At 65.1% G+C, this 62,866-nt stretch overlaps 2 long non-coding RNA genes across 2 annotated transcripts; both read right to left on the bottom strand.

The window, feature by feature from the left end:
* Positions 1 to 24,533: 24,533 nt before the first annotated feature.
* On the bottom strand, positions 24,534 to 26,745 carry LOC136305725 (uncharacterized). Its single transcript, XR_010725406.1, has 4 exons — positions 26,606 to 26,745; positions 26,320 to 26,471; positions 25,613 to 25,748; positions 24,534 to 24,801 (listed from the first exon to the last, which is right to left on the bottom strand). It is a non-coding gene; the product is annotated as an uncharacterized lncRNA (long non-coding RNA).
* An 8,141-nt stretch (positions 26,746 to 34,886) lies between these two features.
* LOC136305724 (uncharacterized) lies at positions 34,887 to 35,396 on the bottom strand. The gene is made up of 3 exons (XR_010725405.1): positions 35,254 to 35,396; positions 35,134 to 35,175; positions 34,887 to 35,043 (listed from the first exon to the last, which is right to left on the bottom strand). It is a non-coding gene; the product is annotated as an uncharacterized lncRNA (long non-coding RNA).
* Positions 35,397 to 62,866: the final 27,470 nt, after the last annotated feature.

The raw sequence follows: 62,866 nt of genomic DNA, 5'->3' as shown, positions 1-62,866 counted from the left end.
CTAGGGGACAGCTAGGGCACCCCAGGGACAGCCAGGGGCCCCCCAGGGATAGCCAGGGCATCCCCGGGGACACCTAGGGGACAGCCAGGGCACCCCAGGGACACCAAGGGCACCCCCAGGGACACCAAGGGGACAGCCAGGGCACCTCCAGGGACACCTATGGGACAGCCAGGGCACCCCCAGGGACACCAAGGGGACAGTCAGGGCACCTCCAGGGACACCTAGGGGACAGGGAGGTCACCCCCAGGGACACCAAGGGGACAGCCACGGCACCCCAGGGACACCTAGGGGACAGCCAGGGCACCCCAGGGACAGCCAGGGGACCCCTAGGGGACAGCCTGGGCACCCCCAGGGACAGCCGGGGCACTCCTGGAGCACCTCAGGGACACCCAGGGCACCCCCAGGGACACGTAGGGGACAGCTAGGGCACCCCAGGGACACCCAGGGCACCCCCAGGGGCAGCTAGGGGACAGCCAGGGCATCCCCAGGGACACCAGAGCACCCCCAGGGACACTTAGGGGACAGCCAGGGCCCTCCCAGGGACAGACAAGGCACCCCTAGGGACACCTATGGGAAAGCCAGGGACCCCCAGGGACAGCCAGGGCACCCCCAGGGACACCTAGGGGACAGCCAGGGCACCCCAGGGACGCCTTGGGGACAGCAAGGCACCCCAAGGACACCTAGGGGACAGCCAGGGCACCCCAGGGACACTCAGGGCACCCCAGGGAAACCTAGGGGACATCAAGGGCACCCCAGAGGCAGCCACGGCACCCCACAGATAGCCAGGGAACCCCCAGGGACACCTAAGGGACAGCCAGGGCACCCCCAGGGACACCTAAGGAACAGCCAGGGCACCCCCAGGGACACCTATGGGACAGCCAGGGCAGCCCTGGGACACCTAGGGGACAGCCAGGGCACCCCCAGGGACACCTATAGGAAAGCCTGGGCACCCCAGGGACAGCCAGGGAACCCCAGGGACACCTAGGGGACAGCCAGGGCCCCCCAGGGACACCTAGAAGACAGCCAGGGCACCACAGGAACAGCCAGGGCACCCCCGGGGACACCCAGGGGACCCCAGGGAAACCTAGGGGACAGCCAGGTCACCCAGAGGGACACCCAGGGCACCCCCAGGGACACCTAGGGGACAGCCAGGGCACTCCCAGGGACACCTAGGGGACAGGCAGGGCACCCTTGGGACAGCCAGGGCTCCCCCAGGGACAACTAGGGGACAGCCAGGGAACCCCCAGGGACACGTAGGGGTCAGTCAGGGCACTCCAGGGACACCTAGGGGACAGCCAGAGCACCCCAAAGACAGCCAGGGCACCCCCAGGGACACCTCGGGGAAAGGCAGGGCACTCCCAGGGACACCTAGGGGACAGCAAGGCACCCCAGGGACACCCTGGGCACCCCCAGGGACACATAAGGGACAGCCAGGGTACCCCAGGGACACCAAGGGGACAGCCAGGGCACCCCCAGGGACACCTAGGGGACAGCTAGGGCACCCCAGGGACAGCCAGGGCCCCCCCAGGGATAGCCAGGGCATCCCCGGGGACACCTAGGGGACAGCCAGGGCACCCCAGGGACACCCAGGGCACCTCCAGGGACACCTATGGGACAGCCAGGGCACCCCAAGGGACACCAAGGGGACAGCCAGGGCACCTCCAGGGACACCTAGGGGACAGGCAGGTCACCCCCAGAGACACCTAGGGGACAGCCAGGGCACCCCAGGGACAGCCAGGGCACCCCTAGGGACACCTAGGGGACAGCCAGGGCACCCCAGGGACACCCAGGGCACCCCCAGGGACAGCTAGGGGACAGCCAGGGCATCCCCAGGACACCAGAGCACCCCCAGGGACACTTAGGGGACAGCCAGGGCCCTCCCAGGGACACCAGGGTACACCCAGGGCCCCCCCAGGGACAGACAAGGCACCCCTAGGGACACCTATGGGACAGCCAGGGACCCCCAGGGACAGCCAGGGCACCCCCAGGGAAAGCCAGGGCACCCCAGGGACACCTAGGGGACAGCCAGGGCACCCCAGGGAAAGCCAGGGCACCCCAGGGACACCTAGGGGACAGCCAGGGCCCCCCAGGGACAGCCAGGGCACCCCCAGGGACTCCAGGGCATCCCCAGGGACACCTAGGGGACAGGCAGGGCACCCCCAGGTACAGCCAGGGGACAGCCAGGGCCCCCCCAGAGGTTGAAGGGGCCCCCCCGCTCCAAACCCAGCACGGATGCCTGCGTTGCGGCCCCCCCAAAAACCCATGGCCGCCCCTCGAGCTGATATCGACCCCCCCACAGCATCATTGATCCCCACCCGAGTGTCACTGACCCCCCCAATGTCATTGATGCCCCCCCAATATTCCATTGATCCTTCCTCAGCGTCGCTGACCCCCCCCAAAATTCCATTGATCCCCTCCACTTGATCCCGCCCTTTTTCTCCCCTCACGTTTCCCGCCCTTTTTCTCCCCTCACGTTTCCCGCACTTTTTCGTGGGGAACGACCCCTGAGGGGTCCTGTGGAAGGATTCTGGAGGTCCGAGGGGTGAATTTGGGGTTTGAAGGGAGGTTTTGGGGGGTCCCAGGGATGGATTTGGGGGTTTTTGGGGGTCCAAGGGATGGATTTGGGGGTCCCGGGGTGGATCTGGGGTCCTGGGGAGGTTTTGGGGGGTCCCAGGGGTGGATTTGGGGTTCATGGGGAGGGGTTTGGGGGTTTTTTGGGGCCTCAGGGGTGAATTTGGGGTCCGGGGAGAGGTTTTGGGGGTTTTTTGGGGTCCCAGGGGTGAATTTGGGGTCTGGGGAGGGGTTTTTGGGGGTCCCTCACCTGCAGGGCGTCGCGGGGGTGGCAGGGGGAGGGGGCAGCGGGGGGGGCCCAGCGCCCACCCCCCCTTGGGCTTCAGGAGGGCGTCGATGAGACCGAAACAGCTCGGGGGGGGGGGGGTCAAAAACGGGGGGGGGGTCACGGGCTGGAACCCCCCAGTGCCCCCCAAACCACCCCCAGGGCCCCCCCGACCTCCAGGAGCCCGCAAAACCCTCCTCAGGTTCCTTTGATGCCTCAAATGGGCCGCCCAAACCTCCCGAAGATCCCCGAAAAACACCCACAGCAGCCCCTTGAGACTCCCCGCAGACCCCCCAAACCCCTCCAGGACAACTCGGGACCCCCAGGACCCCCCAAAATCCGCCCCCCCCTCCCCCTGAGGCCTCATTTGACCCGCTCCACGTTGCGGACAGGCACCAGCTGATCAAGCCACAAGCACCAGCACCTGCGGGACTGGGATGGACTGGGAGCACTGGGAGGGTGATCAGAGAGAACTGGGATGGACGGGGAGTGGACTGGGACGAACTGGCAGGCGTGTGGGGGTCCATGGTGGGCACACGGTGCCTTACTGGTCTGTACTGGGATGGGTCTAATGGCCCCAGGGGAGGGGGTGTGGCCACACCGGTCCAGACTGGGAGGGGTGTCACCATGGCGCCGGAGGCGGAGTCGAGGATACGAGCGAGGCAGGGACACCTAGGGGACAGCCAGGGCACCCCCAGGGACACCTAAAGGACAGCCAGGGCACCCCAGGGACACCTAGGGGACAGCCAGGGCACCCACAGGGACACTCAGGGCACCCCAGGGACACCTAGGGGACATCAAGGGCACCCCAGAGGCAGCCACGGCACCCCACAGATAGCCAGGGAACCCCCAGGGACACCTAAGGGACAGCCAGGGCACCCCCAGGGACACCTAAGGAACAGCCAGGGCACCCCCAGGGACACCTATGGGACAGCCAGGGCAGCCCTGGGACACCTAGGGGACAGCCAGGGCACCCCCAGGGACACCTATAGGAAAGCCTGGGCACCCCAGGGACAGCCAGGGAACCCCAGGGACACCTAGGGGACAGCCAGGGCCCCCCAGGGACACCTAGAAGACAGCCAGGGCACCACAGGAACAGCCAGGGCACCCCCGGGGACACCCAGGGGACCCCAGGGACACCTAGGGGACAGCCAGGGCACCCAGAGGGACACCCAGGGCACCCCCAGGGACACCTAGGGGACAGCCAGGGCACTCCCAGGGACACCTAGGGGACAGCCAGGGCACCCCCAGGGACACCAAGGGGACAGCCAGGGCACCTCCAGGGACACCTAGGGGACAGGGAGGTCACCCCCAGGGACACCAAGGGGACAGCCACGGCACCCCAGGGACACCTAGGGGACAGCCAGGGCACCCCAGGGACAGCCAGGGTACCCCCAGGGACCCCTAGGGGACAGCCTGGGCACCCCCAGGGACAGCCGGGGCACCCCTGGAGCACCTCAGGGACACCCAGGGCACCCCCAGGGACACGTAGGGGACAGCTAGGGCACACCAGGGACAGCCAGGGCACCCCCAGGGACACCTAGGGGACAGCCAGGGCACCCCAGGGACACCCAGGGCACCCCCAGGGACAGCTAGGGGACAGCCAGGGCATCCCCAGGGACACCAGAGCACCCCCAGGGACACTTAGGGGACAGCCAGGGCCCTCCCAGGGACACCAGAGTACACCCAGGGCCCCCCCAGGGAGAGACAAGGCACCCCTAGGGACACCTAGGGGACAGCCAGGGCACCCCAGGGACGCCTTGGGGACAGCAAGGCACCCCAAGGACACCTAGGGGACAGCCAGGGCACCCCAGGGACACTCAGGGCACCCCAGGGACACCTAGGGGACATCAAGGGCACCCCAGAGGCAGCCACGGCACCCCACAGATAGCCAGGGAACCCCCAGGGACACCTAAGGGACAGCCAGGGCACCCCCAGGGACACCTAAGGAACAGCCAGGGCACCCCCAGGGACACCTATGGGACAGCCAGGGCAGCCCTGGGACACCTAGGGGACAGCCAGGGCACCCCCAGGGACACCTAAAGGACAGCCAGGGCACCCCAGGGACACCTAGGGGACAGCCAGGGCACCCCCAGGGACACCTATAGGAAAGCCTGGGCACCCCAGGGACACCCAGGGGACCCCAGGGACACCTAGGGGACAGCCAGGGCACCCAGAGGGACACCCAGGGCACCCCCAGGGACACCTAGGGGACAGCCAGGGCACTCCCAGGGACACCTAGGGGACAGCTAGGGCACCCCAGGGACAGCCAGGGGCCCCCCAGGGATAGCCAGGGCATCCCCGGGGACACCAAGGGGACAGCCAGGGCACCCCAGGGACACCAAGGGCACCCCCAGGGACACCAAGGGGACAGCCAGGGCACCTCCAGGGACACCTATGGGACAGCCAGGGCACCCCCAGGGACACCAAGGGGACAGCCAGGGCACCTCCAGGGACACCTAGGGGACAGGGAGGTCACCCCCAGGGACACCAACGGGACAGCCACGGCACCCCAGGGACACCTAGGGGACAGCCAGGGCACCCCAGGGACAGCCAGGGTACCCCCAGGGACAGCCGGGGCACCCCTGGAGCACCTCAGGGACACCCAGGGCACTCCCAGGGACACGTAGGGGACAGCTAGGGCACACCAGGGACAGCCAGGGCACCCCCAGGGACACCTAGGGGACAGCCAGGGCACCCCAGGGACACCCAGGGCACCCCCAGGGACAGCTAGGGGACAGCCAGGGCATCCCCAGGGACACCAGAGCACCCCCAGGGACACTTAGGGGACAGCCAGGGCCCTCCCAGGGACACCAGAGTACACCCAGGGCCCCCCCAGGGACAGACAAGGCACCCCTAGGGACACCTATGGGACAGCCAGGGACCCCCAGGGATAGCCAGGGCACCCCCAGGGACACCTAGGGGACAGCCAGGGCACCCCAGGGACGCCTTGGGGACAGCAAGGCACCCCAAGGCCACCTAGGGGACAGCCAGGGCACCCCAGGGACACTCAGGGCACCCCAGGGACACCTAGGGGACATCAAGGGCACCCCAGAGGCAGCCACGGCACCCCACAGATAGCCAGGGAACCCCCAGGGACACCTAAGGGACAGCCAGGGCACCCCCAGGGACACCTAAGGAACAGCCAGGGCACCCCTAGGGACACCTATGGGACAGCCAGGGCAGCCCTGGGACACCTAGGGGACAGCCAGGGCACCCCCAGGGACACCTATAGGAAAGCCTGGGCACCCCAGGGACAGCCAGGGAACCCCAGGGACACCTAGGGGACAGCCAGGGCACCCACAGGGACACTCAGGGCACCCCAGGGACACCTAGGGGACATCAAGGGCACCCCAGAGGCAGCCACGGCACCCCACAGATAGGCAGGGAACCCCCAGGGACACCTAAGGGACAGCCAGGGCACCCCCAGGGACACCTATGGGACAGCCAGGTCAGCCCTGGGACACCTAGGGGACAGCCAGGGCACCCCCAGGGACACCTAGAAGACAGCCAGGGCACCACAGGAACAGCCAGGGCACCCCCGGGGACACCCAGGGGACCCCAGGGACACCTAGGGGACAGCCAGGGCACCCAGAGGGACACCCAGGGCACCCCCAGGGACACCTAGGGGACAGCCAGGGCACTCCCAGGGACACCTAGGGGACAGGCAGGGCACCCTTGGGACAGCCAGGGCTCCCCCAGGGACAACTAGGGGACAGCCAGGGACCCCCAGGGACACCTAGGTGACAGCCAGGGCACTCCCAGGGACACCTAGGGGACAGGCAGGGCACCCCCAGGGACACCTAGGGGACAGCAAGGCACCCCAGGGAAAACTAGGGGACAGCCAGGGAACCCCCAGGGACACCTAGGGGACAGTCAGGGCACTCCAGGGACACCTAGGGGACAGCCAGAGCACCCCAAGGACAGCCAGGGCACCCCCAGGGACACCTCGGGGAAAGGCAGGGCACCCCCAGGGACACCTAGGGGACAGCCAGGGCACCCCAGGGACACCCAGGGCACCCCCAGGGACACCAAGGGGACAGCCAGGGCACCTCCAGGGACACCTATGGGACAGCCAGGGCACCCCCAGGGACACCAAGGGGACAGCCAGGGCACCTCCAGGGACACCTAGGGGACAGGCAGGTCACCCCCAGGGACACCTAGGGGACAGCCAGGGTACCCCCAGGGACAGCCAGGGTACCCCCAGGGACCCCTAGGGGACAGCCAGGGTACCCCCAGGGACAGCCGGGGCACCCCTAGAGCACCTCAGGGACACCCAGGGCACCCCCAGGGACACGTAGGGGACAGCTAGGGCACACCAGGGACAGCCAGGGCACCCCCAGGGACACTTAGGGGACAGCCAGGGCCCTCCCAGGGACACCAGGGTACACCCAGGGCCCCCCCAGGGACAGACAAGGCACCCCTAGGGACACCTATGGGACAGCCAGGGACCCCCAGGGACAGCCAGGGCACCCCCAGGGACACCTAGGGGACAGCCAGGGCACCCCAGGGACGCCTTGGGGACAGCAAGGCACCCCAAGGACACCTAGGGGACAGCCAGGGCACCCCAGGGAAAGCCAGGGCACCCCAGGGACACCTAGGGGACAGCCAGGGACCCCCAGGGACAGCCAGGGCACCCCCAGGGACTCCAGGGCATCCCCAGGGACACCTAGGGGACAGGCAGGGCACCCCCAGGTACAGCCAGGGGACAGCCAGGGCCCCCCCAGAGGTTGAAGGGGCCCCCCCGCTCCAAACCCAGCACGGATGCCTGCGTTGCGGCCCCCCAAAAACCCATGGCCGCCCCTCGAGCTGATATCGAACCCCCCACAGCATCATTGATCCCCACCCGAGTGTCACTGACCCCCCCAATGTCATTGATGCCCCCCCAATATTCCATTGATCCTTCCTCAGCGTCGCTGACCCCCCCCAAAATTCCATTGATCCCCTCCACTTGATCCCGCCCTTTTTCTCCCCTCACGTTTCCCGCCCTTTTTCTCCCCTCACGTTTCCCGCACTTTTTCGTGGGGAACGACCCCTGAGGGGTCCTGTGGAAGGATTCTGGAGGTCCGAGGGGTGAATTTGGGGTTTGAAGGGAGGTTTTGGGGGGTCCCAGGGATGGATTTGGGGGTTTTTGGGGGTCCAAGGGATGGATTTGGGGGTCCCGGGGTGGATCTGGGGTCCTGGGGAGGTTTTGGGGGGTCCCAGGGGTGGATTTGGGGTTCATGGGGAGGGGTTTGGGGGTTTTTTGGGGCCTCAGGGGTGAATTTGGGGTCCGGGGAGAGGTTTTGGGGGTTTTTTGGGGTCCCAGGGGTGAATTTGGGGTCTGGGGAGGGGTTTTTGGGGGTCCCTCACCTGCAGGGCGTCGCGGGGGTGGCAGGGGGAGGGGGCAGCGGGGGGGGCCCAGCGCCCACCCCCCCTTGGGCTTCAGGAGGGCGTCGATGAGACCGAAACAGCTCGGGGGGGGGGGGGGGGGTCAAAAACGGGGGGGGGTCACGGGCTGGAACCCCCCAGTGCCCCCCAAACCACCCCCAGGGCCCCCCCGACCTCCAGGAGCCCGCAAAACCCTCCTCAGGTTCCTTTGATGCCTCAAATGGGCCGCCCAAACCTCCCGAAGATCCCCGAAAAACACCCACAGCAGCCCCTTGAGACTCCCCGCAGACCCCCCAAACCCCTCCAGGACAACTCGGGACCCCCAGGACCCCCCAAAATCCGCCCCCCCCTCCCCCTGAGGCCTCATTTGACCCGCTCCACGTTGCGGACAGGCACCAGCTGATCAAGCCACAAGCACCAGCACCTGCGGGACTGGGATGGACTGGGAGCACTGGGAGGGTGATCAGAGAGAACTGGGATGGACGGGGAGTGGACTGGGACGAACTGGTAGGCGTGTGGGGGTCCATGGTGGGCACACGGTGCCTTACTGGTCTGTACTGGGATGGGTCTAATGGCCCCAGGGGAGGGGGTGTGGCCACACCGGTCCAGACTGGGAGGGGTGTCACCATGGCGCCGGAGGCGGAGTCGAGGATACGAGCGAGGCAGGGACACCTAGGGGACAGCCAGGGCACCCCCAGGGACACCTAAAGGACAGCCAGGGCACCCCAGGGACACCTAGGGGACAGCCAGGGCACCCACAGGGACACTAAGGGCACCCCAGGGACACCTAGGGGACATCAAGGGCACCCCAGAGGCAGCCACGGCACCCCACAGATAGCCAGGGAACCCCCAGGGACACCTAAGGAACAGCCAGGGCACCCCCAGGGACACCTATGGGACAGCCAGGGCAGCCCTGGGACACCTAGGGGACAGCCAGGGCACCCCCAGGGACACCTATAGGAAAGCCTGGGCACCCCAGGGACAGCCAGGGAACCCCAGGGACACCTAGGGGACAGCCAGGGCCCCCCAGGGACACCTAGAAGACAGCCAGGGCACCACAGGAACAGCCAGGGCACCCCCGGGGACACCCAGGGGACCCCAGGGACACCTAGGGGACAGCCAGGGCACCCAGAGGGACACCCAGGGCACCCCCAGGGACACCTAGGGGACAGCCAGGGCACTCCCAGGGACACCTAGGGGACAGCTAGGGCACCCCAGGGACAGCCAGGGGCCCCCCAGGGATAGCCAGGGCATCCCCGGGGACACCTAGGGGACAGCCAGGGCACCCCAGGGACACCAAGGGCACCCCCAGGGACACCAAGGGGACAGCCAGGGCACCTCCAGGGACACCTATGGGACAGCCAGGGCACCCCCAGGGACACCAAGGGGACAGTCAGGGCACCTCCAGGGACACCTAGGGGACAGGGAGGTCACCCCCAGGGACACCAAGGGGACAGCCACGGCACCCCAGGGACACCTAGGGGACAGCCAGGGCACCCCAGGGACAGCCAGGGGACCCCTAGGGGACAGCCTGGGCACCCCCAGGGACAGCCGGGGCACTCCTGGAGCACCTCAGGGACACCCAGGGCACCCCCAGGGACACGTAGGGGACAGCTAGGGCACCCCAGGGACACCCAGGGCACCCCCAGGGGCAGCTAGGGGACAGCCAGGGCATCCCCAGGGACACCAGAGCACCCCCAGGGACACTTAGGGGACAGCCAGGGCCCTCCCAGGGACAGACAAGGCACCCCTAGGGACACCTATGGGAAAGCCAGGGACCCCCAGGGACAGCCAGGGCACCCCCAGGGACACCTAGGGGACAGCCAGGGCACCCCAGGGACGCCTTGGGGACAGCAAGGCACCCCAAGGACACCTAGGGGACAGCCAGGGCACCCCAGGGACACTCAGGGCACCCCAGGGAAACCTAGGGGACATCAAGGGCACCCCAGAGGCAGCCACGGCACCCCACAGATAGCCAGGGAACCCCCAGGGACACCTAAGGGACAGCCAGGGCACCCCCAGGGACACCTAAGGAACAGCCAGGGCACCCCCAGGGACACCTATGGGACAGCCAGGGCAGCCCTGGGACACCTAGGGGACAGCCAGGGCACCCCCAGGGACACCTATAGGAAAGCCTGGGCACCCCAGGGACAGCCAGGGAACCCCAGGGACACCTAGGGGACAGCCAGGGCCCCCCAGGGACACCTAGAAGACAGCCAGGGCACCACAGGAACAGCCAGGGCACCCCCGGGGACACCCAGGGGACCCCAGGGAAACCTAGGGGACAGCCAGGTCACCCAGAGGGACACCCAGGGCACCCCCAGGGACACCTAGGGGACAGCCAGGGCACTCCCAGGGACACCTAGGGGACAGGCAGGGCACCCTTGGGACAGCCAGGGCTCCCCCAGGGACAACTAGGGGACAGCCAGGGAACCCCCAGGGACACGTAGGGGTCAGTCAGGGCACTCCAGGGACACCTAGGGGACAGCCAGAGCACCCCAAAGACAGCCAGGGCACCCCCAGGGACACCTCGGGGAAAGGCAGGGCACTCCCAGGGACACCTAGGGGACAGCAAGGCACCCCAGGGACACCCTGGGCACCCCCAGGGACACATAAGGGACAGCCAGGGTACCCCAGGGACACCAAGGGGACAGCCAGGGCACCCCCAGGGACACCTAGGGGACAGCTAGGGCACCCCAGGGACAGCCAGGGCCCCCCCAGGGATAGCCAGGGCATCCCCGGGGACACCTAGGGGACAGCCAGGGCACCCCAGGGACACCCAGGGCACCTCCAGGGACACCTATGGGACAGCCAGGGCACCCCAAGGGACACCAAGGGGACAGCCAGGGCACCTCCAGGGACACCTAGGGGACAGGCAGGTCACCCCCAGAGACACCTAGGGGACAGCCAGGGCACCCCAGGGACAGCCAGGGCACCCCTAGGGACACCTAGGGGACAGCCAGGGCACCCCAGGGACACCCAGGGCACCCCCAGGGACAGCTAGGGGACAGCCAGGGCATCCCCAGGACACCAGAGCACCCCCAGGGACACTTAGGGGACAGCCAGGGCCCTCCCAGGGACACCAGGGTACACCCAGGGCCCCCCCAGGGACAGACAAGGCACCCCTAGGGACACCTATGGGACAGCCAGGGACCCCCAGGGACAGCCAGGGCACCCCCAGGGAAAGCCAGGGCACCCCAGGGACACCTAGGGGACAGCCAGGGCACCCCAGGGAAAGCCAGGGCACCCCAGGGACACCTAGGGGACAGCCAGGGCCCCCCAGGGACAGCCAGGGCACCCCCAGGGACTCCAGGGCATCCCCAGGGACACCTAGGGGACAGGCAGGGCACCCCCAGGTACAGCCAGGGGACAGCCAGGGCCCCCCCAGAGGTTGAAGGGGCCCCCCCGCTCCAAACCCAGCACGGATGCCTGCGTTGCGGCCCCCCAAAAACCCATGGCCGCCCCTCGAGCTGATATCGACCCCCCCACAGCATCATTGATCCCCACCCGAGTGTCACTGACCCCCCCAATGTCATTGATGCCCCCCCAATATTCCATTGATCCTTCCTCAGCGTCGCTGACCCCCCCCAAAATTCCATTGATCCCCTCCACTTGATCCCGCCCTTTTTCTCCCCTCACGTTTCCCGCCCTTTTTCTCCCCTCACGTTTCCCGCACTTTTTCGTGGGGAACGACCCCTGAGGGGTCCTGTGGAAGGATTCTGGAGGTCCGAGGGGTGAATTTGGGGTTTGAAGGGAGGTTTTGGGGGGTCCCAGGGATGGATTTGGGGGTTTTTGGGGGTCCAAGGGATGGATTTGGGGGTCCCGGGGTGGATCTGGGGTCCTGGGGAGGTTTTGGGGGGTCCCAGGGGTGGATTTGGGGTTCATGGGGAGGGGTTTGGGGGTTTTTTGGGGCCTCAGGGGTGAATTTGGGGTCCGGGGAGAGGTTTTGGGGGTTTTTTGGGGTCCCAGGGGTGAATTTGGGGTCTGGGGAGGGGTTTTTGGGGGTCCCTCACCTGCAGGGCGTCGCGGGGGTGGCAGGGGGAGGGGGCAGCGGGGGGGGCCCAGCGCCCACCCCCCCTTGGGCTTCAGGAGGGCGTCGATGAGACCGAAACAGCTCGGGGGGGGGGGGGTCAAAAACGGGGGGGGGTCACGGGCTGGAACCCCCCAGTGCCCCCCAAACCACCCCCAGGGCCCCCCCGACCTCCAGGAGCCCGCAAAACCCTCCTCAGGTTCCTTTGATGCCTCAAATGGGCCGCCCAAACCTCCCGAAGATCCCCGAAAAACACCCACAGCAGCCCCTTGAGACTCCCCGCAGACCCCCCAAACCCCTCCAGGACAACTCGGGACCCCCAGGACCCCCCAAAATCCGCCCCCCCCTCCCCCTGAGGCCTCATTTGACCCGCTCCACGTTGCGGACAGGCACCAGCTGATCAAGCCACAAGCACCAGCACCTGCGGGACTGGGATGGACTGGGAGCACTGGGAGGGTGATCAGAGAGAACTGGGATGGACGGGGAGTGGACTGGGACGAACTGGCAGGCGTGTGGGGGTCCATGGTGGGCACACGGTGCCTTACTGGTCTGTACTGGGATGGGTCTAATGGCCCCAGGGGAGGGGGTGTGGCCACACCGGTCCAGACTGGGAGGGGTGTCACCATGGCGCCGGAGGCGGAGTCGAGGATACGAGCGAGGCAGGGACACCTAGGGGACAGCCAGGGCACCCCCAGGGACACCTAAAGGACAGCCAGGGCACCCCAGGGACACCTAGGGGACAGCCAGGGCACCCACAGGGACACTCAGGGCACCCCAGGGACACCTAGGGGACATCAAGGGCACCCCAGAGGCAGCCACGGCACCCCACAGATAGCCAGGGAACCCCCAGGGACACCTAAGGGACAGCCAGGGCACCCCCAGGGACACCTAAGGAACAGCCAGGGCACCCCCAGGGACACCTATGGGACAGCCAGGGCAGCCCTGGGACACCTAGGGGACAGCCAGGGCACCCCCAGGGACACCTATAGGAAAGCCTGGGCACCCCAGGGACAGCCAGGGAACCCCAGGGACACCTAGGGGACAGCCAGGGCCCCCCAGGGACACCTAGAAGACAGCCAGGGCACCACAGGAACAGCCAGGGCACCCCCGGGGACACCCAGGGGACCCCAGGGACACCTAGGGGACAGCCAGGGCACCCAGAGGGACACCCAGGGCACCCCCAGGGACACCTAGGGGACAGCCAGGGCACTCCCAGGGACACCTAGGGGACAGCCAGGGCACCCCCAGGGACACCAAGGGGACAGCCAGGGCACCTCCAGGGACACCTAGGGGACAGGGAGGTCACCCCCAGGGACACCAAGGGGACAGCCACGGCACCCCAGGGACACCTAGGGGACAGCCAGGGCACCCCAGGGACAGCCAGGGTACCCCCAGGGACCCCTAGGGGACAGCCTGGGCACCCCCAGGGACAGCCGGGGCACCCCTGGAGCACCTCAGGGACACCCAGGGCACCCCCAGGGACACGTAGGGGACAGCTAGGGCACACCAGGGACAGCCAGGGCACCCCCAGGGACACCTAGGGGACAGCCAGGGCACCCCAGGGACACCCAGGGCACCCCCAGGGACAGCTAGGGGACAGCCAGGGCATCCCCAGGGACACCAGAGCACCCCCAGGGACACTTAGGGGACAGCCAGGGCCCTCCCAGGGACACCAGAGTACACCCAGGGCCCCCCCAGGGACAGACAAGGCACCCCTAGGGACACCTAGGGGACAGCCAGGGCACCCCAGGGACGCCTTGGGGACAGCAAGGCACCCCAAGGACACCTAGGGGACAGCCAGGGCACCCCAGGGACACTCAGGGCACCCCAGGGACACCTAGGGGACATCAAGGGCACCCCAGAGGCAGCCACGGCACCCCACAGATAGCCAGGGAACCCCCAGGGACACCTAAGGGACAGCCAGGGCACCCCCAGGGACACCTAAGGAACAGCCAGGGCACCCCCAGGGACACCTATGGGACAGCCAGGGCAGCCCTGGGACACCTAGGGGACAGCCAGGGCACCCCCAGGGACACCTAAAGGACAGCCAGGGCACCCCAGGGACACCTAGGGGACAGCCAGGGCACCCACAGGGACACTCAGGGCACCCCAGGGATACCTAGGGGACATCAAGGGCACCCCAGAGGCAGCCACGGCACCCCACAGATAGCCAGGGAACCCCCAGGGACACCTAAGGGACAGCCAGGGCACCCCCAGGGACACCTAAGGAACAGCCAGGGCACCCCCAGGGACACCTATGGGACAGCCAGGGCAGCCCTGGGACACCTAGGGGACAGCCAGGGCACCCCCAGGGACACCTATAGGAAAGCCTGGGCACCCCAGGGACACCCAGGGGACCCCAGGGACACCTAGGGGACAGCCAGGGCACCCAGAGGGACACCCAGGGCACCCCCAGGGACACCTAGGGGACAGCCAGGGCACTCCCAGGGACACCTAGGGGACAGCTAGGGCACCCCAGGGACAGCCAGGGGCCCCCCAGGGATAGCCAGGGCATCCCCGGGGACACCAAGGGGACAGCCAGGGCACCCCAGGGACACCAAGGGCACCCCCAGGGACACCAAGGGGACAGCCAGGGCACCTCCAGGGACACCTATGGGACAGCCAGGGCACCCCCAGGGACACCAAGGGGACAGCCAGGGCACCTCCAGGGACACCTAGGGGACAGGGAGGTCACCCCCAGGGACACCAACGGGACAGCCACGGCACCCCAGGGACACCTAGGGGACAGCCAGGGCACCCCAGGGACAGCCAGGGTACCCCCAGGGACAGCCGGGGCACCCCTGGAGCACCTCAGGGACACCCAGGGCACTCCCAGGGACACGTAGGGGACAGCTAGGGCACACCAGGGACAGCCAGGGCACCCCCAGGGACACCTAGGGGACAGCCAGGGCACCCCAGGGACACCCAGGGCACCCCCAGGGACAGCTAGGGGACAGCCAGGGCATCCCCAGGGACACCAGAGCACCCCCAGGGACACTTAGGGGACAGCCAGGGCCCTCCCAGGGACACCAGAGTACACCCAGGGCCCCCCCAGGGACAGACAAGGCACCCCTAGGGACACCTATGGGACAGCCAGGGACCCCCAGGGATAGCCAGGGCACCCCCAGGGACACCTAGGGGACAGCCAGGGCACCCCAGGGACGCCTTGGGGACAGCAAGGCACCCCAAGGCCACCTAGGGGACAGCCAGGGCACCCCAGGGACACTCAGGGCACCCCAGGGACACCTAGGGGACATCAAGGGCACCCCAGAGGCAGCCACGGCACCCCACAGATAGCCAGGGAACCCCCAGGGACACCTAAGGGACAGCCAGGGCACCCCCAGGGACACCTAAGGAACAGCCAGGGCACCCCTAGGGACACCTATGGGACAGCCAGGGCAGCCCTGGGACACCTAGGGGACAGCCAGGGCACCCCCAGGGACACCTATAGGAAAGCCTGGGCACCCCAGGGACAGCCAGGGAACCCCAGGGACACCTAGGGGACAGCCAGGGCACCCACAGGGACACTCAGGGCACCCCAGGGACACCTAGGGGACATCAAGGGCACCCCAGAGGCAGCCACGGCACCCCACAGATAGGCAGGGAACCCCCAGGGACACCTAAGGGACAGCCAGGGCACCCCCAGGGACACCTATGGGACAGCCAGGTCAGCCCTGGGACACCTAGGGGACAGCCAGGGCACCCCCAGGGACACCTAGAAGACAGCCAGGGCACCACAGGAACAGCCAGGGCACCCCCGGGGACACCCAGGGGACCCCAGGGACACCTAGGGGACAGCCAGGGCACCCAGAGGGACACCCAGGGCACCCCCAGGGACACCTAGGGGACAGCCAGGGCACTCCCAGGGACACCTAGGGGACAGGCAGGGCACCCTTGGGACAGCCAGGGCTCCCCCAGGGACAACTAGGGGACAGCCAGGGACCCCCAGGGACACCTAGGTGACAGCCAGGGCACTCCCAGGGACACCTAGGGGACAGGCAGGGCACCCCCAGGGACACCTAGGGGACAGCAAGGCACCCCAGGGAAAACTAGGGGACAGCCAGGGAACCCCCAGGGACACCTAGGGGACAGTCAGGGCACTCCAGGGACACCTAGGGGACAGCCAGAGCACCCCAAGGACAGCCAGGGCACCCCCAGGGACACCTCGGGGAAAGGCAGGGCACCCCCAGGGACACCTAGGGGACAGCCAGGGCACCCCAGGGACACCCAGGGCACCCCCAGGGACACCAAGGGGACAGCCAGGGCACCTCCAGGGACACCTATGGGACAGCCAGGGCACCCCCAGGGACACCAAGGGGACAGCCAGGGCACCTCCAGGGACACCTAGGGGACAGGCAGGTCACCCCCAGGGACACCTAGGGGACAGCCAGGGTACCCCCAGGGACAGCCAGGGTACCCCCAGGGACCCCTAGGGGACAGCCAGGGTACCCCCAGGGACAGCCGGGGCACCCCTAGAGCACCTCAGGGACACCCAGGGCACCCCCAGGGACACGTAGGGGACAGCTAGGGCACACCAGGGACAGCCAGGGCACCCCCAGGGACACTTAGGGGACAGCCAGGGCCCTCCCAGGGACACCAGGGTACACCCAGGGCCCCCCCAGGGACAGACAAGGCACCCCTAGGGACACCTATGGGACAGCCAGGGACCCCCAGGGACAGCCAGGGCACCCCCAGGGACACCTAGGGGACAGCCAGGGCACCCCAGGGACGCCTTGGGGACAGCAAGGCACCCCAAGGACACCTAGGGGACAGCCAGGGCACCCCAGGGAAAGCCAGGGCACCCCAGGGACACCTAGGGGACAGCCAGGGACCCCCAGGGACAGCCAGGGCACCCCCAGGGACTCCAGGGCATCCCCAGGGACACCTAGGGGACAGGCAGGGCACCCCCAGGTACAGCCAGGGGACAGCCAGGGCCCCCCCAGAGGTTGAAGGGGCCCCCCCGCTCCAAACCCAGCACGGATGCCTGCGTTGCGGCCCCCCAAAAACCCATGGCCGCCCCTCGAGCTGATATCGAACCCCCCACAGCATCATTGATCCCCACCCGAGTGTCACTGACCCCCCCAATGTCATTGATGCCCCCCCAATATTCCATTGATCCTTCCTCAGCGTCGCTGACCCCCCCCAAAATTCCATTGATCCCCTCCACTTGATCCCGCCCTTTTTCTCCCCTCACGTTTCCCGCCCTTTTTCTCCCCTCACGTTTCCCGCACTTTTTCGTGGGGAACGACCCCTGAGGGGTCCTGTGGAAGGATTCTGGAGGTCCGAGGGGTGAATTTGGGGTTTGAAGGGAGGTTTTGGGGGGTCCCAGGGATGGATTTGGGGGTTTTTGGGGGTCCAAGGGATGGATTTGGGGGTCCCGGGGTGGATCTGGGGTCCTGGGGAGGTTTTGGGGGGTCCCAGGGGTGGATTTGGGGTTCATGGGGAGGGGTTTGGGGGTTTTTTGGGGCCTCAGGGGTGAATTTGGGGTCCGGGGAGAGGTTTTGGGGGTTTTTTGGGGTCCCAGGGGTGAATTTGGGGTCTGGGGAGGGGTTTTTGGGGGTCCCTCACCTGCAGGGCGTCGCGGGGGTGGCAGGGGGAGGGGGCAGCGGGGGGGGCCCAGCGCCCACCCCCCCTTGGGCTTCAGGAGGGCGTCGATGAGACCGAAACAGCTCGGGGGGGGGGGGGGGGGGGTCAAAAACGGGGGGGGGTCACGGGCTGGAACCCCCCAGTGCCCCCCAAACCACCCCCAGGGCCCCCCCGACCTCCAGGAGCCCGCAAAACCCTCCTCAGGTTCCTTTGATGCCTCAAATGGGCCGCCCAAACCTCCCGAAGATCCCCGAAAAACACCCACAGCAGCCCCTTGAGACTCCCCGCAGACCCCCCAAACCCCTCCAGGACAACTCGGGACCCCCAGGACCCCCCAAAATCCGCCCCCCCCTCCCCCTGAGGCCTCATTTGACCCGCTCCACGTTGCGGACAGGCACCAGCTGATCAAGCCACAAGCACCAGCACCTGCGGGACTGGGATGGACTGGGAGCACTGGGAGGGTGATCAGAGAGAACTGGGATGGACGGGGAGTGGACTGGGACGAACTGGTAGGCGTGTGGGGGTCCATGGTGGGCACACGGTGCCTTACTGGTCTGTACTGGGATGGGTCTAATGGCCCCAGGGGAGGGGGTGTGGCCACACCGGTCCAGACTGGGAGGGGTGTCACCATGGCGCCGGAGGCGGAGTCGAGGATACGAGCGAGGCAGGGACACCTAGGGGACAGCCAGGGCACCCCCAGGGACACCTAAAGGACAGCCAGGGCACCCCAGGGACACCTAGGGGACAGCCAGGGCACCCACAGGGACACTAAGGGCACCCCAGGGACACCTAGGGGACATCAAGGGCACCCCAGAGGCAGCCACGGCACCCCACAGATAGCCAGGGAACCCCCAGGGACACCTAAGGGACAGCCAGGGCACCCCCAGGGACACCTATGGGACAGCCAGGGCAGCCCTGGGACACCTAGGGGACAGCCAGGGCACCCCCAGGGACACCTATAGGAAAGCCTGGGCACCCCAGGGACAGCCAGGGAACCCCAGGGACACCTAGGGGACAGCCAGGGCCCCCCAGGGACACCTAGAAGACAGCCAGGGCACCACAGGAACAGCCAGGGCACCCCCGGGGACACCCAGGGGACCCCAGGGACACCTAGGGGACAGCCAGGGCACCCAGAGGGACACCCAGGGCACCCCCAGGGACACCTAGGGGACAGCCAGGGCACTCCCAGGGACACCTAGGGGACAGCTAGGGCACCCCAGGGACAGCCAGGGGCCCCCCAGGGATAGCCAGGGCATCCCCGGGGACACCTAGGGGACAGCCAGGGCACCCCAGGGACACCAAGGGCACCCCCAGGGACACCAAGGGGACAGCCAGGGCACCTCCAGGGACACCTATGGGACAGCCAGGGCACCCCCAGGGACACCAAGGGGACAGCCAGGGCACCTCCAGGGACACCTAGGGGACAGGGAGGTCACCCCCAGGGACACCAAGGGGACAGCCACGGCACCCCAGGGACACCTAGGGGACAGCCAGGGCACCCCAGGGACAGCCAGGGGACCCCTAGGGGACAGCCTGGGCACCCCCAGGGACAGCCGGGGCACCCCTGGAGCACCTCAGGGACACCCAGGGCACCCCCAGGGACACGTAGGGGACAGCTAGGGCACCCCAGGGACACCCAGGGCACCCCCAGGGGCAGCTAGGGGACAGCCAGGGCATCCCCAGGGACACCAGAGCACCCCCAGGGACACTTAGGGGACAGCCAGGGCCCTCCCAGGGACAGACAAGGCACCCCTAGGGACACCTATGGGAAAGCCAGGGACCCCCAGGGACAGCCAGGGCACCCCCAGGGACACCTAGGGGACAGCCAGGGCACCCCAGGGACGCCTTGGGGACAGCAAGGCACCCCAAGGACACCTAGGGGACAGCCAGGGCACCCCAGGGACACTCAGGGCACCCCAGGGACACCTAGGGGACATCAAGGGCACCCCAGAGGCAGCCACGGCACCCCACAGATAGCCAGGGAACCCCCAGGGACACCTAAGGGACAGCCAGGGCACCCCCAGGGACACCTAAGGAACAGCCAGGGCACCCCCAGGGACACCTATGGGACAGCCAGGGCAGCCCTGGGACACCTAGGGGACAGCCAGGGCACCCCCAGGGACACCTATAGGAAAGCCTGGGCACCCCAGGGACAGCCAGGGAACCCCAGGGACACCTAGGGGACAGCCAGGGCACCCACAGGGACACTCAGGGCACCCCAGGGACACCTAGGGGACATCAAGGGCACCCCAGAGGCAGCCACGGCACCCCACAGATAGCCAGGGAACCCCCAGGGACACCTAAGGGACAGCCAGGGCACCCCCAGGGACACCTATGGGACAGCCAGGTCAGCCCTGGGACACCTAGGGGACAGCCAGGGCACCCCCAGGGACACCTATAGGAAAGCCTGGGCACCCCAGGGACAGCCAGGGCACCCCCAGGGACACCTAGGGGACAGCCAGGGCCCCCCAGGGACACCTAGAAGACAGCCAGGGCACCACAGGAACAGCCAGGGCACCCCCGGGGACACCCAGGGGACCCCAGGGAAACCTAGGGGACAGCCAGGTCACCCAGAGGGACACCCAGGGCACCCCCAGGGACACCTAGGGGACAGCCAGGGCACTCCCAGGGACACCTAGGGGACAGGCAGGGCACCCTTGGGACAGCCAGGGCTCCCCCAGGGACAACTAGGGGACAGCCAGGGAACCCCCAGGGACACGTAGGGGTCAGTCAGGGCACTCCAGGGACACCTAGGGGACAGCCAGAGCACCCCAAGGACAGCTAGGGCACCCCCAGGGACACCTCGGGGAAAGGCAGGGCACTCCCAGGGACACCTAGGGGACAGCAAGGCACCCCAGGGACACCCTGGGCACCCCCAGGGACACATAAGGGACAGCCAGGGTACCCCAGGGACACCAAGGGGACAGCCAGGGCACCCCCAGGGACAACTAGGGGACAGCTAGGGCACCCCAGGGACAGCCAGGGCCCCCCCAGGGATAGCCAGGGCATCCCCGGGGGACACCTAGGGGACAGCCAGGGCACCCCAGGGACACCCAGGGCACCTCCAGGGACACCTATGGGACAGCCAGGGCACCCCAAGGGACACCAAGGGGACAGCCAGGGGCACCTCCAGGGACACCTAGGGGACAGGCAGGTCACCCCCAGAGACACCTAGGGGACAGCCAGGGCACCCCAGGGACAGCCAGGGTACCCCCAGGACACCAAGGGGACAGCCAGGGTACCCCCAGGGACAGCCGGGGCACCCCTAGAGCACCTCAGGGACACCCAGGGCACCCCCAGGGACACGTAGGGGACAGCTAGGGCACACCAGGGACAGCCAGGGCACCCCTAGGGACACCTAGGGGACAGCCAGGGCACCCCAGGGACACCCAGGGCACCCCCAGGGACAGCTAGGGGACAGCCAGGGCATCCCCAGGACACCAGAGGCACCCCCAGGGACACTTAGGGGACAGCCAGGGCCCTCCCAGGGACACCAGGGTACACCCAGGGCCCCCCCAGGGACAGACAAGGCACCCCTAGGGACACCTATGGGACAGCCAGGGACCCCCAGGGACAGCCAGGGCACCCCCAGGGAAAGCCAGGGCACCCCGAGGGACACCTAGGGGACAGCCAGGGCACCCAGGGAAAGCCAGGGCACCCCAGGGACACCTAGGGGACAGCCAGGGACCCCCAGGGACAGCCAGGGCACCCCCAGGGACTCCAGGGCATCCCCAGGGACACCTAGGGGACAGGCAGGGCACCCCCAGGTACAGCCAGGGGACAGCCAGGGCCCCCCCAGAGGTTGAAGGGGCCCCCCCCGCTCCAAACCCAGCACGGATGCCTGCGTTGCGGCCCCCCAAAAACCCATGGCCGCCCCTCGAGCTGATATCGACCCCCCCACAGCATCATTGATCCCCACCCGAGTGTCACTGACCCCCCCAATGTCATTGATGCCCCCCCCAATATTCCATTGATCCTTCCTCAGCGTCGCTGACCCCCCCCAAAATTCCATTGATCCCCTCCACTTGATCCCGCCCTTTTTCTCCCCTCACGTTTCCCGCCCTTTTTCTCCCCTCACGTTTCCCGCACTTTTTCGTGGGGAACGACCCCTGAGGGGTCCTGTGGAAGGATTCTGGAGGTCCGAGGGGGTGAATTTGGGTTTGAAGGGAGGTTTTGGGGGGGTCCCAGGGATGGATTTGGGGGTTTTTGGGGGTCCAAGGGATGGATTTGGGGGTCCGGGGTGGATCTGGGGTCCTGGGGAGGTTTTGGGGGGTCCCAGGGGTGGATTTGGGGTTCATGGGGAGGGGTTTGGGGGTTTTTTGTGGGGCCTCAGGGGTGAATTTGGGGTCCGGGGAGAGGTTTTGGGGGTTTTTTGGGGTCCCAGGGGTGAATTTGGGGTCTGGGGAGGGGTTTTTTGGGGGTCCCTCACCTGCAGGGCGTCGCGGGGGTGGCAGGGGGAGGGGGCAGCGGGGGGGGCCCAGCGCCCACCCCCCCTTGGGCTTCAGGAGGGCGTCGATGAGACCGAAACAGCTCGGGGGGGGGGGGGTCAAAAACGGGGGGGGGTCACGGGCTGGAACCCCCCAGTGCCCCCCAAACCACCCCCAGGGCCCCCCCGACCTCCAGGAGCCCGCAAAACCCTCCTCAGGTTCCTTTGATGCCTCAAATGGGCCGCCCAAACCTCCCGAAGATCCCCGAAAAACACCCACAGCAGCCCCTTGAGACTCCCCGCAGACCCCCCAAACCCCTCCAGGACAACTCGGGACCCCCAGGACCCCCCAAAATCCGCCCCCCCCTCCCCCTGAGGCCTCATTTGACCCGCTCCACGTTGCGGACAGGCACCAGCTGATCAAGCCACAAGCACCAGCACCTGCGGGACTGGGATGGACTGGGAGCACTGGGAGGGTGATCAGAGAGAACTGGGATGGACGGGGAGTGGACTGGGACGAACTGGTAGGCGTGTGGGGGACGATGGTGGGCACACGGTGCCTTACTGGTCTGTACTGGGATGGGTCTAATGGCCCCAGGGGAGGGGGTGTGGCCACACCGGTCCAGACTGGGAGGGGTGTCACCATGGCGCCGGAGGCGGAGTCGAGGATACGAGCGAGGCAGGGACACCTAGGGGACAGCCAGGGCACCCCCAGGGACACCTAAAGGACAGCCAGGGCACCCCAGGGACACCTAGGGGACAGCCAGGGCACCCACAGGGACACTAAGGGCACCCCAGGGACACCTAGGGGACATCAAGGGCACCCCAGAGGCAGCCACGGCACCCCACAGATAGCCAGGGAACCCCCAGGGACACCTAAGGGACAGCCAGGGCACCCCCAGGGACACCTAAGGAACAGCCAGGGCACCCCCAGGGACACCTATAGGAAAGCCTGGGCACCCCAGGGACAGCCAGGGAACCCCAGGGACACCTAGGGGACAGCCAGGGCCCCCCAGGGACACCTAGAAGACAGCCAGGGCACCACAGGAACAGCCAGGGCACCCACAGGGACACTCAGGGCACCCCAGGGACACCTAGGGGACATCAAGGGCACCCCAGAGGCAGCCACGGCACCCCACAGATAGCCAGGGCACCCCCAGGGACACCTAAGGAACAGCCAGGGCACCCCCAGGGACACCTACGGGACAGCCAGGGCACCCCCAGGGCACCCCAGGGACACCCAGGGCACCCCCAGGGACACCTAGGGGACACCCAGGGCACCCCCAGGGACACCGAGGGGACAGCCAGGGCACCCCAGGGACACCTAGGGGACAGGGAAGGCAACCCCAGGGACCCCCACGGACAGCCAGGGCACCCCAGGGACGCCTTGGGGACAGCAAGGCACCCCAAGGACACCTAGGGGACAGCCAGGGCCCCCCAGGGACACCTAGGAAGACAGCCAGGGCCCCCCCAGGGACAGACAAGGTACCCCTAGGGGACAGTCAGGGCACCCCCAGGGACACCTAAAAGACAGCCAGGGCAGCCCTGGGACACCTAGGGGACAGCCAGGGCACCCCCAGGGACACCTAAGAGACAGCCAGGGCACCCCAGGGACAACTAGGGGGACAGCCAGGGCACCCCCAGGGACACCTAGGGGACAGCCAGGGCATCCCAGGGACAGTCAGGTCCCCCCAAGGGACACCTAGTGGACAGCCCGTGGACCCCAAGGGACACCTAGGGGACAGCCAGGGCATCCCAGGGACAGTCAGGTCCCCCCAAGGGACACCTAGTGGACAGCCCGTGGACCCCAAGGGACACCTAGGGGACAGCCAGGGCACTCCAGGGACACCTAGGGGACAGCCAGGGCAACCCCAGGGACAGCCAGAGCACCCCAGGGCCACCTAGGGGACAGCCGGGGCACCCAGAGCTCCAAGTGCTCTCCAAGGCAGGCTCAAAACCCTTACCAACGATTGGCTTTAATAAAGCAACTCACACAAAGTCACCAGCACCACACGGTTGGTCTGTAACGGCTGCAACAAAATATGCCCTCCTGGAAGCAGTTCAGCACTTACTGATCACTTCTTTGTTTTGGCACTTCCCAGCCAGGGCCTGCGGGGCCTCCTGCAGATGCAGGTCTTCGCTGACAAGGCTCCACTTGTGCAGCAGCAGCAGCAGGATTAGGGGCAGGAGCAGGAGCAGGAGCAGCTCCCTGAAATTTTAGAAAATATTAGAAAAATACAGGCAAAAATCTCACCTCTGTCCTCCCCTAAGAACATCCCTAGGACATCATCCCAGTTTTTCCCAGCTAGGAGCTGCAAGGAATTCAGGCAGGGGAATTGACATCAGGGAACAGCTTTGTAAAGTCAAAGGCAGAAAGAGAAGATCCACCAGCAAAGGGCAGGAAAGGGGAAAGGTTTCTGAAAACATTTCTGCAGTCTAATTAATAATTATTTCTGCTTCCCCAGCGAGAAGAACACAAACTCACAGCCATTCAGGCCTGACAGTCCCCTGCAGCCAGAGCTCAGCACACATCCACAGAAGCAAGTCCAGCACCTGAAAGAAAAAAAAAAAAAAAAACAACAAAAAAACACAATCAAACCAGAAGGAAAAGGTGATTTCTTTGGCTTCAAAGTTATTTCAAGTTCTTAAAGCCCAACACAGCTGATAGGAGAAACAGAGTCAGGGCTCCTGGCAGACAGAGGGTGTTTTCCCCCCCAGGGGACTGCAGAGGAATTGTCTGGGACTTGGACTGTCCCTCGGGGTGACACCAGTTGCTGTGACTTTTATCATTCCATATGTTTGACTCCCAAAACTTCCCAGCCCAGGGGCTTGAGCTGACAGGGCAGCACAAAGATTGTTCTCTGTGTGGTGCCCAGATTTGGGGTTCACTGTCACCTTTGCTAGTTTAGATGAATTATACCCACGGCCCCGAATTCCCTGCTCAGTTCCTGCTGCAATAACCTCACAGTGCCTCACAGAGCATGGATATTCCCACGCAGAGCTGCTGCTTGAATGCCAGACGTGTCAGGAACCAGCAGAGCTTCCAAGGAAGCTCAGCAGGATGGGGACAGGATAGGTTTCTATTCCATAGATTTGGTTAATTCTAACCCTCATCCCCTGGGGGTCACCTGTCAGATTTCCCTGGAATTCAGCCACCCCCTGAGCTCGGGCTCCAGGTGATGTTTCAGAGCAGGAGAAGGCACTGGCCGGCCTGTGCTGAGGCAGCCCCTGTGCCCTCGGGAGGACACAGCTCCCTGCAGGAGCTCAGCTCCTTTCCGAGCCCCAGCAGTGGCCTCTGCAAGTGCCTTTCCCTCAGGCAAGGGATGCCCATCCCTGCCTTCAGCACACCTCCAGTGGGACCCACCTGCAAAAGCTTTCCATCACTTCTGCACTCCGGCTGGCTCCCTGGAAAAGTCCAGACTTCATCCAAACGAAACTCCATCCCACTCAAACCTTTGATTTTGAGGCATCTCCGAGGGCCGTTGCTCTGGATTTAATTTCTGTGAGGGAGGAGCACCTTGGCTTTAATGCTGCCGATGGGTGATGTCCTCAGGCTGAAAGGGAGGGGATTTGGGGTGGCCAGGACATCCCTGGCAACTGTGTGGGAGCTCCGGGAGGTGGGAATTGCTGTCTGAGCCCCTCTGCAGACAGCCCGAGCCGCCGTTCCCGGGCAATGCCAGCTGTTCCCTGGGGAGCTCTTGGGCTGTGGGTGCCTCTGTCCGGGCTGCAGCATCTCCCCGTGCCCGGTGGGAGCAGCCCCTGGCCGAGGAGCCGCGGCAGCCCCGGGGCCGTGTCCGTGCCAGCCCCGAGCCCGGCCCCAGGCCCTGCGTTTGGCCGCCGCTGCCACGGGCGGGGCCCCGCAGGCACAGCTCCTCCCCTGCACATCATCCCAGGGCTGCTGGCCCCGCTGGGGCTGCCGGCCTCCTTCCTCCCTGCGCCTCCGGGCACCCGGGACACCTGCAGGAAACCCCGAGGGACACTGCAGGCGGCACGGGGGGGCACCGAGGCCTCCGGCCAGAAAAGCAGCCCCGGCCTCAGCAGCTGCCATCAGTTTGGCCCGGCAACACTCACCTGCAGGAAACGCCCCTGTGCGGGTGGGACCGGCCCTGCCTCTCTCCAGAACTTTGGCCGTGGAAGAAGGGAAGCCTCAGGACTTGTCCTGCTCTTTTCCGCCCAGAAAGAGACTTTGTGTAAGTACTTTTACGGCAGCTGTTGAGTAAATCCTGGAAAGGACAGGAAATCAGCGTCACTGGAAGAGCTTTGTGCTGTCGTGACCTGCCAGCCAGTTCTGCCCTCGAGCCATTCCAGGGGCTGCTGTGTGAAGCAGCTTTGGCAGAGAAGGCGGCACTGCACTTACCTTAGTGGGGCCAAGCGTTGCCATCCTATGGAGGTCCATCCCCATAATGCAGAGATTGGTTCAGCTGCTTGGAGCAGAGTCCGGGTAATGCCAAGGTGCTGAGTTCGATTCTCAAACGGTCCGTCTGCTTGAGAGTCAGATTTTAGGATCCCTCTCAGGCTCAGTATATCCTGTGACCTGGAAATAAGAGGAAAATTCTCGGCTGAGTTTTAATAAAACAGCTTTTGCCATTGCAGGGTGTGAGCTGCACTCGGTGATTTTCGGCCGCGATGAGCCCCACGAGCATTCCGCCCTTCCTTGCCGCCATCTTGGTTGCGTCTGAGGCCACTTCCGGTCCCGCCGGCATCTTTTTTGCGGCACCGCTAAGGCCCCCGGCAGGTGTTTACACAGACGCCTGACTAAATCCACGAATCCGAACCCGGAGGCGGCGCGGATGAGCACATGGCCTGTGTCTGCACACCTGGAAACGCCGCGGAAAATTGCGCCCGGGCGGCGCTGTAGTCGGGGTTTTTGTGCAGGCATCTGCGTAAACGCCTACAGGGTCCTTATTTTTTCCCGCCCTTTTGGCCGCCTTTTTTGGAAGGTCGGGCGCCTCGCGCCTCGGCGCCATTTTGTGAGGGGCGACGCGTGACTTCCGCTTTTCCTTGCCGCCATCTTGGTTGCTCCTGAGGCCACTTCCGTCCCGGCCGCCATGTTCTTTGTGGCTCGGCATAGGCCTCCGCCAGGTGTTTACACAGACGCCTGACTAAATCCACGAATCCGAACGCAAGCGCGTCGCGACTGAGCACACGGCCCGTGTCGGCACACCTGGAAACGCCGCGGAAAATTGCGCCCGGGCAGCGCCGTAGTCGGGGTTTTTGTGCAGGCGTCTGGCTAAATGCCTATAGGGTCCTTATTTTTTCCCGCCCTTTTGGCCGCCTTTTTTGGAAGGTCGGGCGCCTCGCGCTTCGGCGCCATTTTGTGAGGGGCGACGTGTGACTTCCGCTTTCCCTTGCCGCCATCTTGGTTGCTCCTGAGGCCACTTCCGTCCCGGCCGCCATGTTCTTTGCGGCTCGGCATAGGCCTCCGCCAGGTGTTTACGCAGACGCCTGACTAAATCAACGAATCTGAACGCGGACGCGGCGCGACTGAGCACACGGCCCGTGTCCCCACACCTGGAAACGCCGCGGAAAATTGCCCCCGGGCGGCGCCGTAGTCGGGGTTTTGTGCAGGCAGCTGCATAAACACCTATAGGGTCCTTATTTTTCCCGCCCTTTTGGCCGCCCTTTTTAGAAGGTCAGGCGCCTCGCGTCTCGCCGCCATCTTGGTAGTGGAACCCACTAAAATGCCCCCTCGGCCGCTCACACAAGCGCCTGACTCAATGGACTGCCGCCCGCGGCGCCGCTGCGCCCCCATCCCGTGTCCGCACACCTGCAGACGCCGCGGAAAAGCGCGCCCGGACGGCTCCGGGGTCCGGGTGGCGCGCGCAGGCAGCCGGCTGCCACGCGCCCGGGCTCCTTGCCTTTTTCCCTCCCTTTCGGCCCCGAGCTGCGGGCGGGCGGGCGGCAGCGCCGCCCCCGAGCTCACAATGCGGGGCTGCCACGCGCGTCGGGGACGGGCGGGGGGGGACAGCTGCACTACCGCTCTTTGCCCACAGGGTGGCAGCACTGCCGCACGGCTCCGGCGGGACGGTCATGGGGGACAGCTGCACTACCGCTCTTTGCCCACAGGGTGGCAGCATTGCCGCACAGATCAGGCGGGACGGGCGGGAGGGACAGCTGCACTACCGCTCTTTGCCCACACGATGGCAGCATTGCCGCACAGATCAGGCGGGACGGGCGGGAGGGACAGCTGCACTACCGCTGTTTGCCCACACGGTGGCAGCATTGCCGCACAGATCGGGCGGGCCGGGCGGGGGGGAAGCTGCACTACCGCTCTCTGCCCACAGGGTGGCAGCACTGCCGCGCGGCGGCGCGGAGCGGAGCCATAAACGAACGTGCCCAGAAATGCCCTTCCGAACAGCCTCCGGAATAAATGGCCCAAAAGACCCCCGAGCACACCTGCGAGAACCCTGCCAGCAACCAGACCGAAACAAAAAAGCCTTTCGTTCAGGCTCTATTTCAATATTTTTTATCTTTGTGATTCTGATATTTACATTAATCATTACAATTCAGCTTTTATATTATGTACATTATACATCATGTATTATGTTTATTATACTATTATATTTATTATATATATTAAGTATAGAAAGTTATATATAAAATAATTTATTATTTATTATGTAATGTTATAAATAATAATACATTTCATTGAAATATCATGATTATGTACATTATAGATGTTTATATTATGTATATTATATATATTTATAAAACGTGTAGTATGTAATAATATATTGTGTATTTATTATTTATATTATTTTTCATATCCTATACTTTTTGTTATTTTTCTTTTTCATTATTTTTTAATTCGTTTGTTTATATTTTAAACGATATTTTACACTAGATGAATTCATTAACCTAACACATCAGAAACACAATTAATTTGAATTAAATGAGCCTGGTTTTCTAAGGGGTAAAGTTTTAATCTTTATTCAAATAATATGGGCATGTTTTCTCTTTCTCTATGGTTTTTTTTGGGTGGGTTGCGGGGGAGTTTAGTTTGTGGGTTTTCTTTTTTTGTTCGCTTTGTTTTGGAGTTCTTTGCTAATAAACAAGCAGGGTCGGAGAGTTCAAAATAAAACGTCTACTTTGTTTTTATTGCCCCCTCTGAAATACGCCTCGACAGCCTGGACAGCAGGCTGCTGCTGGTAACACTGTGCACGGGTAGGAGGAGACCTGGTCGGGGCTGGGAAGGAAAAAACGGCACCACGGTGGTCACAGCTTTCTCCCTTCAGGAGTTTTATGGAGCAGAAAATACAGAGCTTTTGCCAACTGCGCTCTCTATGACATCCCGACGTCCAGCGGGCACGGCGGTCATTTCTCATCTTTCTTGCCAACAGCCAAACCCCCAGGCGCCCGGGGGAAGAAAGAGTATGGGGAAAAAAAAAAGGAACAAAGAAAACATGAAAAAATAAACCAAAACTATAGAAAATAATAAATAAAATTAAAATACCAAAAGAAAAAAATTTCAAAGTAACAAAAAAGTGGAAAAAAAATTTAAACAAAAAATTAAAATAAAAAACTAAAAGTAGTTTTAACAAGTAAATAAATAGCTAAAGAAAAAAATATAAAAATTAAAAAACGGAAGAAAAAGTCTTTGAAAAACCACAAAACGCAACATGAGAAACCACAACAAAAGAGCATAAAAATACAAAAATAACAAGAAATAAAATACAAAATTAAATAAATGCAGCTTTCACCTCCTGCCACTGCCTAAAAAAGCACCATGGCTTTCCTCAATTATGCAGCAATAAGGGAAACAAACCCAGTGCCCCCCAGAACAGAAGGTTTTCTAGACAATTCCCACTTTTGCTTGGAAACAAATTCTATTTTAGTGGGAAGCTCATTTTGGACAAACACCCAAATGTGCCAAGGTAGGAAAGAACCAGCCCCCTGTGTCCAAGGAACAGCAGCTAGGCCTGGATTCAGGTTTTAATGGCATTTATGTAATTAAAAATGCAGTAAATTGAACTTTACAAAGAGATGAATCATGGCAAATAAATACTTCAACGTTTTCTTGGGAATTCACAGAATTTTGTGGAGATGGTGCTGGACAATTCCTGATTTACCAACATTAATTGGGTAAATTTCCTTGGAAATGTGCTCTACAAGGTGCAAAAATTCCAATTAGGATGGAAAATTGGAATAAATAAATATTCCCTTACTAAAATCAGAGAGAAAATCAGAGTTATTCCTTCAAATAAAAGGAAGGAATAACATCTAAATCCAAGCTTGCCTGGAAAACAAGCTCAGGAATTTCTAACATTGAAAACTTTTGCAAGAGTCATGAAGTTGGTGAAAGTTCATGGAATGATGATTTAAAATCTGCTTCCTCTGCTCTAATTTAAAGGGAAGTGGGAATTCAACAGGTCCAGTTACTCCTATCCAACCTTGGACTGGGATAAGGCCTTCCAGTGGCTTCACTTCCTACTGGCTCTCTCCTTTTTGCCCACAACCTGGAAGAGGAAAAGCAACAGGAATAAAGTCTCAAACAGGATGGCCTTGGTCCAGGCAGACTGAAATGCAGCTCCCAGGGAGGGAGGCCAGGCTGTGCCTCGGGGAGCTCCGGGAATCTGGGATTGCCCGTGGGATTAAAGGGCTGGAAAAGCACACCCACCTGCCAGGTTCAGTGCTGGGACCGAGCAAGGCCGGGGCTCGGGGGCAGCAGTCAGAGCTGGGACTGCAGGAGAACACCCCAAACCCGGGTTAAACATCCGGCACGACACGCAGCACGCTCCGGGAGAAACTCGGGTGGGAGAAGCCCCGGGATGCTCCACGTTCCTTGCCCTTGGCAGCTGTGCCAGGGCCTCCATCAGAATGCTGACCTCACCGTGCAGCTCCTACAAAATAGGAGAACTTATGGGAATCGCCCAGCAATCCATGGACTTCCAGTTATTAAGAACCACAGCTGCAGCGAAAGGTGCCCAAACTCTACTGCAAACCAGCAGGTCTGAGGAGACGCAGGGATTTATTCCCGAGGGGACACAAGGATCCCTCAGCCAGCCAGGATTTCTCCCAGGCTCTTCCCACTGCTCTCTGAGGACACAAACAGCAGTTTTTCCCTGGAGTTCCCCTTTCCAACAATGCCAAGACTCATGTTCTCCTCCAACCCCAGGTTCAGGAAGGAAAGTAGGAATATTATCACTGCACAGACTGTCCAGGAGGGTGTGACTGAGGCAGCAGCACCAGCTCCCACTCCACTGCTGCTCTGGATTCCTGAGCAGCTCCTTTCCATCCTGCCCTTCCCAGCACCATTCCCTGGGTGCCATGTCCACAGACACCTTCTCCATGCAGCTTAAAACCCACAGACACCAACAGAAAGGAGATCAAAAATCAATTCACATGCTGCTAGTCAGAGAGAATGGGAGAGGCCTAAAAATCTGCATTTATTTTAGAACACTAGAGCAATTTCTTCATGACCCTGACTATCAGTGATGGGCAGATAAACACCTTCTTTAACTTACTACCTGCAAAAACATCAAGTTTCAAGTTTAGTAAAGATAAAATTTTGCTGCAAAAATAAAAGAGGTGGGATGTTGGTGTTAGTGCTTTAACCTTCGGACATTAGCGGGTATTTGTAAAACAAATTCATTATTGAAGCAGCTAACTTGAAAATAAGGGGGTTTTACAATAAAGTTGACCAAAAAAGAGTCTCAAAATTAAGATATAGGTTGCACAAATATTTAAGAAAAAAAAAGTTGTCTTTCGTGCATATAACCTGCCAGCCTCTCATGTCTTCAGTCCTTACCATTTATTTTTACCAAGGTGATGACTAAAACCTTGTCAAAAGCTCAAAAAAAAAAAAAACAATCCAGGACAAGGCAGGTGTTTTCCCAAGTACCCCCAGTGTGGAGCTGTGTCAGCCACAAGTGTTTGCTCCCTCAGCCCAGCCCGGAGCAGGCTCCAGCTGCTGCCCAGGGGTTACCAAGGGACTCACCTGTTTCAAGCTGTAAATGCAGGTGGCCTGCACTGGAGTGCCAAAAAATGTGAAATATGTGACTCTCACCTTGAATAGCGATCGATCTTCTCAGGGGAGCCCCTCACCCAGGATGGGGGGCTCTGCCACGGATTTCATCCCTCTGCATCTGAAAGAAAGTTGGGACAAAAGTCAGAGTGCTGCAGGATACCTTGACAGCTCCACACATCTTGTGGCAATCTAGGAATACCCTCTACAGTCTAACTACACCCCACATCACAAATTTCAAGCCCCCAGCACTATTATCCTATTACCCCCACACCCAGACTGAGCATCAAGGCAGAGCAGCTCCCGGCCAAACACACACCAACACCCGTGACACAGCACAGGACAAACGAGGGGACACAACAGGGACAGAAAACTCTGGCAAGAAGAATGACCCTGAGGGTCCAGAGAACTCGGAATGAGATGACCGAGGTAAGATGGAAGGTGAGCTGGCCAGGCTCAGAGAACCCTGCAGGAACAAGATGCCATCGGGATGACTTATCCCAAGAAATGCAGAGATGGATGCCCGAGAACCCTACGGTCAGAATCCTCGACCTGTCTTTGCATTCTCACAAGACCTAACCCGCCGGAATGGATCAGGGCGGTGCACGGCTGTCAGTACAGCTCAGAACAAGACCTGAAAAGGCATCGGACTGGATGCTTGTGAAGAGAGATGGATTCTGATGAGTGTCCGAGCAGCTGAGACAAAGGCACCTGGCTGAGGAGCACAGAGATCAGAAATGCTAAGACTGATGCCAGAGGTTTTGACAGGCCCCTGAAGGGCTAAGGGAAAAGACAGCACACACAAGACACCCAAGACACAGAGTGCACAACAGACACAACACACACCAGGACTGCTCTGCCCTGCACACCTCGGCACTGTGATCCAGAATGAGACTCTCCCTGGATGAAACCTAAGGGGTCACAGCTTAGACATCCCTGTCTTCAAACCTGACTCAAAAAACCTTGCTAGTGACCCCACACTCTTCTTTCATGCCCTCTACGGCTCTGAGCTCTCCACTTATCTCTCAGATGTCTGGGGAGGTGCATCCACGCCGGGTCCCAAAGAAGGCCGCCTCTCCCTCGGGGAAATTCCTGCTGTGACCAGGCTGGTGTCTCCTCGTCAGCTACAATAAAGAGAACTAAACGTGACCCTGTGCTCTTAGCAGCACATCAGCCAGAAACCAGCAATTCTGCTACTCACAGTCTCCTAAGCTTGCCTGTGTCCTCGGCCCTGTGCTTCAGCTGCGCTCAGAGGCCAACGCCGGCGTCGCAGGGTCTGGTCTAAAAATAAAGACAAAGAACAGAGCTGTAACACGGCCACCATTTACACCTCCCCTGCAAATCAAAACAGTGACCGACCTTCTCAGGGGAGCCCCCTCACCCAGGATGGGGGGCTCTGCCACAGATTTCATCCACCTGCATCTGAAAGAAAGTCAGAACAACAGTCAGAGTGCGGCAGAATACCTTGACAGCTCCACATATCTTGTGGAAATCTAGGAATACCCTCGACAGCCCTGCTACACTCCACATCACAAATTTCAAGCCCCCAGCACTATTATCCTATTACCCCCACACCCAGACTGAGCATCAAGGCAGAGCAGCTCCCGGCCAAACACACACCAACACCCGTGACACAGCACAGGACAAACGAGGGGACACAACAGGGACAGAAAACTCTGGGCAAGAAGAATGACCCTGAGGGTCCAGAGAACTCGGAATGAGATGACCGAGGTGAGACTGAAGGTGAGCTGGCCAGGCTCAGAGAACCCTGCAGGAACAAGATGCCATCGGGATGACTTATCCCAAGAAATGCAGAGATGGATGCCCGAGAATCCTACGGTCAGAATCCTCTACCTGCCTTTGCATTCTCACAAGACCTAACCCGCCGGAATGGATCAGGGCAGTGCACGGCTGTCAGTACAGCTCAGAACAAGACCTGAAAAGGCATCGGACTGGATGCTTGTGAAGAGAGATGGATTCTGATGAGTGTCCGAGCAGCTGAGACAAAGGCACCTGGCTGAGGAGCACAGAGATCAGAAATGCTAAGACTGATGCCAGGGGTTTTGATAGGCCCCTCAAAGGACAAAAGGAAAAGACAAGACACCAAACAGACAGAGTGCACAACAGACAAGTGACACAACACACACCAGGACTGCTCTGCCCGGCACACCTCGGCACTCTGATCCAGAATGAGACTTTCTGTAGCCTAAGCGGTCACTTCTTGGACATCCCTGTCACCAAAAATGACTCAAAAAATCCCTCCCGGTGGCCCCTGATCCCACACCCCGCTTTCAAGCCCTCCCTGGCTCCGAGCCCTCCACTTATCTCTCGGACGTCTAGGGAGGTGAATCCACGCTGGGTGGCAAAGAAGGCCGCCTCTCCCTCAGGGAAATTCCTGCTGTTGCTGGGCTGTTGTCTCCTACACAGCTACAATAAAGAAAACCAAACATCAAAGCATAATCTTGGCAGCCCATCACCCAAAACCCGACAATTCTGCTACTCACTGTCTCCTAAGCTTGCCCGTGTCCTCGGCCCCGTGCTTCAGCTGCGCTCAGAGGCCAACGCCGGCGTCGCAGGGTCTGCCTGGGTAAAGAGCAGACAATGTGACGTGGCAGCGCTGGAACTTGAGGGGACCATCCCTCCTTCTCCTCCCTGACTCACCTCAACTCCTCGCCCGTTATCCAAGACTACCTGGATGGGGCCTTCACAAGGAGAAGATCAAGGCTCCATCACAGACTCCTGGAATGCTCCCGGAGGGCTCACGGGTGAGGTGACCCGGGTCTGTCGTCCGGTTGGTGAGAGGGGAGCTCGGCCTCCTGCGAGTGGACTCCCTAAAACACACAATAACGGAGGCTTAGAGTTGCACCAGCGAGTGAGGCTTGAACAATAGCAACTGCTTCTGTCCACCCATCGCTGCTCACCTCGCCCACGTCAGCTTGACTGCTGAGATCCAGCTTTACCACCTAAAAATAAAGACAAAGAACAGAGATGTAACACAGCCATCATTTACACCTCCCCTGCAAATCAAAACAGTGACTGACCTTCTCAGGGGAGCCCCTCACCCAGACTGGGGGGCTCTGCCACAGATTTCATCCCTCTGCATCTGAAAGAAAGTTCGGACAAAAGTCAGAGTGCTGCAGGATACCTTGACAGCTCCACACATCTTGTGGCAATCTAGGAATACCCTCTACAGTCTAACTACACCCCACATCACAAATTTCAAGCCCCCGGCACTATTACCCTCGTACCCCTACACCCAGACTGAGCATCAAGGCAGAGCAGCTCCCGGCCAAACACACACCAACACCCGTGACACAGCACAGGACAAACGAGGGGACGCAACAGGGACAGAAAACTCTGGGCAAGAAGAATGACCCTGAGGGTCCAGAGAACTCGGAATGAGATGACCGAGGTAAGATGGAAGGTGAGCTGGCCAGGCTCAGAGAACCCTGCAGGAACAAGATGCCATCGGGATGACTTATCCCAAGAAATGCAGAGATGGATGCCCGAGAACCCTACGGTCAGAATCCTCGACCTGTCTTTGCATTCTCACAAGACTTAACCCGCCGGAATGGATCAGGGCGGTGCACGGCTGTCAGTACAGCTCAGAACAAGACCTGAAAAGGCATCGGACTGGATGCTTGTGAAGAGAGATGGATTCTGATGAGTGTCCGAGCAGCTGAGACAAAGGCACCTGGCTGAGGAGCACAGAGATCAGAAATGCTAAGACTGATGCCAGAGGTTTTGACAGGCGCCTGAAAAGACTAAAGGAAAAGACAAGACACCCAAAAGACACAGAGTGCACAACAGACACAACACACCCTGGGACTGCTCTGCCCTGCACACCTCAGCACTGTGATCCAGAATGAGACTTTCCCTTATTGTAGCCTAAGGGGTCACATCTGGGACATCCCCATCTCCAAACCCGACTCAAAAAATCCCTCCCGCTGACCCCTGCCCTGGCACCCCGCTTTCATCCTCTCCCTAGTTCCGAGCCCTCCACTTATCTCTCAGATGTCTGGGGAGGTGAATCCACGCTGGGTCCCAAAGAAGGCCGCCTATGCCTCTGGGAAATTCCTCCTGTCACTTGCCTGCTGTCTCCTAGTCAGCTACAATAAAGAAAACCAAACATCAAAGCATAATCTTAGCTGCACATCAGCCAAAAACCAGCAGCTCTGCTACTCACCGTCTCTTAAGCAGGACCGGGTCCTCGGGCCCCGTGTGTGCTTCAGCTGAGCTCGGAGGCTGACGCTCGCAGCGCCAAAGCCTTAGAGGCATTACTGGCACTGAGCCCACCCACCGTGGCCTCCATTAGGGCTGTGAGCATCCCCGGTTAGAGCAGGACAGGAACGCAGGGTGGACATCCCCGGTGAACCTCAACCCTGTGGACTCGGCCCCACCACTGTCACTTCCTGCCTGGCCCTAGCTTAGGGTTACTGCCTGCACCTCTCAGGACTTCTGGCATTGCCTTGCCATTAGGATTGCTGCCTGCACCTGCTCTCAGGGAAACAGTGTTGGAAGCAGCACTGTGAGGACCGGGATACCTGTACTCTGACTTGTATCCTAGGCTGTACCCCTGATTTTCACTGTGTGTTCTCTAGTCCTTCAGTCCTTTACCTCAGCCTCTGTGTGCATCACTGTAACCTCCCCCCTTCTGAACCCTGCTTCTTCAGAGCCCTAGACCTTGCAGCCGGGGACGCTCTGCACCGTTAGGGTCCCAAGAGCTGTCCCGCACGCAGGACAGGTACATCCACAGTTGTTCCCTGCCTACCCTAAGAAACGTGGCCCTGAGACAGGGCAGAGGCTGACAGAGCCGAACTCTTTGCGGTGGCAAAAGGCACGAAGCCTTACCAACCGCCGCCTCGAGAGGGAAATCAGGAGCACTTCCACCGGCTGCGGAGAGACAGGGAATCCCAGGGTGGGTGGGGCGGGAAACCCCCGTTATCCCCAGCCCTGCTGGATCCTGCTCCCCACTATCGCTTCCTGCCTGGCCCTAGCCTGACAGTGTCTGCACAGGTCAGAGCTTCTGGTGTGTTCCTGCACTAGGGCTGCTGCCTGCACCTGCTCTCAGGGGAAGTGTGCTGGTAGCAGTGCTGTGAGGGCCGCTACACCTGTACTCTGACTTGTATCCTAGCCTGTTCCCCTGGTTTTCACCGTGTGTCCTCTAGTCCTTGAGTCCTTTACCTCAGCCTCTGTGTGTGTGGCTACACCTCCCCCCTTCTAAACCCAACTTCTTTAGAGCCCTACACCTCGCAGCCAGGCCTTCTGGCATTGTCCTGCATAAGGGCTCCTGCCTGTACCCGCACTCAGGGAAACGGGCATGTCTTTAGGGCTACTCCTTCGGGTTTGGGTCGGGCTGGTACACCTGTACTCTCAATTGGCACATCTTGGACATCCCTATCTCCAAACCTGACTCAAAAACCCCTCCTGACAAGTCCTGACCCAGCACTCCACTTTCATCCCCTCTGTGGCTCTGAACCCTCCACTTATCTCTTGGACGTCTGGGGATGAGAATCCATGTCGGGTGCCACAGAAGGCTGCCTCGCCCTCTGGGAATTTCCTGCTGTCACCGGGCTGCTGTCTCTTATTTGGCTACAAGAAATAAAACAAACATCGATGTATGATCTCAGCAGATCTGTTGGCCAATCGGTCAGGGCGTAAGACAAGTGGACCACCTCAAACACACAAACAATAACATAAGCTGAAGAGTTACACCGGAAACACCACTACACTTAACTGCATAAATACATAAATTTTCAAACAGACAACCCCAAAAAAATTCCAGCAAAAAAAGCCAACTCTTATCACCCCCAGTCAAACTACTGAATATAATAAAAACAACCCCACGTCCAATCCCCTCAATAATACTCCAGAACATATACCCAGAGCGCCCCCAAAGTTAAAGACCTCCCGCTAGCCAAATAAAAAGGAAAAAGCCCATGTCTTGCAACCTATATTAATTCATTAACTTAAAGCTTTAAAAATAAACATTAAAGTTTAAACCTTTAGATAACACTAGCACACTATAGACGCCAATCCCATCACTACATGCCAAACCAAAACTTATTTCAACCTTTTGTGCTGCTGCTGCTCGGCACAAAGGTTTGTCCCTCAGCACCTCCTGAAGTAATGTTCCACGCCCAAGGCCTCCCCCAGCCCCTGTGAGATGAACTCACCATCCTTCCATGAGCCTCACCTGGGAGCCCAGCATAAACCCCTCTCCTCCCGCAGCTCCGTGCCAAACTGAGCTCGGGCTCCCCTCTTAAAGCAGTGCTGGCAGGACCCGCCCCCTCGTTATCCTTTACAGCTTCCACCTGTCCCCTCATCAGTGTGACAGCTCTCACCTGGGGCTGCTCTGTCCCCTCATCAGTGTGACAGCTCTCACCTGGGGCTGCTCTGTCCCCTCAATCAGCCTGTGACAGCTCTCACCTGCAGCTGCTGCCAGTCCCTGCTGCTCATTTCCTGGACATTGCACTGTGTGCACTGACACGCTGGGGCACCGGGCTTTCCTTGCTGTGAATAAGGATCCCTCTTCTCCTGCACGTGCCCAAGGCTGAAACTGGGATTCCACCTCCTAAATTCCGTTTGTGTGAGGTTCACAATTCCTAAGGAAATTTCCCAGCAATCGTTACCCTTCATTTACATTTTCTCCTTTGGAATCATTACTACCTTGTCTTTCTGTGCAAGGGTTTCCAAACGTTCATTGGGAGTTCAGTAGCCGGGTTGGCTTGTTTATAACATAGCTGACAATCCCAGGCTCAATCCAAACACCCAGAGATACAGGGAAATATGGAGACAGTTTATAAATACTGCCCACCTCTGACCCTGAATTCTTCATCGCACATCCTTGGAGCAGATTTACTCCATCCTTTCTTCCCAGCAGCACCTCTCCAGCACAAATCTCACTTCTCACACCTGTTTCTTCCCACAAACCAAACAGAAATCTACTACAGGGCGAGGCGGGGAGGGGCGAGGCCGGTCTCGGCGCAGAGCCCCCGGGCCCTCAGGGCGGGCCGGGGGGACCGGAGCAGAGCCCGGGCCGGGTTGGAGCCGGAGCCGGTCTGAGGGCGGAGGCCCCGGGCCCTCAGCGCGGGCCGGGGGGCGGGGGCGGTTCCCGGGGCCCGCTGTCCAATCAGCACTGCCGATGCCTCAGCGAGCCCGCCAATCGCGGGGATTCAAAAGGGTGGCGGAAGTAGCTGCTGCTCTATGGGCTCGGTGAGGAACGCCCCGGTGGGGTCCCGGCGCCGTGCACTTGGGACCCGCCCCACGCCCCTGAAGCCGCGCCCCCGGTACTGCCCGGCCCCGGCTGCCTCCGGGCCCCGCCTCACAGAGCCCCGGCTCCGCCCCGGCCCCGCCCCGAGCCCGCCCCGGCTCTGCCCCTGCTCCGCCCCGAGCCCACCCCGAGCCCGCCCCGGCTCCGCCCCGAGCCCGCCCCAGCTCCGCCCCGAGCACGCCCCGGCTCCGCCCCGAGCCCGCCCCGGATCCGCCCCGAGCCCGCCCCGGCTCCGCCCCGAGCCCGCCCCGGCTCCGCCCCGAGCCCGCCTCGGCTCCGCCCCGAGCCCGCCCCGGCTCCGCCCCGAGCACGCCCCGGCTTGGGGGCGGGACCATCGCCCGCGACCCCGCCCCGCCCCTCGCAGCCGAGCCGAGCCGAGCCGAGCCGAGCCGAGGTTGCTCGCGGCCCTGCGCGGAGCCAGGCGGGGCCGGGAATGGGAGCGGGCGTTCTGGTTCGGGTCCTGTCAGTGTCGGCTGCGGCTCCCGAGCGGTGCGGCCCCCCCCGGCGGGCGGGCTGTGGGTATCGGGGCCTGAGGACCGGGCTGGCGTTGGGGTCGGGATCGGGACCGGGATCGCTGCGGGCGGCAGGAGCCGCTCCTGCTCCGCCTGCAGCCGGAGCTGCGCTGGGGTCCTGCCGGGGCTCTGGGCACGGGAGGACGGCGGCGGCGATTTCCTCTGATAACCTCTGATATCGACCCCCCCACAGCATCACTGATCCCCACCCGAGTGTCACTGACCCCCCCAATGTCATTGATGCCCCCCCAATATTCCACTGATCTTCCCTCAGCGTCACTGACCCCCCCCAAAATTCCATTGATCCCCCCCACTTGATCCCTCCCTTTTTCTCCCCTCACGTTTCCCGCCCTTTTCTCCCCTCACGTTTCCCGCACTTTTTCATGGGGAACGACCCCTGAGGGGTCCTGTGGAGGGATTCTGGAGGTCCGAGGGGTGAATTTGGGGTTTGGAGAGAGGTTTAGGGGGGTCCCAGGGATGGATTTGGGGGTTTTTGGGGGTCCAAGGGATGGATTTGGGGGGTCCCGGTGTGGATCTGGGGTCCTGGGGAGGTTTTGGGGGGTCCCAAGGGTGGATTTGGGGTTCATGGGGAGGGGTTTGGGGGTTTTTTGGGGCCTCAGGGGTGAATTTGGGGTCCGGGGAGAGGTTTTGGGCGTTTTTTTTGGGGTCCCAGGGGTGAATTTGGGGTCTGGGGAGGGGTTTTTGGGGGTCCCTCACCTGCAGGGCGTCGCGGGGGTGGCAGGGGAGGGGGCAGCGGGGGGGGCCCAGCGCCCACCCCCCCTTGGGCTTCAGGAGGGCGTCGATGAGACCGAAACAGCTCGGGGGGGGGGGGGGGGGGCAAAAAACGGGGGGGGGTCACGGGCTGGAACCCCCCAGTGCCCCCCAAACCACCCCCAGGGCCCCCCCGACCTCCAGGAGCCCGCAAAACCCTCCTCAGGTTCCTTTGATGCCTCAAATGGGCCGCCCAAACCTCCCGAAGATCCCCGAAAAACACCCACAGCAGCCCCTTGAGACTCCCCGCAGATCCCCCAAACCACTCCAGGACAACTCGGGACCCCCAGGACCCCCCAAAATCCGCCCCCCCCCTCCCCCTGAGGCCTCATTTGACCCGCTCCACCTTGCGGACAGGCACCAGCTGAGGAAGCCACAAGCACCAACACCCTCGGAACTGGCATGGACTGGAAGCACTGGGAGGGTGATCAGAGAGAACTGGGATGGACGGTGAGTGGACTGGGACGAACTGGCAGGCGTGTGGGGGTCCATGGTGGGCACACGGTACCTTACTGGTCTATACTGGGATGGGTCTAAGGCCCCAGGGGAGGGGGTGAGGCCACACCGGTCCAGACTGGGAGGGGAGTCACCATGGCGCCGGAGGCGGAGTCGAGGATACGAGCGAGGCAGGGACACCTAGGGGACAGCCAGGGTACCCCAGGGACACCAAGGGGACAGCGTGGGCACCCCAGGGACAGCTAGGACACCCCAAGGGACACCTAGAGGACAAGCAAGGCACCCAAGGGACACCTAGGGGACAGCAAGGGCACCCCAGGGACACCCAGGGCAACCCCAGGGACACCCAGGGCACCCCCAGGGACACCTAGGGGACAGCCAGAGCACCCCAGGGACAGCCAGGACACCCCCAGGGACACCTAGGGGACAGCAAGGGCACCCCAGAGACACCTAGGGGACAGCCAGAGCACCCTAGGGACAGCCAGGGGACAGCCAGAGCACCCTAGGGACAGCCAGGGCTCCCCCAGGGACACCTAGGGGACAGCCAGGGCTCCCCCAGGGACACCGAGGGGACAGCCAGGGCACGTCCAGGGACACCTAGGGGACTGCCAGAGCACTCCAGGGACAGCCAGGGCACCCCCAGAGACACCGAGGGCACAGCCAGGGCACCCTAGGGACAGCCAGGGCACCCCCAGGGCCACCTAGGGGACAGCCAGGGCACCCCAGGGACAGCGAGGGGACCCCCAGGGACACCGAGGGGACAGCCAGGGCACCCCAGGGCACCCCAGGGACACCCAGGGCACACCCAAGGACACGTACGGGACAGCCAGGGCCCCCCGAGGGACACCTAGGGGACAGCCAGGGCACCCCAGAGACACCCAGGGCACACCCAGGGACACATAAGGGACAGCCAGGGCACCCTAGGGACAGCCAGGGCACCCCCAGGGACACTGACGAGACAGCCAGGGCACCCCAGGGACACCTAGGGGACAGCCAGGGCACCCCCAGGGACACCTTGAGGACAGCCAGGGCGCCCCCAGGGACACCTAGGGGACAGCCAGGGCACCCCAGGGACAGCGAGGGGACCCCCAGGGACACCGAGGGGACAGCCAGGGCACCCCAGGGACAGCCAGGGCACCCCCAGGGCCACCTAGGGGACAGCCAGGGCACCCCAGGGACAGCGAGGGGACCCCCAGGGACACCGAGGGGACAGCCAGGGCACCCCAGGGCACCCCAGGGCACCCCAGGGACACCCAGGGCACCCCCAAGGACACCTAGGGGACCTCCAGGGCACCCCCAGGGACACGTACGAGACAGCCAGGGCGCCCCCAGGGACACCTAGGAGACAGCCAGGGCACCCCAGGGACACCTAGGGGACCTCCAGGGCACCCCCAGGGACACGTATGGGACAGCCAGGAAACCCCAGGGACACCCTGTGCACCCCCAGGGACAGCCAGGGCACCCCCAGGGACACCTAAAGGACAGCCAGGGCCCCCCGAGGGACACCTAGGGGACAGCCAGGGCACCCCAGAGACACCCAGGGCACACCCAGGGACACATAAGGGACAGCCAGGGCACCCTAGGGACAGCCAGGGCACCCCCAGAGACACCGAGGGCACAGCCAGGGCACCCCCAGGGACACTGACGAGACAGCCAGGGTCCCCAGGGACACCTAGGGGACAGCCAGGGCCCCCACAGGGACACCCAGGGGACAGTCAGGGCACCCCAGGGACACCCAGGGCACCCCCAGGGACACCTAGGGGACAGCCGGGGCACCCCCAAGGACACCTAGGGGACAGCCAGGGCACTCCAGGGACAGCCAGGGCACCCCCAGGGACACCTAGGGGACAGCCAGGGCTCCCCCAGGGACAGCCAGGGCACCCCCAGGGCACCCCAGGGACACCCAGGGCACCCCCAGGGACACGTTGGGGACAGCCAGGGCACCCCAGAGACAGCCAGGACGCCCCCAAGGACACCTAGGAGACAGGCAGGGCACCCCCAGGGACACCAAGGGGACAGCCAGAGCACCCCAAGGACAGGCAGGGCACCCCCAGGGACACCTAGGGGACAGCCAGGGCACCCCCAGGGACAACCAGGGCAGCCCCAGAGACGCCTAGGGGACAGCCTGGGCACCCCAAGGACAGCCAGGGCTCCCCCAGGGACAGCCAAGGCACCCCGGGGACACCTAGGGGACAGCCAGGGCTCCCCCAGGGACACCTATGGGACAGCCAGGGCACCCCCAGGGACACCGAGGGGACAGCCAGGGCACGTCCAGGGACACCTAGGGGACAGCCAGGGCACCCCCAGGGACACGTAGGGGACTGCCAGAGCACTCCAGGGACAGCCAAGGCACCCCCAGGGACACCTAGGGGACAGCCAGGGCCCCCACAGGGACACCTAAGGGACAGCCAGGGAACCCCAGGGCACACCCAGGGACACCTAAGGGACACCCAGGGCACCCTAGGGACAGCCAGGGCACCCCCAGAGACACCGAGGGCACAGCCAGGGCACCCTAGGGACAGCCAAGGCACCCCCAAGGACACCTAGGGGACAGGCAGGGCACCCCCAGGGACACCTAGAGGACAGGCAGGGCACCCCCAGGGACAGCCAGGGCTCCCCCAGGGACAGCCAGGGCACCCCCAGGGACACCTAGGGGACAGGCAGGGCACCCCCAGGGACACCTAGGGAACACCCAGGGCACCCCAGGGACAGCCAGGGCACCCCAGGGACACCCAGGGCACCCCCAGGGACACCTAGGGGACAGCCAGGGAACGCCAGGGACACCCTGTGCACCACCAGGGACACCCAGGGCACCCCAGGGACACCCAGGGCACCCCAGGGACACCCAGGGCACCCCCAGAGACACAGAGGGCACAGCCAGGGCACCCTAGGGACAGCCAGGGCACCCCCAAGGACACCGAGGGGACAGCCAGGGCACCCTAGGGACAGCCAGGGCAATCCCAGGGACACCTAGGGGACAGCCAGGGCACCCACAGGGACAGCCAGGGCACCCCCAGGGACACCTAGGGGACAGGCAGGGCACCCCCAGGGACACCGAGGGGACAGCCAGGGCACCCTAGGGACAGCCAGGGCACCCCCAGGGACACCTAGGGGACAGCCAGGGCACCCTAGGGACAGCCAGGGCACCCTCAGGGACACCAAGGGGACAGCCAGAGCACCCCAAGGACAGCCAGGGCTCGCCCAGGGACACGTAGGGGACAAGCAGGGCACCCCCAGGGACACCTAGAGGACAGCCAGGGCGCCCCCAGGGACACCTAGGGGACAGCCAGGGCACCCCAGGGACACCGAGGGCACCCCCCGGGACACGTAGGGGACAGGCAGGGCACCCCCAGGGACACCTAGAGGACACCCTGGGCTCCCCCAAGGACACCTAGGGGACAGCCAGGGCACCCCAGGGACACCCAGGGCACCCCAGGGACACGTAGGGGACAGCCAGGGCACCCCCAGGGACACCTAGGAGACAGCCAGGGCCCCCCCAGGGACACCTAGGGGACAGCCAGGTCACCCCAGGGACACCCAGGGCACTCCCAGGGACACCTAGGGGACCTCCAGGGCACCCCCAGGGACATGTACGGGACAGCCAGGGAACCCCAGGGACACCCTGTGCACCCCCAGGGACAGCCAGGGCACCCCCAGGGACAACTAGGGGACAGCCAGGGCCCCCCCAGGGACACCTAGGGGACAGCCAGGGAACCCCAGGGACACCCTGTGCACCCCCAGGGACACCCAGGGCATCCCCAGGGACACCTAGGGAACAGCCAGGGCCCCCCCAGGGACACCCAGGGCACCCCCAGGGACACCCAGGGCACCCCCAGGGACACCTACGGGACAGCCATAGAACCCCAGGGACACCTAGGGCACCCCCAGAGACACCGAGGGGAATGCCAGGGCACCTCCAGGGACACCCAGGGCACCCCAGGGACACCGAGGGGAATGCCAGGGCACCCCCAGGGACATTTAGGGGACAGCCAGGGCACTCCAGGGACACCCAGGGCACCCCCAGAGACACCTAGGGGACAGCCAGGGCACCCCCAGGGACACCCTGGGCACCCCCAGGGACGCCTAGAGGACAGCCAGGGCACTCCCAGGGACACTCTGGGCACCCACAGGGACACCTTGGGGACAGCCAGGGCACCCCCAGGGACACCAAGGGGACAGGCAGGGCACCCCCAGGGACACCCAGGGCACTCCCAACAACACCTAGGGGATAGGCAGGGCAACCCCAGGGACACCTAGGGGACAGCCAGGGCACCCCAGGGACATCTAGGGGACAGCCAGGGCACCCTAGGGACAGTCAGGGCACCCCGAGGGACACCTAAGTGACAGCCAGGGAACCCCAGGGACACCGAGGGGACAGCCAGGGCACCCCAGGGCACCCCAGGGCACCCCAGGGACACCCAGGGCACCCCCAATGGCACCTAGGGGACCTCCAGGGCACCCCCAGGGACACGTACGAGACAGCCAGGGCGCCCCCAGGGACACCTAGGAGACAGCCAGGGCACCCCAGGGACACCTAGGGGACCTCCAGGGCACCCCCAGGGACACGTATGGGACAGCCAGGAAACCCCAGGGACACCCTGTGCACCCCCAGGGACAGCCAGGGCACCCCCAGGGACACCTAAAGGACAGCCAGGGCCCCCCGAGGGACACCTAGGGGACAGCCACGGCACCCCAGAGACACCCAGGGCACACCCAGGGACACATAAGGGACAGCCAGGGCACCCTAGGGACAGCCAGGGCACCCCCAGAGACACCGAGGGCACAGCCAGGGCACCCCCAGGGACACTGACGAGACAGCCAGGGTCCCCAGGGACACCTAGGGGACAGCCAGGGCCCCCACAGGGACACCCAGGGGACAGTCAGGGCACCCCAGGGACACCCAGGGCACCCCCAGGGACACCTAGGGGACAGCCGGGGCACCCCCAAGGACACCTAGGGGACAGCCAGGGCACTCCAGGGACAGCCAGGGCACCCCCAGGGACACCTAGGGGACAGCCAGGGCTCCCCCAGGGACAGCCAGGGCACCCCCAGGGCACCCCCAGGGACACGTTGGGGACAGCCAGGGCACCCCAGAGACAGCCAGGACGCCCCCAAGGACACCTAGGAGACAGGCAGGGCACCCCCAGGGACACCAAGGGGACAGCCAGAGCACCCCAAGGACAGGCAGGGCACCCCCAGGGACACCTAGGGGACAGCCAGGGCACCCCCAGGGACAACCAGGGCAGCCCCAGAGACGCCTAGGGGACAGCCTGGGCACCCCAAGGACAGCCAGGGCTCCCCCAGGGACAGCCAAGGCACCCCGGGGACACCTAGGGGACAGCCAGGGCTCCCCCAGGGACACCTATGGGACAGCCAGGGCACCCCCAGGGACACCGAGGGGACAGCCAGGGCACGTCCAGGGACACCTAGGGGACAGCCAGGGCACCCCCAGGGACACGTAGGGGACTGCCAGAGCACTCCAGGGACAGCCAAGGCACCCCCAGGGACACCTAGGGGACAGCCAGGGCACCCTAGGGACAGCCAGGGCAATCCCAGGGACACCTAGGGGACAGCCAGGGCACCCACAGGGACAGCCAGGGCACCCCCAGGGACACCTAGGGGACAGGCAGGGCACCCCCAGGGACACCGAGGGGACAGCCAGGGCACCCTAGGGACAGCCAGGGCACCCCCAGGGACACCTAGGGGACAGCCAGGGCACCCTAGGGACAGCCAGGGCACCCTCAGGGACACCAAGGGGACAGCCAGAGCACCCCAAGGACAGCCAGGGCACGCCCAGGGACACGTAGGGGACAAGCAGGGCACCCCCAGGGACACCTAGAGGACAGCCAGGGCGCCCCCAGGGACACCTAGAGGACAGCCAGGGCACCCCAGGGACACCGAGGGCACCCCCCGGGACACGTAGGGGACAGGCAGGGCACCCCCAGGGACACCTAGAGGACACCCTGGGCTCCCCCAAGGACACCTAGGGGACAGCCAGGGCACCCCAGGGACACCCAGGGCACCCCAGGGACACGTAGGGGACAGCCAGGGCACCCCCAGGGACACCTAGGAGACAGCCAGGGCCCCCCCAGGGACACCTAGGGGACAGCCAGGTCACCCCAGGGACACCTAGGGCACTCCCAAGGACACCTAGGGGACAGCCAGGGAACCCCAGGGACACCCTGTGCACCCCCAGGGACAGCCAGGGCACCCCCAGGGACAACTAGGGGACAGCCAGGGCCCCCCCAGGGACACCTAGGGGACAGCCAGGTAACCCCAGGGACACCCTGTGCACTCCCAGGGACACCCAGGGCATCCCCAGGGACACCTAGGGAACAGCCAGGGCCCCCCCAGGGACACCCAGGGCACCCCCAGGGACACCGAGGGGAAGGCAGGACACCCCCAGGGACACCTAGGGGACAGCCAGGGCACCCCGAGGGACACCCTGTGCACCCCCAGGGACACCCAGGGCACCCCCAGGGACACCTACGGGACAGCCATAGAACCCCAGGGACACCTAGGGCACCCCCAGAGACACCGAGGGGAATGCCAGGGCACCTCCAGGGACACCCAGGGCACCCCAGGGACACCGAGGGGAATGCCAGGGCACCCCCAGGGACATTTAGGGGACAGCCAGGGCACTCCAGGGACACCCAGGGCACCCCCAGGGACACCTAGGGGACAGCCAGGGCACCCCCAGGGACACCCTGGGCACCCCCAGGGACGCCTAGAGGACAGCCAGGGCACTCCCAGGGACACTCTGGGCACCCACAGGGACACCTTGGGGACAGGCAGGGCACCCCCAGGGACACCCAGGGCACCCCCAACAACACCTAGGGGATAGGCAGGGCAACCCCAGGGACACCTAGGGGACAGCCAGGGCACCCCAGGGACATCTAGGGGACAGCCAGGGCACCCTAGGGACAGTCAGGGCACCCCGAGGGACACGTAAGTGACAGCCAGGGCACCCCAGGGACATCGAGGGACAGCCAGGAACCCCCTGGGACAGCCAGCTCACCCCCACGGCCGCCTCCACCTCCAGGAGCTATCAAAACCCTCCTCAGGTTCTTTGATGCCTCAAATGGGCCGCCCAAACCTCCCGAATACCCCCCAAAGCACCCAAAGCAGCCCCCAGGACTCCCCCCAGATCCCCCACAACCCAAAAACCCCCTCCACGAAAACTCAGGACCCCCAGGATCCCCCCAAATCCACGCCCCCCTCACCCTGAGGTCCCGTTTGAGCCGCTCCACGTTGCGGACAGGCACCAGCTCATCAAGCCCCAAGCACCAACACCTGCGGGACTGGGATGGACTGAGAGCACTGGGAGGGTGACCAGAGAAACCTGGGATGGACAAAGAGTGGACTGGGATGAACTGGGATGAACTGGCAGGCGTGTGGGGGTCCATGGTGGCCACTCGGTGCCTTACTGGTCTATACTGGGATGGGTCGGATGGCCCCAGGGGAGGGGGTGAGGCCACACTGGTCCAGACTGGGAGGGGAGTCACCATGGCGCCGGAGGCGGAGTCGAGGATACGAGCGAGGCAGGGACACCTAGGGGACAGCCAGGGCAACCCAGGGACACGAGGGCCCTCCCAGGGACACCTAGGGGACAGCCAGGGAACCCCAGGGACACCCTGGGCATCCCCAGGGACACCTAATGGACCCCCAGGGACTCCTAGGGGACAGCCAGGGCACCCCCAAGGACACCTAGGGGACAGGCAGGGCACCCCCAGGGACACCTAGGGGACAGCCAGAGCACCCCAAGGACAGCCTGGGCACCCCCAGGGACACCTAGGGGACAGCCAGGGCACCCCAGGGACACCAAGGGGACACCCTGGGCACCCCCAGGGACACGTAGGGGACAGCCAGGGCACCCCAGGGACACCCTGGGCACCCCCAGGGACACTAAGGGCACAGCCAGGGCACCTAGGGACAGCCAGGGCACCCCCAGGGACACTGACGGGACAGCCAGGGCACCCCAGGGACACCTAGGGGACAGGCAGGGAACCCCCAGAGACCCCTAGGGGACAGCCAGGGCCCCCCCAGGGACACCCAGGGGACAGCCAGGAAACCCGAGGGACAGCCAGGGCACCCCCAGGGACACCTAGAGGACAGCCAGGGCACCCCCAGGGACACCTAGGGGACAGCCAGGGCACCCCCAGGGACACCAGGGCACCCCCAGGGCACCCCAGGGACCCACAGGGCACCCCCAGGAACACCAAGGGGACAGGCAGGGCACCCCCAGGGACACCTAGGGGACAGGCAGGGTACCCCCAGGGACACCCAGGGCACCCCCAACGACACCTAGGGGACAGGCAGGGCACCCCCAGGGACACCTAGGGGACAGGCAGGGCACTCCCAGGGACACTCTGGGCACGCACAGGGACACCGAGGGGACAGCCAGGCACGCCAGAGACACCCTGGGCAAGCCCAGGGACACCTAGGGGACAGCCAGGGCACCCCAGGGACACCCAGGGCACCCCCAGGGACACCTTGGGGACAGCCAGGGCACCCCAGGGACACCCAGGGCACCCCCAGGGACACCAAGGGGACAGCCAGGGCACCCCAGGGACACCCAGGGACCCCCAGGGACACCTAGGGGACAGGCAGGGCACCCCCAGGGAAACCCAGGGCACCCCCAACGACACCTAGGGGACAGGCAGGGCACCCCCAGGGACACCTAGGGGACAGCCAGGGCACCCTAAAGATAGCCAGGGCACCCCCAGGGACACCTAGGGGACAGGCAGGGCACCCCCAGGGACACCCAGGGCACCCCCAACGACACCTAGGAGACAGGCAGGGGACCCCCAACGACACCTAGGGGACAGGCAGGGCACCCCAGGGACACCCAGGGCACCCCCAGGGACACCTAGGGGAAAGGCAGGGCACTCCCAGGGACACTCTGGGCACCCACAGGGACACCTTGGGGACAGCCAGGGCACCCCAGGGACACCCAGGGCTCCCCCAGGGACACCTAGGGGACAGCCAGGGCACCCTAGGGACAGCCAGGGCACCCCCAGGGACACCTAGGGCACCCCCAGGGACACCTAGGGGACAGGCAGGGCACCCCAGGGACACCTAGGGGACAGCCAGGGCCCTCCCAGGGACACCTAGAGGACAGGCAGGGCACCCCCAGGGCGCCCCAGGGACACCCAGGGCACCCCCAGTGACACCAAGGGGACAGCCAGGGCACCCCAGGGACACCAAGGGGACAGCCAGGGCAACCCCAGGGACACCTAGGGGAAGGAAGGACACCCCCAGGGACACCTAGGGGACAGCCAGGGCACCCCCAGGGACATTTAGGGGACAGCCAGGGCACTCCAGGGACACCCAGGGCACCCCCACGGACACCTAGGGGACAGCCAGGGCACCCCCAGGGACACCTAGGGGACAGGCAGGGCACCCCAGGGACACCTAGGGGACAGCCAGGGCCCCCCCAGGGACACCTAGGGGACAGGCAGGGCACCCCCAGGGCACCTCAGGGACACCCAGGGCACCCCCAGGGACACCAAGGGGACAGCCAGAGCACCCCAAGGACAGCCAGGGCACCCCCAGGGACACCTAGGGGTCAGCCAGGGCACCCCAGGGACACTCAGGGCACCCCCAGGGACACCAAGGGGACAGCCATGGCACCCCAGGGACACCCAGGGCACCCCCAGGGACATCTAGGGGACAGGCAGGGCACCCCCAGAGACACCTAGGGGAAGGCAGGACACCCCCAGGGACACCTAGGGGACAGCCAGGGCACCCTCAGGGACATTTAGGGGACAGCCAGGGCACTCCAGGGACACCCAGGGCACCCCCAGGGACATTTAGGGGACAGCCAGGGCACTCCAGGGACACCCAGGGCACCCCCAACGACACCTAGGGGACAGCCAGGGCACCCCCAGGGACACCTAGAGGACAGGCAGGGCACCCCCAGGGACACCTAGAGGACAGGCAGGGCACCCCCAGGGACACCAAGGGGACAGCCAGAGCACCCCAAGGACAGCCAGGGCACCCCGAGGGACACCTAGGGGACAGCCAGGGCACCACAGGGACACAAAGGGGACAGCCAGGGCACCCCCATGGACACCGAGGGGACAGCCAGGGCACCCCAGGGACAACTTGGGGACAGCAAGGGCACCCCCAGGGACACCCTGGGCACCCCCAGGGACACGTAGGGGACAGCCAGGGTACCGCAGGGACACCCTGGGCGCCCCCAGGGACACCTTGAGGACAGGCAGGGCACCCCCAGAGACCCCTAGGGGACAGCCAGGGCACCCCGAGGGACACCAGGGCACCCCCAGGGAAACCTAGGGGACAGCCAGGGCACACTAGGGACACCTAGGGGACAGCCAGGGCCCCCCCAGGCACACCTAGGGCACCCCCAGAAACACCTAGGGGACAGCCAGGGCACCCTAGGGACAGCCAGGGCACCCCCAGGGACACCTAGGGGACAGGCAGGGCACCCCCATGGACACGTAGAGGACAGCCATGGCACCCCAGGGACAGCCAGGGAACCCCCAGGGACACCCAGGGCACCCCCAGGGACACCTACGGGACAGCAAGGGCACCACCAGGGACACCCTGGGAACCCCCAGGGACACGTAGGGGACAGCCAGGGCACCCCAGGGACACCCTGGGCGCCCCCAGGGACACCGAGGGGACAGCCAGGGCACCCCAGGGACACCTAGGGGACAGCCAGGGCACCCTAGGGACAGCCAGGGCACCCCCTGGGACACCTAGGGAACAGCCAGGGCACCCCAGGGACACGTAGGGGAAAGCCAGGGCACCCCTGGGACATCCAGGGCACCCCCAGGGACACCTAGGGGACAGACAGGGCACCCCCAGGGACACCGAGGGCACAGAAAGGGCACCCTAGGGACAGCCAGGGCACCCCCAAGGAAAGCCAGGGCACCCCAGGGACACCTAGGGCACAGCCAGGGCACCCTAGGGACCGCCAGGGCACCCCCAGGGACACCTAGGGGACAGGCAGGGCACCCCCAGGGACACCTAGGGGACAGCCAGGGCACCCTAGGGACAGCCAGGGCACCCTCAGGGACACCTAGGGGACAGGCAGGGCACCCCCAGAGACCCCTAGGGGACAGCCAGGGCCCCCCCAGGGACAGCCACGGCACCCCAAGGGACACTCAGGGCACCCCCAGGGACACCTTCGGGACAGCCAGGGAACCCCAGGGACACCCAGGGCACCCCCATGGACACCTAGGGCACCCCCAGAGACACTGAGGGCACAGCCAGGGCACCCCCAGGGACACCTAGGGGACAGGCAGGGCACACCCCCAGGGACACCGAGGGGACAGCCAGGGAACCCCCAGGGACACCCAGGGCACCCCCAGGGACACGAAGGGGACAGCCAGGGCACCCCCAGGGACACCTAGGGGACAGCCAGGGCACTCCAGGGACACCCAGGGCACCCCCAGGGACACCGAGGGGACAGCCAGGGCACGCCCTGGGCACCCCAGGGACAGCCAGGGCACCCCCAGGGACACCTACGGCACCCCCAGGGACACCTAGGGGACAGCCAGGGCACCCTAGGGACAGCCAGGGCACCTCGAGGGACACCGAGAGGACAGGCAGGGCACCCCCAGGGACACCTAGGCGACAGCCAGGGTCCCCCCAGGGACACCTAGGGGACAGCTAGGGCCCCCCCAGGGACACCCAGGGCACCCCCAGGGACGCCTAGGGGACAGGCAGGGCACCCCCAGGGACACCAAGGGGAAAGCCAGGGCACCCCCAGGGACACCTAGGGGAAGGCAGGACACCCCCAGGGACACCTAGGGGACAGCCAGGGCACCCTCAGGGACATTTAGGGGACAGCCAGGGCACTCCAGGGACACCCAGGGCACCCCCAGGGACATTTAGGGGACACCCAGGGCACCCCCAACGACACCTAGGGGACAGGCAGGGGACCCCCAGGGACACCCAGGGCACCCCCAACGACACCTAGGGGACAGGCAGGGCACCCCCAGGGACACCTAGGGGACAGGCAGGGCACCCCAGGGACACCTAGGGGACAGCCAGGGCCCCCCCAACGACACCTAGGTGACAGGCAGGGGACCCCCAGGGACCCCCAGGGCACCCCCAACGACACCTAGGGGACAGGCAGGGCACCCCCAGGGACACCTAGGGGACAGCCAGGGCACCCCAGGGACACCCAGGGCACTCCCAGGGACACCTAGGGGACAGCAAGGGCACCCCCAGGGACACTCTGGGCACCCCCAGGGACACGTAGGAGACAGCCAGGGCACCCCAGGGACACCCTGGGCGCCCCCAGGGACACCTAGGGGACAGCCAGGGCACCCCCAGGGACACCCAGGGCAGCCCCAGGGACACCTAGGGGACAGGCAGGGCACCCCGAGCTACACCAGGTCACCCCCACGGACACCTAGGGGACAGCCAGGGCACCCTAGGGACAGCCAGGGCACCCCCAGGGACACCGAGGGGACAGCCAGGGCACCCTGGGGAACCCCAGGGCATTCCCAAGGACACCTAGGGGACACGCAGGGCACCCCCAGGGATACCTAGGGAACAGCCAGGGCACCCCAGGGACACGTAGGGGACAGCCAGGGCACCCCAGGCACACCCAGGGCACACCCAGGGACACCTAGGGGACAGCCAGGGCACCCACAGGGACACCTAGGGGACAGCCAGGGCACTCCAGGGACAGCCAGGGCAGCCTCAGGGACACCAATGGGACATCCAGAGCACCCCAGGGACAGCCACGGCACCCCGAGGGACAGCTAGGGGACCGCAAGGGCACCCCCAGGGACACCTAAGGGACACCCTGGGCACCCCCAGGGACACCAAGGGGACCCCCAGGGACACCTAGGGGACAGCCAGGGCACCCCAGGGACAGCGAGGGCACCCCGAGGGACACCTAGGGGACCTCCAGGGCACCCCCAGGGACACGTACGGGACAGTCAGTGAACCCCAGTGACACCCTGAGCACCCCCAGGGACACCCAGGGCACCCCCAGGGACACCTAGGGGACTGCAAGGGCCCCCCCAGGGACACCTAGGGGACTGCCAGGGCAGCCCAGGGACACTCAGGGCACCCCCAGGGACACCTACGGGACAGCCTGGGAACCTCAGGGACACCCACGGCACCCCCATGGACACCTAGGGCACCCCCAGAGACACTGAGGGCACAGCCAGGGCACCCCCAGGGACACCTAGGGGACAGGCACGGCACACCCCCAGGGACACCGAGGGGACAGCGAGGGCACCCCCAGGGACACCTAGAGGACAGCCAGGGCACCCCAGGGACACCCAGGGCACCCCCAGGGACACGTAGAGGACAGCCAGAGCACCCCAAGGACAGCCAGGGCACCCCCAGGGACACCTAGGGGACAGCCACGGCACCCCAGGGACACCAAGGGGACAGCCAGGGCACCCCCAGGGACACCTAGGGGACAGGCAGGGCACTCCAGGGACACCCAGGGCACCCCAGAGATACCCTGGGCAACCCCAGGGACACCTAGGGGACAGCCAGGCCACCCTAGGGACAGCCAGGGCACCCCCAAGACACGAAGGGAACAGCCAGGGCACCCCCAGGGACACCTAGGGGACAGCCAGGGCACCCCAGGGACACCCAGGGCACCCCCAGGGACACCGACGGGACAGCCAGGGCACTCCAGGGACAGCCAGGGCACACCCAGGGACACCTAGGGGACAGCCAGGGCACCCTAGGGACAGCCAAGGCACCCCCAGGGACACCGAGAGGACAGGCAGGGCACCCCCAGGGACACCTTGGGGACAGCCAGGGCACCCCAGGGACAGCCAGGGCACCCCCAGGGACACCTAGGGGACAGCCAGGGCCCCCCCAGGGACACCTAGGGGACAGCCAGGGCACCCCAGAGACAGCCAGGGCCCCCCCAGGGACACCTAGGGGACAGCCAGGGCCCCCCCAGGGACACCCAGGGCACCCCCAGGGACACCTAGGTGACAGCCAGGGCACCCCCAGGGACATTTAGGGGACAGCCAGGGCACTCCAGGGACACCCAAGGCACCCCCAGGGACATTTAGGGGACAGCCAGGGCACTCCAGGGACACCCAGGGCACCCCCAGGGACACCTAGGGGACAGCCAGGGCACCCCCAGGGACACCTAGGGGACAGGCAGGGCACCACAGGGACACCTAGGGGACAGCCAGGGCCACCCCAGGGACACCTAGGAGACAGGCAGGGCACCCCCAGGGACACCGAGGGGACAGCCAGGGCATCCCCAGGGACACCTAGAGGACAGGCAGGGCACCCCCAGGGACACCAAGGGGACAGCCAGAGCACCCCAAGGACAGCCAGGGCACCCCGAGGGGCACCTAGGGGACAGCCAGGGCACCACAGGGACACAAAGGGGACAGCCAGGGCACCCCCATGGACACCTAGGGGACAGCCAGGGCACCCCAGGGACACCCAGGGAACCCCCAGGGAAAACTTGGGGACAGCAAGGGCACCCCCAGGGACACCCTGGGCACCCCCAGGGACACCTAGGGCACAGCCAGGGCACCCTAGGGACCGCCAGGGCACCCCCAGGGACACCTAGGGGACAGGCAGGGCACCCCCAGGGACACCTAGTGGACAACCAGGGCACCCCCAGGGACATTTAGTTGACAGCCAGGGCACCCCCAGGGACACCCTGGACACCCCCAGGGACACGTAGGGGACAGCCAGGGCACCCCAGGGACACCCTGGGCACCCCCATCGACACCTAGGGGACAGGCAGGGCACACCCCCAGGGACACTGAGGGGACAGCCAGGGCACCCCCAGGGACACCCAGGGCACCCCCAGGGACACGAAGGGGACAGCCAGGGCACCCCCAGGGACACCTAGGGGACAGCCAGGGCACTCCAGGGACACCCAGGGCACCCCCAGGGACACCGAGGGGACAGCCAGGGCACCCCCTGGGCACCCCAGGGACAGCCAGGGCACCCCCAGGGACACCTAGGGCACCCCCAGGGACACCTAGGGGACAGCCAGGGCACCCTAGGGACAGCCAGGGCACCTCCAGGGACACCGAGAGGACAGGCAGGGCACCCCCAGGGACACCTAGGCGACAGCCAGGGTCCCCCCAGGGACACCTAGGGGAAAGCTAGGGCCCCCCCAGGGACACCCAGGGCACCCCCAGGGACGCCTAGGGGACAGGCAGGGCACCCCCAGGGACACCAAGGGGAAAGCCAGGGCACCCCCAGGGACACCTAGGGGAAGGCAGGACACCCCCAGGGACACCTAGGGGACAGCCAGGGCACCCTCAGGGACATTTAGGGGACAGCCAGGGCACTCCAGGGACACCCAGGGCACCCCCAGGGACATTTAGGGGACAGCCAGGGCACTCCAGGGACACCCAGGGCACCCCCAACGACACCTAGGGGACAGGCAGGGGACCCCCAGGGACACCCAGGGCACCCCCAACGACACCTAGGGGACAGGCAGGGCACCCCCAGGGACACCTAGGGGACAGCCAGGGCACCCCAGGGACACCCAGGGCACTCCCAGGGACACCTAGGGGACAGCAAGGGCACCCCCAGGGACACTCTGGGCACCCCCAGGGACACGTAGGGGACAGCCAGGGCACCCCAGGGACATCCTGGGCGCCCCCAGGGACACCTAGGGGACAGCCAGGGCACCCCCAGGGACACCAAGGGGACAGCCAGGGCACCCTGGGGACAGCCAGGGCACCCCCAAGGACACCTAGGGGACACGCAGGGCACCCCCAGGGATACCTAGGGAACAGCCAGGGCACCCCAGGGACACGTAGGGGACAGCCAGGGCACCCCAGGCACACCCAGGGCACACCCAGGGACACCTAGGGGACAGCCAGGGCACCCACAGGGACACCTAGGGGACAGCCCGGGCACTCCAGGGACAGCCAGGGCACCCCCAGGGACACCTAGGGGACACCCAGGGCACCCCGAGGGACACCAGGGCACCCCCAGGGACATCAAGGTCACAGCCAGGGCACCCTAGGGACAGCCAGGGCACCCCCAGGGACACCGAGGGCACAGCCAGGGCCCCCCCAGGGACACCTAGGGCACCCCCAGGGACACCTAGGGGACAGCCAGGGCACCCTAGGGACAGCCAGGGCACCTCGAGGGACACCGAGAGGACAGGCAGGGCACCCCCAGGGACACCTAGGCGACAGCCAGGGTCCCCCCAGGGACACCTAGGGGAAAGCTAGGGCCCCCCCAGGGACACCCAGGGCACCCCCAGGGACGCCTAGGGGACAGGCAGGGCACCCCCAGGGACACCACGGGGAAAGCCAGGGCACCCCCAGGGACACCTAGGGGAAGGCAGGACACCCCCAGGGACACCTAGGGGACAGCCAGGGCACCCTCAGGGACATTTAGGGGACAGCCAGGGCACTCCAGGGACACCCAGGGCACCCCCAGGGACATTTAGGGGACACCCAGGGCACCCCCAACGACACCTAGGGGACAGCCAGGGGACCCCCAGGGACACCCAGGGCACCCCCAACGACACCTAGGGGACAGGCAGGGCACCCCCAGGGACACCTAGGGGACAGGCAGGGCACCCCAGGGACACCCAGGGCACCCCCAACGACACCTAGGGGACAGGCAGGGCACCCCCAGGGACACCTAGGGGACAGCCAGGGCACCCCAGGGACACCCAGGGCACTCCCAGGGACACCGAGGGGACAGCAAGGGCACCCCCAGGGACACTCTGGGCACCCCCAGGGACATGTAGGGGACAGCCAGGGCACCCCAGGGACACCCTGGACGCCCCCAGGGACACCTAGGGGACAGCCAGGGAACCCCCAGGGACACCTAGGGGACAGGCAGGGCACACCCCCAGGGACACCGAGGGGACAGCCAGGGCACCCCCAGGGACACCTAGAGGACAGCCAGGGCACCCCAGGGACACCCAGGGCACCCCCAGGGACACGTAGAGGACAGCCAGAGCACCCCAAGGACAGCCAGGGCACCCCCAGGGACACCTAGGGGACAGCCACGGCACCCCAGGGACACCAAGGGGACAGCCAGGGCACCCCCAGGGACACCTAGGGGACAGGCAGGGCACTCCAGGGACACCCAGGGCACCCCAGAGATACCCTGGGCAACCCCAGGGACACCTAGGGGACAGCCAGGCCACCCTAGGGACGGCCAGGGCACCCCCAAGACACGAAGGGAACAGCCAGGGCACCCCCAGGGACACCTAGGGGACAGCCAGGGCACCCCAGGGACACCCAGGGCACCCCCAGGGACACCTAGGGGACAGCCAGGGCACTCCCAGGGACACCCTGGGCACCCCCAGGGACACCGACGGGACAGCCAGGGCACTCCAGGGACAGCCAGGGAACACCCAGGGACACCTAGGGGACAGCCAGGGCACCCTAGGGACAGCCAAGGCACCCCCAGGGACACCGATTGGACAGGCAGGGCACCCCCAGGGACACCTTGGGGACAGCCAGGGCACCCCAGGGACAGCCAGGGCACCCCCAGGGACACCTAGGGGACTGCCAGGGCCCCCCCAGGGACACCTAGGGGACAGCCAGGGCAGCCCAGGGACACTCAGGGCACCCCCAGGGACACCTACGGGACAGCCTGGGAACCCCAGGGACAGCCAGGGCACCCCCAGGGACACCTAGGGGACAGGCAGGGCACACCCCCAGGGACACCGAGGGGACAGCGAGGGCACCCCCAGGGACACCTAGAGGACAGCCAGGGCACCCCAGGGACACCCAGGGCACCCCCAGGGACACGTAGAGGACAGCCAGAGCACCCCAAGGACAGCCAGGGCACCCCCAGGGACACCTAGGGGACAGGCAGGGCACCCCCAGGGACACCTAGGGGACAGGCAGGGCACCCCAGGGACACCTAGGGGACAGCCAGGGCCCCCCCAACGACACCTAGGGGACAGCCAGGGGACCCCCAGGGACACCCAGGGCACCCCCAACGACACCTAGGGGACAGGCAGGGCACCCCCAGGGACACCTAGGGGACAGCCAGGGCACCCCAGGGACACCCAGGGCACTCCCAGGGACACCTAGGGGACAGCAAGGGTACCCCCAGGGACACTCTGGGCACCCCCAGGGACGCGTAGGGGACAGCCAGGGCACCCCAGGGACATCCTGGGCGCCCCCAGGGACACCTAGGGGACAGCCAGGGCACCCCCAGGGACACCCAGGGCACCCCCAGGGACACGTAGGGGACAGGCAGGGCACCCCGAGCTACACCAGGTCACCCCCACGGACACCTAGGGGACAGCCAGGGCACCCTAGGGACAGCCAGGGCACCCCCAGGGACACCAAGGGGACAGCCAGGGCACCCTGGGGACAGCCAGGGCACCCCCAAGGACACCTAGGGGACACGCAGGGCACCCCCAGGGATACCTAGGGAACAGCCAGGGCACCCCAGGGACACGTAGGGGACAGCCAGGGCACCCCAGGCACACCCAGGGCACACCCAGGGACACCTAGGGGACAGCCAGGGCACCCCCAGGGACACCTAGGGGACACCCAGGGCACCCCGAGGGACACCAGGGCACCCCCAGGGACATCAAGGGCACAGCCAGGGCACCCTAGGGACAGCCAGGGCACCCCCAGGGACACCGAGGGCACAGCCAGGGCCCCCCCAGGGACACCCAGGGCACCCCCAGGGACACCTAGGGGACAGCCAGGGCACCCTAGGGACAGCCAGGGCACCCCCAGGGACACAGAGGGCACAGCCAGGGCACCCTCAGGGACATTTAGGGGACAGCCAGGGCACTCCAGGGACACCCAGGGCACCCCCAGGGACATTTAGGGGACAGCCAGGGCACTCCAGGGACACCCAGGGCACCCCCAACGACACCTAGGGGACAGGCAGGGGACCCCCAGGGACACCCAGGGCACCCCCAACGACACCTAGGGGACAGGCAGGGCACCCCCAGGGACACCTAGGGGACAGCCAGGGCACCCCAGGGACACCCAGGGCACTCCCAGGGACACCTAGGGGACAGCAAGGGCACCCCCAGGGACACTCTGGGCACCCCCAGGGACACGTAGGGGACAGCCAGGGCACCCCAGGGACATCCTGGGCGCCCCCAGGGACACCTAGGGGACAGCCAGGGCACCCCCAGGGACACCAAGGGGACAGCCAGGGCACCCTGGGGACAGCCAGGGCACCCCCAAGGACACCTAGGGGACACGCAGGGCACCCCCAGGGATACCTAGGGAACAGCCAGGGCACCCCAGGGACACGTAGGGGACAGCCAGGGCACCCCAGGCACACCCAGGGCACACCCAGGGACACCTAGGGGACAGCCAGGGCACCCACAGGGACACCTAGGGGACAGCCAGGGCACTCCAGGGACAGCCAGGGCACCCCCAGGGACACCTAGGGGACACCCAGGGCACCCCGAGGGACACCAGGGCACCCCCAGGGACATCAAGGTCACAGCCAGGGCACCCTAGGGACAGCCAGGGCACCCCCAGGGACACCGAGGGCACAGCCAGGGCCCCCCCAGGGACACCTAGGGCACCCCCAGGGACACCTAGGGGACAGCCAGGGCACCCTAGGGACAGCCAGGGCACCTCGAGGGACACCGAGAGGACAGGCAGGGCACCCCCAGGGACACCTAGGCGACAGCCAGGGTCCCCCCAGGGACACCTAGGGGAAAGCTAGGGCCCCCCCAGGGACACCCAGGGCACCCCCAGGGACGCCTAGGGGACAGGCAGGGCACCCCCAGGGACACCACGGGGAAAGCCAGGGCACCCCCAGGGACACCTAGGGGAAGGCAGGACACCCCCAGGGACACCTAGGGGACAGCCAGGGCACCCTCAGGGACATTTAGGGGACAGCCAGGGCACTCCAGGGACACCCAGGGCACCCCCAGGGACATTTAGGGGACACCCAGGGCACCCCCAACGACACCTAGGGGACAGCCAGGGGACCCCCAGGGACACCCAGGGCACCCCCAACGACACCTAGGGGACAGGCAGGGCACCCCCAGGGACACCTAGGGGACAGGCAGGGCACCCCAGGGACACCCAGGGCACCCCCAACGACACCTAGGGGACAGGCAGGGCACCCCCAGGGACACCTAGGGGACAGCCAGGGCACCCCAGGGACACCCAGGGCACTCCCAGGGACACCGAGGGGACAGCAAGGGCACCCCCAGGGACACTCTGGGCACCCCCAGGGACATGTAGGGGACAGCCAGGGCACCCCAGGGACACCCTGGACGCCCCCAGGGACACCTAGGGGACAGCCAGGGAACCCCCAGGGACACCTAGGGGACAGGCAGGGCACACCCCCAGGGACACCGAGGGGACAGCCAGGGCACCCCCAGGGACACCTAGAGGACAGCCAGGGCACCCCAGGGACACCCAGGGCACCCCCAGGGACACGTAGAGGACAGCCAGAGCACCCCAAGGACAGCCAGGGCACCCCCAGGGACACCTAGGGGACAGCCACGGCACCCCAGGGACACCAAGGGGACAGCCAGGGCACCCCCAGGGGACACCTAGGGGACAGGCAGGGCACTCCAGGGACACCCAGGGCACCCCAGAGATACCCTGGGCAACCCCAGGGACACCTAGGGGACAGCCAGGCCACCCTAGGGACGGCCAGGGCACCCCAAGACACGAAGGGAACAGCCAGGGCACCCCCAGGGACACCTAGGGACAGCCAGGGCACCCCAGGGACACCCAGGGCACCCCCAGGGACACCTAGGGGACAGCCAGGGCACTCCCAGGGACACCCTGGGCACCCCCAGGGGACACCGACGGGACAGCCAGGGCACTCCAGGGACAGCCAGGGAACACCCAGGGACACCTAGGGGGACAGCCAGGGCACCCTAGGGACAGCCAAGGCACCCCCAGGGACACCGATTGGACAGGCAGGGCACCCCCAGGGACACCTTGGGGACAGCCAGGGCACCCCAGGGACAGCCAGGGCACCCCCAGGGACACCTAGGGGACTGCCAGGGCCCCCCCAGGGACACCTAGGGGACAGCCAGGGCAGCCCAGGGACACTCAGGGCACCCCCAGGGACACCTACGGGACAGCCTGGGAACCCCAGGGACAGCCAGGGCACCCCCAGGGACACCTAGGGGACAGGCAGGGCACACCCCCAGGGACACCGAGGGGACAGCGAGGGCACCCCCAGGGACACCTAGAGGACAGCCAGGGCACCCCAGGGACACCCAGGGCACCCCCAGGGGACACGTAGAGGACAGCCAGAGCACCCCAAGGACAGCCAGGGCACCCCCAGGGACACCTAGGGGACAGGCAGGGCACCCCCAGGGACACCTAGGGGACAGGCAGGGCACCCCAGGGACACCTAGGGGACAGCCAGGGCCCCCCCAACGACACCTAGGGGACAGCCAGGGGACCCCCAGGGACACCCAGGGCACCCCCAACGACACCTAGGGGACAGGCAGGGCACCCCCAGGGACACCTAGGGGACAGCCAGGGCACCCCAGGGACCACCCAGGGCACTCCCAGGGACACCTAGGGGACAGCAAGGGTACCCCCAGGGACACTCTGGGCACCCCCAGGGACGCGTAGGGCAGCCAGGGCACCCCAGGGACATCCTGGGCGCCCCCAGGGACACCTAGGGGACAGCCAGGGCACCCCCAGGGACACCCAGGGCACCCCCAGGGACACGTAGGGGACAGGCAGGGCACCCCGAGCTACACCAGGT

The sequence above is a fragment of the Chamaea fasciata genome, unplaced genomic scaffold (genome assembly GCF_029207755.1).
Source record: "Chamaea fasciata isolate MVZ Bird 193981 ecotype frontalis unplaced genomic scaffold, bChaFas1.0.hap1 SCAF_609, whole genome shotgun sequence".
Lineage (NCBI taxonomy): Eukaryota > Metazoa > Chordata > Aves > Passeriformes > Sylviidae > Chamaea > Chamaea fasciata.
This window is presented reverse-complemented; position numbering and strand designations above follow the sequence as displayed.